We start from the raw sequence: 72,089 nt of genomic DNA, 5'->3' as shown, positions 1-72,089 counted from the left end.
AAGCTTTGAAAGATAATAATCTCCAGCCAAGATTGAGATATCCTGCACAACTGTCCCTGGAAATTGATGGAAAAACAAGGTGCTTCCAGGATAAAGAGGAACTGGGGGAATTTGCAACCACCAGTTCAACCCTACAGAAAGTATTGCAGGATATTCTAAAAAAAGAAAAATACAAAGAATCCAGAAATAGTGGCGGGGAGGCCACAACGAATGGAGCAGAGAACAAAATGAAGAAGACAAACTGACAGCTACTGACAGAAAAAGAGCTCAACAGAAATGAGGCAGAGAAGATTGGACGATAGGAACAGCTATTTTGGAGAAAATGACATCTTAATAGGTAATACTGATTTAGTATCATCTTGTTTTGAAGTCTCATCTAGCTTTTGTCCTTCTGTCTCCAATGGTCTAAATAGGTTGTATCTTATTGGATTTTATTATGTACGATAGTATAAGCAAAAACCTTTTAAAGACAAGGAGATTATATAGAAACCATTGTTCATTTTCTGTTAGTCGATTCTAAATACTCTGTAATGCTGTCATTCTCTTAAATGGTTTTACATTGTTTTGATATACTTAATGCTACAGTATACGAAGTTGTACTCAAGGATTTCAAGGAAAGAGACAATATGGTAACTACTTTTAGGTTAGGATTATCTGGTGGTAAAACATTATTCTGCTTAAATGGTTATGTTTTGATCTGCGCTGTTTCGTTGTTATGCCCTCTTTTATCTCAATCTCCACTCCATTATTTACTTTTTTATCTTTATCCTTTTAATTAAAGGGAAAAAAATAGCAGGATATATTATAGTAACCCACTTTGACTTTCCATTACCTCGATTTAAAGCCCTGTATTACTCTCACCATCTGGTTTTTAACTGATGTTCCCCTATTCTGTTTTGCTGGATAGTATCAGGTTCGAAAGTTTAGGCATCAGCTGTGAAGATAATGAGAATCATTATAACGCCCATTCTCGTTGACTTTTATCTACTTTTGAAGACCTACAATGTCTCCAATGTTTTGGTTTTGTCGGTTTTATTCTTTACTGTTTTGTTCAATTGTATTATAACTAACGATATAGGCAATTCTATTAGAGATAGCGGGAGGCATTATGGTAACCATTGTTGATCACCTTGTATTATGTTTTTACATTATCTATTATGTCCACCCTTTTGACTTGACCGATTCTGTTCTGTCACATTTGGTTTTACTGTCTTCCAAAAAAGTAATAAGAACCGTGGGAGCAATGAAACCCAAAATGTGTAATAGTCACTGTACAAAAGAGAGGAAAAGAAAGTGCTCTAAACTATATAACTGCATGTATATTTAAGTGTATAAGATATAAAATGATATCACAGAGTTTTATTGGATCATTGAACAGAACTGTTTGCAGTATCATTGATGGAATGTCCACTTTACAACCTTTAATTTTGTGACTTGAACAATTATTTCTAAGATGACAATATGTAATCCATTAACTAGTGATTTCCTACTGTTCATTTTTTTTCTGTAAATCTGTATAACTTGTACCCTTTCTCTGCTTTTTTTTTCTTTTCTACTTAAATAAAATTAAAAAAAAAAAAAAAGAAATGTGCACCTTGTAGTTATACTGTCTGAGGAAAGAGGGAAACTGATATATTTATATACCAATGTTTATTCCCTTTGCTTAAGTGGTTCTAGGGAATATGGAGTGATTTTCACTCCTATGCATGAGCAAAGTGGCTTTCCTCAGTTTAAAGAATGTTTTCAGGCAAAGAGATTGCAATCAGTGGACCCCAAAGCAGTAGGTCTCCTGAGATATAAATGGAGCACAAATACCTTCCGCTGTCCTCCTAAGTACTGTAAATCCAAGCTCCAATCTACCGCCACACGGAGTTCACAATGAGAAGTCAGGAAATACCCACAATGCTGTGTGTAATGATACATGTTATATACAATGGAAGTTAAACTCTCCGAGATCTTTTCAGCATCAATATTTTGTATTTGCTTTGAAAGAATCATGATGAAATCACAGCCAGTACTATTGACTGTGATTTTTATCAAGCAAGGAACTTGATTCTGGCTGTCTTCTCTGATGTATGAAAATCATATTTTTTCTTTTTCCTATGATTAAAATCTTTCTATTCCTCATCAATTTCGAATGATGTTATTTTTCAGTATTTTGTGTACAATTTTAAGCCATCATAAATCCTCTCCTGGAACAGATAAAAAGAGTGCACAAGTAAGCAAATGAGTTTGTAGAGAAGGAAGAAGGGAAAAGGAAGTAAATAAAATATAATATGCACCTTTTTATTTAATGAAGTGCTTATTGAAACAAATGGGTTTGATAAAATCTGAATTTTCTTGCTACTTAGGGTACATGTGGCTTTCTTAATCAGTAAGTAGATTTTGAAGGAGTCTTCTTGCAGGGAGATATTCATTTTTCCTCAGAGAAGTCCTCTTAAATAAATGAAGAAAAGATTGATATATTTCTTGAGGAGCTGATGAAATGATGGACTCATGATGGGCTGGTATAAAGATTTTAGAGAACTTGTCAGAGCTGATAAAATAAACAAGTATCCTGATCATTTATCCAAAGTGTTCTGCTTAGGAGTAAAACAAAAACAACTTGAGTTATATTAAAAAATATTGGAAATGGTCTCATGAATTCCGAAGGCAGGATCATTGCAATAATGACAGACAAAAATAGGTGAAGAGCTATATTCTCTTCAAATAACCATCTTGATATGCTAGAACATTGGTGAGTAGTTCTAAATGGTTGTGATGTTTCTACATGTGAAAATAAAATTGCCTGGCTTATTCAGACTAGTACCTATTTTTAATAGTAATAGAACTGTTCACAGCTTTTCATGGGTTATCTAACAATAATGATTACAATAAGAGACATAACTCTAGAATGAACAATAGTCCAGTTCAGTTTGAATTTCAACACCACACATACAACTGGCTGAGTGACCTTGTACAAGTAATTTGAACTTTTCTAAGCCTTTTTCCATTCTAAAAATGAATCCAATAACGTATCAGACTGGTCAAATCAAAATCTGATTCAAAAATCAAGTGAGATAAAAGTTAAAACGTGGGGCTGGAGATTTAGCTCAGCGGCATAAGCGCCTGCCTTGCAAGCAGGCAGTCGTGAGTTCGATCCCCCGTACCGATAAAAAGGAAAAAGACAAAAAAAAAAGTTAAAATGTGGTACAAATAACAGATCTTAAAATATTTCCCAAAGAGAAATTAGTCAATACAAAATCCTTATGTTCTGTGTCCTAACATAGTTGTTATCATGGAAAGTAGGAAGGTCTGGATTATAATCTGTGTCTTCATAGCATACTTATCTTAATTCTATCCCTACTAAAACTAAACCATTTTCAGACAAAATTAGATTCAGTAATAGTGGTATCTTACCACTGTAATGTCATATATCCTGATATGCAACCAAAAGGCTTTATTACAATCATCATGCCTTCTGAGTTTAAGGAGAGCCTGGGCAACTCCGCAAGATCTTGTATCAAAATGAACTTAATATACTATTGACATCTGAAGTGTCACTTATATGGGATAAAATGTTTCTTTCCTGTTGGTTGCCTACAATAAGTAAATGTGAGCTTGGCTTGTGTTATTTTTTTCTTTTTATTATAAACATCATCTGTGAGTTCTAAGTCTATGTCAGCATAAGACATCACTGTATTATCAAACAAAATATCTGACAAAGCACAGCCTTATCAAGACCTTACAATTGCCTGTCCCTACTTGGCTGCTTGTCTGTTCTAGGACACAGTGTCATCAAGTACATGTAAGTCTCCATTCTAAAACCACTCGGCAGGTTAATATCCTTTGAGTTACACATATGCCACATTTCTTCATGACTGCTATTCAGTTTGAATTCATCATATATTAAGTTCATTCTAAGAACCAAGATTTTTAGACTTGAGTTTGTTGGCTTCCTACTCAACTTTATAAAACATTCCTCATCCTCAACATTTGGCATGTAATTCCAGTATAGTTTCAGTCCGTTCTGAAAATGTATTGATTGCTTTAGTATGAAAACACTAATGTGAAATCAGAAAGACAGAAAAATTTGCCATGCAGTACTGATTATATAACATAAGATAGCAAGGAGGAGAGGAAGACACCAAGCCTACTTATTTATCATTGGCTAATAAAGTTTTACTAAAGGGCTTGCTGAAATATACGCAACTGTCAGCTGCCAGCTGAGCTCTGCAATTACTATACACTAGCTTAGTGGAGTCCTCTGATATCTCTGGCACAAACTGAACCGTTCTTACATCAGTATGCTACGTGAAGAAGCTAGAAACAGAAAGATAAATAGATAAATCAATTGGGTAACTGCATCAAAATAAATCCTTATTCTCAAACATCTAATTAGTTTGTGACACATGAACCAAAGTACATTTAATGCACATGTTAAGTGAATACTTGGGTCAGTGTAACTAACTCACTCTATCTACCACAACTGCCATTGGAAACCACAGCCACAGTCACTTTTTTAGAGCCTAAGGAATGTTACTTTTATATCTAAGAAGGATTAGAAAGTTACACTAAAAGTTAATGAGCCTAGAACATTTCCCCAATTCCAGTCATGGCATGGGGTTCAGGCAGGAGACAGAGACCCATAAGTATTTTACTCCTAAAGATCTCAACAAAATTCCACAATCATTGACACATATGTACATTTCACATATGCCTTAAGATTTAAGAGCATGTATTCCTTACTAATAACATCTTTAAATAAAGGTAAAATATCTTCTAAGTGTATGCTATTCGATATGTCTGTGAGGGGGCATAACTGTAACTACTCTGGAACCTGAGGGAGGAGAATTGCAAGTTTGTGGAGAGCTTGGGTAACTTAGCAAGAGTTTAACTCAAAATGAATAAAACTAATATGGATATAGCTCAGCATCCAGTACTATTCAGTCTCCAGTATGGTTTAAAAATTTTTGGATAAAAATAAAAGTGAGAGTATGAATGAAAAAAGTGTTAATTTAGTAGCTTTAAATTTTACAATTAGATTTAATGTTTGTTATTCTAATATTTTGCCAACAAAAATCACTAGGATGTACAAGAAATGGAACAAAGCAGTACCTTACAGAGAAGCATTTTCTCTGCAGCAGCATTGAGAAAGCATGGTTTTAATGTGGAATGACCTATTTATGAGTTTATTGAATGTAGATGTGGTATCTGGCACACATAACTTCACTTTTGTCCAAGGCCTCAATGTTTGGATCAAGCTATACTTCTCAGAAACATCTTGGGGAAGCATGACTTTCATCATTTCCTCCCAATTTATGGCCCTCATCCTTCAGCTGAAGGCAGGATGGATGCCTTTTCCCTTCATGTACCTCAAAGCTCAAAGTAGAGCTGATTCTTGGAGCCTACAATGAAGTTGCAGCAGCAAACCTAAAATAGATCCTTTGGCCTAACCAACTTTACCACTTACCATATGAATTCCCTAGAAAATTGTTTATGTTTCTATTACTTTCCCATCCCTGGAAAAGCGAAAAGGGCCAATAGATCATGGACCTCACATTTGGCTTTGGCCATTCAAGTTGGCTCTACCAACCACATCATTTTCAGTAAATATTGAATATTCAGATTTCCTTCTGTTCTCATTTATATTAAACCAGTAGCTGTCTACATAGATTTAATCATTATCAGATAAAGAAACCTCATCAATACTTGCCAGCCGACAGAGAAGTCCTAATTCCTTTCAGAGGCAGAATATCTTGGTTCCATAGAACATTGAAAATTAGAATGAAAGGATAGAAGGGTTGACAGTGTTTTAGGAAAATAGAAATTAATCTTAGTTTTCCCGTCTTCTCCACTTTTGAAATTGTATTCAATTTTCTTCAGGTGGTTTTTCCTTAAGAGATTTCCTTTATGCCCACGGCCACATACTGAAATTTGTACGCTAGGTCACTGACAGACATTGCTTTTCTAGCAACAGCCTGTTTTCATACAAAATATTAATAATAGCTACCATTAATTGAGAGCTTACTATGTGCCAGGCATTGTACAATGTTCTTTTAAATGCATATTTTATTTAATAATCACAATGATTATTCCATGTTTTCCTATTATCTTCATCTTGCAGACAGAGGCTTGAAAAGAACAAATAATTTATGAAAGGTCAGACAATTTGTTAATGAGATAGAATAATTTAAACAAATTCTATCTAATCTCACAAGTCCATTCACGTTAACTGTCTGTGGCCTAATTGATACGATTAGCAATGTAAAGTTTTAAGAGAATGCAAATAAGGAATACATTTGATTTATAAACATCACTATTTATTAATTCCTTATCTGGGTAATATTAGAAACTGCCAGAGGCAGAAAGTCTAAAATATATTAATATCCAAACAGGGAAATACTTCCACATTGAAGGCAACACTATTTTATTTTTATTTTTATTATTCTCATTAAAAATAAAAACAATAATTTTGTAGGCTTTTTGGCCTAGAAAATGATTCATCATCTTATATTAAATGCTTTTCTTTGGGTACTGTCTGCCTCTCTAATCAGTCCTGTGACTAGAGCCCTATCTGTATGTGCAACTGAGGCCCACGTTAGGTGATCTGGCTAACAGGGATTTCCACTTTAGTGGCAGCTACATTATAAAAGAATTGTTGCCTCTGGGTGCCTCAATTTTTCCTCCCCACACAGGCTGTGTGACCACTTATCACACATCATCCTTGAGGCAATTTTCCAAAATTATCACCACTGCCACATTTTCTCATTCTTGTATGTTGGATGGACACCTTAACAGATCCAAAGATCTAGTCAACATCCATGTCTCTCCATCAGACAACCACACTTCATCCAACCAAACATCTCCCAACTCTTCAAGTTTGTCTCTGCAGTGAGTCACAAATTTTCCATACATGTGCCTCGCCTAAAGGTTCTTTCTGTTTCTCCCTCACTTGGAATTTCCTCTCTTTCTATCCAATCCTCAGATTCTACCACTTAACTCACCTTAGAAGTATACAAAATAACACTTTGAGTTCTGTCAGAAAAATAAGTGCTTGATTGCATAAGATCTTGTATTGATCTCCAGAGTTTTCATACATGTATATCCAAATGTGTATATCCACATTAGTAAGAACTATATCTCATATCTAAAGAGATGAACTAATTTATGACCACACTGAGAGTGAAAAGAATATATTAATAATTACTCTTGGATTTCAGACATAAACCAGGAGTATTCACCAAGCCAGGATTAATCATCAACCTATATGATTTGTATCTATTATGGTGTCATCTTTGGAGTACTTTTTTAGTTGCACAGGTGTATCACAAGAATTGCTGTCCATTTTGTATAACTGCAACACAGAAAGTATTCAACATTAAAGAGCTAACCATATTTTACAGGTACTACAGCAGTACTGATGACTTTTAGCTAAATGGGAAAGAGGGTTAGCTGGTATGTGAATATATGAGCTTGAAATGATAAGTGATACACTTGGAAAGTCTGAAATTTTTACAAAGAGACAATGAACAGATATTGCCATAATCCAAGAAATGATGACTAAACTGATTGATGGCAATGGAAGATGATACGAAGTGCACAAATCCTAGACTTACTGTATGGTAGATGAAAGAAAAGAAACGAGGACAAATAGGTTCCTAGACTTTCTGAAAAATTAATAAATATAGCCAGAATAAAAATAATTGCCTAACATAAATAATAAGCAGTATGGAAAAGAACTGGACATTCACTCTTCTTCTTACATGAATTATCTTCCTACCAGGTTTATTTTTTTCCAGCATTAAAAAACTAGGGATTTGTATCTCTGAAGATAAGTATAGGAGAAGCATAAATGCCAATAAAAAACTTGAAGTAGGAATGTGAATCTAGGATAAGTTATCTTATAATTCTAAACTGATTGAAATTATCCCTCTAAAGTAGGAAAATTATATTGCTATTTCATAATATGGATTATTTCACAGTTCATTGTCCTTCTCTAAATTAAGAATAAATCTGTTCTCTCTTTCATAAATATATATCCTAAGACTGCCATAGAATCAGTACTAGATTCAGTGGTATATGATTCATTTTTTCTGGTTTCTCTTAAACACAATGGAATACCTTCATGCACAAAATTATCTATTATTTGATCTGCTCATGAATGTTTGAATAATAAGTCATTTAAAGAGCAATTTAAGTATATGCCTGAGCTTATTGATAAAAATATAACCTACCATGTCTCCCAGGATGAAATGGAATCAGGAATTAAACCTCAATGTTTGATACATAGAAATGAACCAACAATTGGAATTTTCAACTAATGGTTGGCTTATACAATTTTAAGTCAAATCATTTCATCTCATAGAAACTTCTACTTTTTATAAGCAATTTATACAAAATTTTCACATCAAACTATAATTTAAATCATTAAAATTAATAATGACACATTATTTTCTTTGCAGTTAAAAAAGGAACCACATGGATATCCCCAATCAGTTAAAAGTAGAGTCACATGCTCCTCAAAATATCAGGTTTGAGGTCAGCTCAGCCTATTGAGATTGTGACCATGGAGAAGAAAGAGTCCTTGGCCACTCTTTCCTACTGTAGCTTACAGAACAAACACCCAACAGCAGAGTAACAAGTAACCACAATTCGGAAAATCCTGTGTCAGAAGAAGGAAGAGGGGAGCTATACTTGCTTTATGACTGGATATAATCATGACCCCTTTAGGCACAAAAAATACATGATCAATATATAATGTCATTACAGGGTTTGTGGCAAGATCCTTCTACCTAAAAATAACTTCTACTCCATTTCAGCAAAGGTATGAGGTTTCTTACAACAGACTGAAGTAAGTGTTTTAAATGTGTCTATCCTTCTGAAAGGGGACTTCCAAAAATGTATGCTAATACATAGATAGATAGTTTAAACAATACTCTATTTGGAAAGAAGGCTTTTTTAAAAAATATTTTATTTAAAAGGAAAAAGAGAAAAAAAGCAGAACAAAACAAAACAGTGTAAGGGTACAAGTAATTCAGAACTACAGAAAAGCAAAAAACAAAAAAAGTATGCTATCACCAGTTAATAGATTACTCGCTATCATCTTAGAAACGGTTTTTCAGGTCACAGGATCAAAGCACACAAAGCAAACATTCAAACAGTGAGACTGCAAGCATTTGTGCTCAGTAATCCAATCCAAACTATTAATATGGTCTTCTATGCAACACACCTAAACACCCGTGCTGTTGTATCCTTCAGGGCACTTTTCTTTCCCTCTCTTTATTACAACAGAATTTACACATTTTGGGCTTTATTGCTCCCTTAGATCTTATTACCTTTTTTGTAAGAGAACAAAATCAAGCATGAAAAAACAAAGCTGTCAGTCAAAAACCAAGGATAGACATAGCACATGATGTAAAAACAGAGTACAAGGTTATCAACAATGGTTACCATAGTGGCTCTTGTTTCCTTAAGAAGAATTGTCTATGTCTTTAGGTATTATAAAGTTAAACAAAACAGTAGAGAACAAGACCAATAAAACCTAAACTTTGTAAATCTTACAGCACCTCAAAAGAGGATAATAGTCAAACCAGAATGGGCATCATAGTGAATCTTACTGCCTTTAAAGCAGTTGCCTATACTCTGATACTTAATACTTTCATACAGAGCAGAATTAGAGTCTAATCAGTCAAAACAAGATAACGGGGGTATTACAGGACTTCAAGTTGATAGGAAATCAAAAAAGTTACTATAATATATCCTGCTAGATTTTTTATTTTTTCCCCTTAGTTTAAAAAAGAATTTAAAAAATTAAATAATTTTTCAATGAATAAGGGAGAGGATGAGATAAAAAGGGGCATAACAACATAACAATACAGGTTAAAGCATGACACTTTCAGCAACCTAGTGCTCCACCACCAAATAACCCGACTTAATAGTAGTGACCATAGTGTCTTTTTCCTAGAAATATTTGTGTTCTTTTTAATTCATATTTATTTTTTATTTAAAGAGAAAAACAAAACTAACCTAGAAATATTTGAATATAATTTCATATGCTATAGCATCAAACATACTAAGACTGTGTAACAACATTCAAGTGGATGAAAGCATTGTAGAGTATTTAGAACCAGCTAACAGAAAAAATGATCAATGGTTTCTATATTGCCTCTTTGCCTATAACAATTTTTGTTTATACTACCACATACAATAAAATCTAGCAAGCTATAACATGATAAAATCACTGGAGACAGAAGAGCCATAGTTTGGTGCTGCTTTAAGACAAGATGGTATTAAATCAGCACTAGCTATTATTATGTCTTATTTTCGTCAAAGTAACTGTTCATTGCATCACAGGCCATAATATCAAACAGCCCAGAATAAAGCCATTCCAATTAATGAGTGAAAATTTTATAAGGCTTCAAGGCCATATAATGGGGAATCATGGTTATCACGTACTTTTATATATTTGAATCATTTCCTACACTAGGGAAACTATTCGGTGTTCACAGATGAGAGTTTGATTCAGTTCACTTATGAGTATGGTTTCAAGCTGCGCCCATTTATTGATAAATACCTCAATGTGATCCTTCTTTATAGCTGAGTAGTACTCCATTGTATAAAAATACCACAGCTTTTTTATCCATTCCTCAGCTGATGGACATTTGGGTTGTTTCCAAGATCTGGCAATTACACATTGTGCTGCTATAAACATAGGTATGCATATATCACTGTGGTATGATGTTTTCAGTTCTTCTGGGAAGATGCCTAGAAGTGGAATAGCTGGAACAAATGGGACTTCAAATCCCAGCTTTTTGAGAAATCTCCAGACTGACCTCCACAAAGGTTGTACCAGTCTACACTCCCACCAACAGTGCAGGAGAGTTCCTTTTCCCCCACAGCCTCTCCAGCACTTGTTGTTGTTGGTTTTCTTGATCCTAGCCATTCTTTCAGGAGTGAGTGTGGTTTTAATTTGCATTTCCCTAATAATAATGATGATGAACATTTTTAAATGTATTTATTTGGATTTGTATTTCTTCCTCTGAGAAGTGTATATTCATCTCAGATGCCCATTTTTGGATTGGGTCTTTGAATTTTGGGGGACTGATTTTTTTTAATTCTTTATATGTTTTAGACAAAAGTCCTTTGTCTGAGGGGGAGTTCATTAAGATCTTTTCCTAATTTGTGGGTTTTCTTTTCACTATGCTGGAGATTTTTTTTTGACTTACAGAAACTTTTTAATAAGAGGTGGTCCCAGTTATTGATTCTGGGAAGTATTTTCCGTGCCATTTGAGTCCTGTTCGTGAATACTCTACCTACCCCTATGTCTTCAAGGTTTCTACATAATTTGTCCACCAATAGATTTGTGTTTCTGTTTTAATATTTAGATCATTGATCAATTTAAATTTTAATTTAGTACATGGTGATAGGCTTGGGTCGAGTTTTAGTTTTCGGCAAATGGAGAGCCAGTTTTTCCAACACCGTTTATTAAAAAGACTGTCGTTTTTCCAGTGAACCTGTTTGGCTCCTTTACCAAAGATAAGGTGGTTGAGTGTGTTTGTAGTTGTGGTTGTATCTTGTAATCTATTCCATTGATCTTTGGTTCTGTTTTGATTCCAGTACCATGTTGATTTTACTACTGTTGCTCTGTAGTATAACTTCAAATCAGGGATTGTGATGCCTCCTGCCTTGCCTTTGTTGCTTAGACTTGCCTTTGATATTCTAGGTCTCTTCTGGTTCCAGAAGAACCTTAGGAGTGGTTTCTCTAGATCTATTAAGGTATGCTGATGGTATTTTTATCGGGATTGCTTTGAATCTGTATAACAGTTTTGGGAGAATGGCCACTTTCACAATATTTATTCTTCCTATTCATGAACATGGGATGTCTTTCCATATTCTGAGATCATCTTCAATTTCTTCTTTCAGTGTATTCTAATTTTCCCTGTATAGGTCTTTCACTTCCTTCGTAAGAGTAATTCCTAAATATATCATTTTTTTGGGTGCTAGTGTGAAGACTGTGGCTTCTCTTATTTCTCTCTCTGTGATTTTGTTGTTAGTGTATAAGAATGCTACTGATTTTGTACCCAGCTACATTACTGAATTTATTTATTATATCTAAGAGTCTTTCAATGGAGTTTAGGGGGTCTTCAATGTAGAGTATCATATCATCTGCAAATAATGACAATTTAACTTCTTCTTTTCCTATCTTTACCCCTTTTATATTTCTCTCTTGTCTAATTGCTCTGGCTAGTACTTCCAGTACTATATTAAATAGGAGTGGTGATAAAGGACATCCTTGTCTTGTGCCTGATTTTAAAATAAAGGCTTTCAATTTTTGGCCATTTAGTATGATACTGGCTGTTGGTTTGTCATAGACAGCCTTTATTATATTGAGGTAAAGACGATCTATTCCAATTTTCTGTAAAGTTCTTAGCATGAATAAATGTTGGACCTTATCGGGGGCTTCTTCTGCATCTATGGAAATGATCATGTGATTCTTACTTTTGGCTTTATTGATATGGTGGATTACATTTATTGATTAATGTATGTTGAAACATCCCTGCATGCCTGGGATGAATCCCACTTGATCATGGTGTATAATCTTCTTGATGATGCTGCATCCTATTTGCCAATATTTTATTGAGGATTTTTGCATCTGTGTTCATTAGGGAGATTGGTCTATAGTTCTCTTTTTCAGTTGGGACGTTCTCAGGTTTTGGTACTAGAGTAATATCTGCTTCCAGGAATGACTTGGGAAGGATTGCTTCCCTTTCAGTTTCATTGAATAGTTTGAAGAGTGTCGGCATTAGGTCTTCTTTGTATTTCTTGTAGAATTCTGCAGTGAATCCGTCTGGGCCTGGACTCTTCTTTGTAGGTAAGGAATTAATTACATGTTCAATTTCATTGATAGAGATGGGGTTATTCAGCAGTTTTACATCCTCTTGAACTAGCTTTGGTACTTCACATGTTTCTAAGACTGTCTATTTCTTCTGTGTTATCAAACCTTTGAGAGTAGAGGTTTTCTAAATAGGTGTTGATGATCTTCTGTATTTCTATTGAGGCTGTAGTGACTTCATCTTTTTCATTTCTTATTGTATGGATTTGAGCTCTTTCTTCCCTATTTTTACTAAGGTTAGCTAGGGACTTATCGATTTTATTTATTCTTTCAAAGAACCAAATTTTGATTCATTGATTTTTTTGGATTGTTTTCTTAGTGTCTATTACATTGATTTCTGCGCTGATTTTTATAATTTCCTCTCTTCTTTTGGCTTTGGGCTTGACTTGCTCTTCTTTTTCTAGCTGTTTGATGTGTAGAATCATGTTGTTTATTTGTATTCGTTCTGTTTTCCTGATGTGGGAGCTCAGTGCAATGAATTTTCCTCTCAGGACGGCTTTCATTGCATCCCATAGATTCCGGTAAGTTGTAACTGTATTTTCATTTGTTTGTAGGTATTGCTTAATTTCTTTTTTAATTTCCTCTGTGACCCACTGATTGCTCAGGAGTGTGTTATTCAGTTTCCATGTGTTTATGGGATTTTTGGAGTATCTTTTATCGTTAATTATTCATTTCATGGCGCTATGGTCCGATAGCATGCATGGGATGATTTCAACCCTTTTGCATTTATTTAAATATGTTCTGTGAGTTAATATACGGTCTATTTTAGAGAATGACACATGTACTGCTGAGAAGAATGTGTATTCTGTTGTTGTTGGGTGGAATACTCTGTATATGTCTATTAAGTCCATTTATTCACAGGTGCAATTCAGTTCTTTTATTTCTTTGTTGATTTTCTGTTTGGTTGATCTGTCCATTGGTGTCAATGGTGTGTTAAGATCTCCTGTCAGAATTGTGTTACTGCTAATTTGGTTTTTCATTTCTGTTAGTACTTGTTTTATATAACTGGGTGCTCTGGAGTTTGGTGCATATATATTTAAGATAGTTATCTCTTCCTCTTGGAGTTTTCCCCTAACCAGTATGTAGTGACCTTCTTTATTCTTTCTAATCATTATTGGCTTGAAGTTGACTGTCTGCAAACAGAATAGCTACCCCCGCTTTTTTGGGTTCCTGTTGCATGGAGTGTTGTTTTCCATCCTTTGACTTTGAGTCTGTGAGTATCCTTTTGAGTTAGGTGGGTTTCTCGTAGACAGCATATGGTTGGATTTTGTTTCTTGATCCATTCTGCCAGTCTGTTTCTTTTAATTGGTGTATTGAGACCATTTACATTAATAGTAAGAACTGTTATAAATTGGTTTATTGTTGGCATATTATCTTTCTGCTGTTGCATGTTTATCTTTTTGCTCTGTTCAACTGTCTGCTTTGTTTAGTGGTTTTTTCCTAAATGTATCTAGGCTGTCTTTCAGTATTCTTTGCAGGGTTGTCTTGGTGATCATGAAGTTTTTCAGCTGGTCTTTGTCATGGAAGTATCTTATTTCTCCATCAAATTTGAAGGACAGTTTTGCAGGGTACATCAGCCTAGGTTGGAAATCATTTTCCTTTAGGATCTGAAATACATCACCCCATGCTCTTCTTGACTTTATTGTTTGTGCTGAGAAGTTTGCTGTAATTCTGATAGGTTTTCCTTTATAGGTGATCTGTTTTTTCTCTCTGACAGCCTTTAATATTCTATTCTTTTGTTCAATTTCTGGGATGGTCATTATTATATGTCTGGGTGTAGATTTATTTTGGTTGTGACTATTTGGAGTTCTATATGCTTCATTGATCTTGATATCAGTTTCCAATCTTGTGTTTAGGAAATTTTCAGCTATTACTTCTCTAAATATCCTCTTGACATCCTTTATGTTGTCCCCTTCTTTTTCATTTATCCCTATCAACCTTATGTTGTTTCTCTTTGCATCATCCTGTAGGTGTTGAGTTGTTATTTCTTGATTTCTTGTTATTTTTAAAAGATCTTTTCTTTCCTGTTCACTTGTTGCAATCTTGTCTTCGAGGTCTGAGATTCTATCTTCACATTCTTTGAGGCGGTTTTTTCAACTTTCAATGGAGTTTTTGATTTCCTGTATATCTCTTTCATCTGTTTTATGTATTCTGTTTGTTTTTTATATTGTTCATCCAGGGAGTATATCTTTTTTGTTTAGTTCCTCCAATTTTTTAACTGCATCTTCTTTAGCTATGTTTAGCATCTGCTTCAGTTCTTTTATCAATTCTTCTGTCATCTGAGAGAATATTTCTTGTTTGAATTCCTTTAAGGCTTCCCATACTTGCTTCTTTATTTCAGTTACCATTATTTCAGGTATTTCAATCATGTGGCATGTGTTTTCTTCTATGCACATGGCTCCTGGGCTTTCTTGGGATGGGCTGGATGTTTGAGATTGCATTTTGGACTTTCATTTTGTCTTTTTCCTGTATTTTGGAGCTTCAAGTGTTGTTCCAGGTGTGGGAGAGAGATCAATCAGCCTGGGATGGGGTACCCTGCGATGGCCCCACTCACTGGACCCAGCAGGGAACTATGGCCTCCTCCTTAGGCCAGGAAGAGTGTCTCCTCAGGCTGGGCGGAGCTCCCAGCCACCATTGCCACAGTCTCTAATCTGGCCTGGTCCCTGGTCCGTTGTGGAACCGGCCTGGGTCCTCAGGTCAGGGAGAAAGTTCTCGCAGGCTCTGTTTCATGTAGGCCTCACAGCCACAGTTAACAGCCTAAGTTATGTTTTGTTATCCACTTTGGTTCCTAATTTCTTAAATTCTATTAAGATCACTTTTACAGCAGGACTTTTAACAGTCTTCCCTAGAGACTCCCACATCATGCATAAGATCATCTTCATAATGTTCTATATGATAACTGTCATAGTTCTTTCTACCCTCAGCTGTCTGGTTAAACATGACATCCCTGAAAGCCTAAGCCCTTACCTTCCCTATACTGGTACAGCCACCATCTCCCTACTCCCCCTATTTTTTCCAGTTCAACTCCTGGACCTGAGACAAGTTTTACACACCTACCCTCTTAACTTTTACGCTTTCAGATGAGGGAGTAATCACCTCTCATAACTTCACTCCTTCTAACCTCACACTTAATTTTCAGAATTCTACCTCACCATGACAATGATCCTACCTCAACGTCATCCTGATAGAATGACATCTCTAAATCAAAGGCACCTTTCCCTCTACCTCACCTGGGTCCTTAAATATGATAGTGCCATGTCTCATAACATCATGTCTCTTTGTTTTTCCAGTCTAACATATGTGCATTCACCAGTGAAATTGTCCTGGCTAAAACACCTGGCACCAGCGTCTACCTGGGCATCAACCGTCATCCCATCAACCCCCCTAGGCTCCAGTACAGCACCCCCTGCCAACAGTAAAGTAGTTAAAGAAAAAAATCTTTGCCCCTTTTCAAAATAATCATAAGACTAGATATGAAAGGGTTTTGGCCCAGACCGGACACTGTAGCCAGAAAAAGCTTCAGCCAGAACCAGGGAGCTCCTACCTCCCCTGCCCCTAGAGATTTACCTGTAACTCTATCTCCCCCCACCCTTAGGGATCTACCCCTGGTGCCAAACGTGTGCCAATGAAATACCTGTGCATTCCTAATGGCCCTAGGGCACTACCCTAAGTTTAGGCTATTTATAGACCCCTCACACCACATGTCTGTCGGAGAGATCGCCAGACTCCAGTGGCCAGGGGGGTGTCAGTCATCTCTCTCCATGTTCTTAGAATAAAAGCCTCTTTTGTTTTATACTTACATCTTTTGGAAATAATCCCATCATTTGGAATCCTATCAGTACTATTCCACAGGTATCAGCAAAATACAAAAAAGAGAACTCAAAATACACGGTGTAATAACCTATGATAGGATTATTTTTATGCATTCCATTATGGGTAAACCACTAGAAATTGACTCAATAAATGTTTTCAAATCTAGCCAGTCCATAGATATACTCTATAGAGACAGAAGAGAGTGGAGGAGTTAAAAGCTTCCATAGAGCAATATATTCATATTTATGACCTACAAAGGCATTACCACTCACACATGTTTGATCAAGGAATCTCCCTATTCTTCCTCACTTCCCATAAGCAAATGATATTTTTCTGCATATGATTCTATTCTAGCATAGGTCTTTATAATCCATTCCTTAAACTTTAAACTAGTCTTTCAAGAAACAAGTTCTTCATTCTCAAATCCATTCTCAATAACATGTTAGCTTGTGTGCTTACAAAAAGGGCCACAATATTTTGTAGCTATCTGTATTACGCAGAGCCTATTTCTCCATGTGGGATAACTGTGTAGATCTCAAATATTCTGCAGAATCATTCTGGTCAATGTAGAGCAGCAGAAGTGACACTATGAATTTCAAGCCTAGGCATCAACATATCATGCAGCCTCTATTCCCATTGCTCTTATAACTCTGACCCTGACTCACCCACATGAAGAATGCAGGCCATGTTGCTCCAGAATGAAGGATGAATGACCCAATTGCCTGCCACCCTCCCTGGGAGCCAATCATTCTAGACACCTCAGCTGCAAACTCAGCCTACCAGCTGGCTGTAGGCTTCAGAAAACCAAAGATTAATTGACCTAGTCTGTGCAAAATGCCTTTACACCTGACCCGCAAAATGGACAGAAAAGTAAACAGAGGCTGTTGTAATTCACTAATTTTTGAGACAGTGTATCATGCAGCAAAATAGAACAGACCCATGTTTCACTTAATGCTTTTAAAGTTGCAAATAAGAATATCAACACAAAAACAACAGTCATAAAGCAAAAAGTACAGTACAGGGGATATAATGACAAATGAAAAAAATAGATTTTAATTTCATTTCATCCTGTGTCTAAGTTCATGACATGTAAAATGGAAAAAAGTCAAAGTATAAAATATAAAAATAACATGAGATAACTCACTAATATTTATTAAATCCTCCATCTTAAAATAAATACCTTTTTAAAATGCAATAAAAGTAGAAACTAAATACAAAATAAAAGAACAGTAGCTTTTCTACTTGGAAATTTTTAAATTCATAAGCAGAATTTCTAGAAAGAAATAATAACAAAACACTATCAGTCTTTAACTTCAGCTAAGCTGTTGTTTAGGAGAAATTTTGGCATTAAAAATATATCAGGACAAATAAAATTAATGTATAATCTGACTAAAAATTTTAGAAAAAGAGTATCAAGATAAATATCTGGAAAACAAAACCCAAGAACTATACCCAATAAAAGTAGAGTTTCCTAAGAGCTAAAAATCATAAAAATAGTTTTAAAAAATTAATAATCTTTTAAATTCCTAAAAAACTAGCAAAATTAATCAGAAAAAATGAATATAACAAAATATAGAGTAAGTTATAAAGTAAAAACTCATAAAAACTGAGGAAATTAGAAGAATTGTAAGAAATTTGTTCAATACTAAGAAAATAAATTTGAAAACTTGGGTGGAAAGAATAATTTTCTAATTATCTAGTGTGCCAAAACTGAAGTAAAAAAATGTAAACAAAGTAATATCAATAGAATAAATCAAGGAATAGCAAAATCCTCCACCCTTCTGATAAAGCTGCAGGGTCAGGTAACTTTCCAAAGTAATCACAACACATCTTTAAGGAAAATAATTGTAATTCTAATGGCATATAAAATGTTTCAGTTTTTAAAAAAAGAAATGTCCTACTTTGTATGAAGTTAATATATTATCTGTACCAAGAATATAAAGAAACTTAACAGAAAGATGAAAGACAGAGAGAGAGAGAGAGAGAGAGAGAGAGAGAGAGAGAGAGACTGAGAATACCAATGTAGTCATTGCCTAACATGCATGAGGTCCTGAGTTCCATTCCCAGAATTGCCCATAAAAAGATGGAGGGGTGATGGATATTACAGACCCATCTTCTTTTTCTATGTAATAAAATACCTACGTATTGTGTAGGTAGTATATTAAAAGCATGACTCACCAAGAACAAATGAGGTTTATTCTGATAACACAAATGTGTTTCAGGATCAGGGAATCTGTTTAATGCAATTCACCTAATACTATAACTTGCTATATTAATATATCTGAGATAAAAATCTATAGTCATTCCTTTGATGCTAAAAATACAAAATTCATTTTTTCTTGATTTTTACAAGTAACATAAGTATAGGTGAGAAAATATATTTTGCCTAACACCAGCACTGTCCATAACTAAATGATTCCCACTAAAGACAACAGCAAAAGAAAAATGATCAGTATCTCTATTATTTAACATTGTTCTACAGTTAACAGCAAGTGCAACTGAATATAAGAATGAAATGTGGAGATAAAAAATTTTGGAAAGAAAGTGGTAAACGTTTACTTTTTGCAGATAATATGTTTGTTTACCTTGAAGAGCAAGAGCTTTAACTAGAGCTTGTGTTGCAAACAACACAAGAATGGAGTAAAGTAGCAGGTTGAAAAAAGTACATTAGAACCAGGCATTTTCAAATGCACAGAAGTAAGCCCACTAAAATATATGATGGTGGAATACCCTATTAATATGTATCACTATGATGACATTATGACAAAAGATATAAGATTCAAAAAACAGTAGGGGGGAGCAAATACTGCTTAATTTAGTGATCATTTCAGTATGCTGGCTTCACAATTTCCTGACTTCTCCTCCAAATACTTTGTTTAATGCCCACATCAACCATTCATTCACTCCTTCTCCTTTTGTTCCCAGTTATCAAAATCTCACCATAATCTCAATTTCAGGGACTTACTGTCTGACCAGCAGCCACTCCAAAAAGTCCACATTTGATCATTTATATTCATTTGCACAAATGTACAGCTGATTCTGTCCTTTGTTTTTTGTACCGGGAATCAAACACAATCTCATGCTTTCCAGGCACTTACTGTACCACTAAGCTATATCCCTGGCCCTGATGATTCTGTTCTTATACACAGAATGAATACAAAAAAATTTAATTATCATTACAATTGCTGAATTAGTGTCTTTATTAGTTGTTTTTGGTACAATTTAGATACACATAATGATCACATTCATCATAGATACATGATACATACTGGTTCCTTTCTTTTTTATCCTCTTCCTTCCCTTCAACTGCTTTTCCTTCCGCATTTATAAAGCTTTGTTTTCATTTATTCTTATATCTTTATCTTCCTTTTTTTACTCTAGCCCTACTCCCTAGTTGTCCTTCCTTTTAAAAAATTTCTTCCTAATTCACATTATCTATTACATACTTTTGTCTTTATTTACTCTTTCAGTTTCTCATACCAAAGAAACTACATGATATTTATACACGTGTCCAGAATTTCACTTAAGAGTATGATCTCAAAGTATATTCGTTTACCTAGAAATGTCTCAAGTTCACCCTTCTTTATGGCCAAGTAGTACTCTATTGGTTTTTTTTAATCTTTTTTTATCCTTTTGTCAGTTGATAGGCATTTGGGTTGTTCCCAAGATTTATCTATTACAAACTGTACTGCTATAAACAAAGGTGTGCATATATAATTGTTTTGTATAATGCTGTTAATTCTTTTGGTAATATATCAAGAAGGGGAACAGCTAGGTCAAATGGAACCTATGGTCCTAGTTTTTTGAGGAATCTCTACACTAATTTCCACAGTGGTAACATCAGTCTACACTCACACCAGCAGTGGAGAAGGGTTCCTTTTTCCCCACCTCCCTGCTAGCATTTGTGAATGGTTGATTTGCTGATTTTTAAAAAGCCATTGTTTCTAGAGTGAGATGAATTCCCAGTTGTTTTAATTTGAATCTCTTAAATGATCAATGATGTTGAACATTTTTCATATATTTATTTGTTGTTCATGCTTCTCTTGAGAAGTGTCTATTCATTTCAGATGTCCATTATTAGACTGGGTCTTTGAAACTGAGGATCTGATATTTTTCAATTCTTTGTATTTCTGGATATTAGTACCCTGGCTGAGGGACAATCAGCTGCATTTTTTTTCTCGCTCTCTTGGTAATTTATTTTGCTGTGCAAATGCTTTTTAATAAGATAAGATTTCAGTTGTTGATTCTTTGTAGTATTCCCCATGAAATTGGGGTTTTCTTCATGAAATCTTTGCCTACACCTTTATATTTGAGTATTCAACTATTCTATCTTCCAGAAGATTTAGTATTTCTATCTTAATATTTGTATCTTTGATCCATTTTGACTTTAGTGCATGATAATAGACATGGGTCTAGTTTTAGTAGTCAGAATGTGGAAAGTCAGTTTTTCCAGAACCATTTATTAATGGTTTCTTTCTTTCAATGAAGTGTGCTTGGCCCCTTTGTCAAAGATATAGTGGCTGAGTGTGTTTGGAGTTGTTTCTGCATTTTTTTTTCTTTGTACCAGGAATTGAACTCAGACCTTGTGCTCGCCAGGCAAGCACTGCGCCACTGTGTTTCTGCATCTTCTAATCTGTTGCATTGCTCCTCAGGTCTGTTTTATTGCCAGTATCATGCTGGTGGGGGGGATTGTTTATTTATTTGTTTGGTCTTTTTGAGACAGGGGTTTGCTATGCAGTTCAGCTGGTCTCAAACTTGCAATGACTCTTCTTCGGCCTCAGGATCCTAAGTGCTGCCTGGCTTATCATGCTGTTTTTATCACAGTCTCTCTGTAGTAGTATAATGTTCAGCCAGAGATTTCAATGCCCCCTGACTTGCCTTTGTTGATAGAATTTTTTTTTTGTTATTCTAGGTCTGTTTTGTTTCCAAATGGTACGCTAATAGTACTTTGATTAAGATTGCATTAAATCTGTATAGCAATTTTTGGAGTATGGCCATTTTTACTATGTTGGTTCTAAGCACAGGTTTTCCATTTTCTGATATCCTCTTTGACCTTGTTTTTCAGAATGTTGTAATTTTCTTTTTTTTTAATTTTATTTAAAGAAAGACTAAACAAGACAGAAAATGGGTAGAACTAATACATACATTCAGAGAAAAAATAAACTAAGAAATCACTAGTTAATGTTTACATACTGTCCTTTTACAAATAGTTGTTCAAGATACAAAAGTGGAACATATAAAGTGGGAATTCAAACAGCAAGACTGCAAACAGTTCTGTTCAACTATCCAACAAAAACTTAGTAATATGGTTATCAATCCTATACACTTAAACATACATGCAGTTATCCATATCTTCATTTATGTTGGGATTAAACAAACTAAAGCAAGTTAAAGTCATTCTGAACAAAGAATAAACAAAAGTATTGCTGGATTTCACATAATGACACTCTGGGATCAGCACTGGGTACTGTGGTGTCTTTTTTTTTAAAGAAAGACTGAACAAAACAGAAAACAGGTAGAAATAATACATACTTTCAAAGAAAAAAATAAACAGTAAGAAATCACTAGTTTATGATTACAGATTGTCCTCTTACAAATAGTTATTCAAGATACTAAAGTGGAACATATAAAGTGGAGATTCAAACAGTGACACTGCAACAAGTTCTGTTCAACTATCTAACAAAAACTTAGAAATGTGGTTATCAATCTTATACACTTAAACATACATGCAGTTATCCATATACTCAATTATGTTGAGATTGAACAAACCCAAGCAGTCTAATATCACTCTGAACAAAGAATAATACTATTGCTGGGTTTCACATTAAGACACTCAAGGATCAGCACTGGGTACATTAGTGTCTCTTTTTCTTCAAAGTATCTGTTCATTTCATCATGTGTCATAAGATCAGTTCTCATAAACTGTTTATAGATTCTACACATGCATGAGTCTTAACATGTATTTCTATCCTTTCTCTAATAGAGGGAGAAATAAAACAAAGCAAGAAAAAACAAAACATATTCATATAAACACATGAAAGGAAAAAATATATATAAGACCATTGTACAAGGAATTTTACCATAGCTCCTGTTGTCTCTTGTTATCTTCAATAGAACTGGCTATATCATCAGACATAGTATAATTGAATATATCAGTAATAGCATTAATAAAAACACTACTTTGTATATAGTATAAAACTTCAAAAGCAGGCAGTTATCAAACGAGAATGTGTATCATAGAGTCTTGCCATCTTCAGTGCAGTTGCCTATACTCTCAGACTTGATACTATCAATCATATCAGTTTTGAATAAAATCTGTCAATACCAAACAGCAATCAAACAAACCTGATTTAACTAAGATTAGTCATAATAAAATAGTATAAGTCCTACAGGGCTTCAGATTAAGTTAATAGGCAATTAAAGATGATTACTCTGCTATATCCTGATGTTTTTGGGATAGCTGTCTGTGCCCTCAAATCTAATGCAAGTAGACAAAGTGGGATGGAATAAAATCTATCAAGAAAAGAATAATATCTAAGCAGAGTGGTGCAAGTAATGTGGATTTTAAATCTGGATACATTATTAACAATATCTTCTGCCATCTTTTTTAAGACTCTCCCTCCCCTTTCACTTCTAGAGGGTACACTGTACATTTTTGGGTCTGACCAAGACCCTTGGTTTTCCCTGCTATTTACCTAAGTGGATCCAAACCTTCTCTCTTCTGGACTTGATCTCTAATTGTATTCCTTTACCTGTTAAAGCCTGTCTTTCCAACCTATCCACAAATACTGGTATAGTTGCTCCTATTACTATCTAGTTCTCTGGCACATACAGCATTGTTTTCTCATATTTGATTTTCAGTCCATGTACTCTTTTTCATGTTAATTATATTTCCTATAAATAGCATCTCGGTGGACCCTGCCTCCTGATCTACTACACAGTGGTTCTTTTTTTAAATTTAGTGTATCAAGGCCATCTATATTAGAGATTATAACCAACCTTCTCTGCCTAATTTCTGTTATGCTCTTTTTTTTGCCATCAGTTGTCTGCTTCTTCTTCATTCTGTTTTCTGCTCCATTCATTGAGGCTTCTCTGCCACTGTTCCTGGAATACTAGTACTTTTCTCTCTCTAGAATGCCCTGCAGTATTCTCTGTAGAGTTGGGTTGGTGGCTGCAAATTTCCCAAGTCCCTCTTTGTCTTGAAAGTATCTTGTTTCTCCATTAATTTCTAGAGACAGTTTATCAGGGTATATCAATCTGGGTTGGAGGTTATTTTCTTTCAGGGCTTGGAATATTTCATTCCAGGCTCTTCTTGACTTGATGGTTTGTGTTGAGATGTCTGCCGATATTCTGATGGGCCTTCCTTTATAGGTGACCTGTTTCTTGTCTCTAATAGCTTTTAATATTCTGTTCTTATATTGAATTTCAGGGATCTTGATTATTATATGCCTCAGTGTAGCTCTATTTTGGTTTAGGTGGCTAGAGTGCCGTATGCCTCATAGATCTGAATATCACTTCCTTTTCCTATGTTTGGGAAGTTTTCCTTAATTATTCCTGTGAATAGCCTTTGTAGTTCCTTTGTTTGTACTCATGCTTCTTCATTCATGTTCTTTATTCTCAAGTTGTAGATCCTCTTGTCGTCTTCTAGCCTTTGTATTGTTATTGCTTGCTTCCTTGTTATTTTTAAAAAGTTTTTCCTTTCATAATCCTACTTTGCAAAACTGTCCTCCAGTTTGGATAATCTATCCTTAGTTTCTTTCAAGCAGATTTGCCCTCTTTCCATAGAGTTTTTAATTTCCTGGTAATCTCTTTGAATCTGCTTCATCTATTCTATATTTTCTTTATATTTTTCATCAAATGGTTCTCTCCTTTGTTCGAGTTCCTTCCTTCCTCCATCTGTGTCTGCTTGAGGTGTGTATAGCATCTTTTATTAATCTTCTTATATCTTGCTTTACTTGGCTAAATATTTCCCCTTTGAACTCATCTATGAGTTCCCAAAGATATCTCTTTATGTCCACTGGTGGCATGTCTGATATTGCATGTTTGCTGTTCTCATTCTCCTTTGTATTTACCTGTCCTGGGTCAATGCTTTCAGGATTGGGACCTAGGGGCTTTTTGTTGTTGCTTCCTCTTCCTATCTTTTTTGTTTCTTCCAGGAGGCCCCAGTTCCTTTCTTTGTTGGTTACAATTCTTCTGAAGTACGCTGGCTAGGTGAGCCTTCCCACTGCAGTGTGCTAGTGAGTTTCAGACAGGGGCAGCGTATGCTGGCCCCTCCCCTCCGGATCAGTCAAGCCCTGTATTACTGTGCACTGCCTCCTCTCCAGGTCAGTCAAACTTTTGAGACTTCACTGCATTAGTGTGCACCGCCATAGTAGGGAATTGATTTTGGATAACCTATTGGGTCTTAGCCAGGTCGAATGACCTAGGCCTAGCTCACTCCACCAGTCCTGTTCGGGAATAGAACAGTCACTGCTGCCCCTTTGTACTTGCCAGTCCTTCCTGGTCCCAGAATGTTGTCAGCTGGATCCCCCCTTTCTGTGGAGTGGCTCCACTCCTGTCACTCACCACAGATCAATGCAGGCTCCCCACCAGCTCAGGTCTCCATTTGGCTGGCCGACCCCTTACCTCAGTGTGACTGCACCTCCAGTAAGTCAAAGTGGTCGGACCTCAGACAGCTTGGCAAGTTGCCCGCTGTGGCAGGAGCACTGAACCTTTAGCTGTTTCAGTAATAGCACAAGGACTGTATGTTTGATTGGTTCTTTTTTTTCCTCAGTTTCTTCTTGGGATGAGAGAATTCATCTCCCTCTGTTTGGGGCTCCCCACACTGTATTATGTTGAATTCTAAGTTGACTATCTCAGGGAGCCTCTGTAGCCAGCTGTTATCTATCTGCCATCTTTGCTCCACCCCTATAATTTTCAGTGTAGATATATTTTACTTCCTTAGCTAGATTTCCTCCAAAGCGGAATTAGTGGTATTATTAAGGGTATTGTTTCCCAAGTTTCTCTCTCAGTGAGTTTGTTGTGTGTACAAGAATGCTATTGATCTTTGAGTGTTGATTTTGTGTCCAGATATGCTACTGAATTTGGTTATTAAAGTTAACAGTCTTTTGGTGGAGATTTTGAGATCTTCTATGTGGAGTATCCATTATTGACATTATTTAATGATAAATTAACTTCTTCCTTTTCTATCCTTATCCTTTTATTTCTTTCTCTTATCTAGTTGCTCTGGCTAATGTTACCAGAACTATATTGAATAGGAGTGGTGATAGTGGACATCCTTGCCTTGTTCCTGATTTTAGAGTGAAAGCTTTGAGTTTGTGACAATCTGTTATGATGTTGGCTGCCAGTTTGCCATAGATGGCTTTTATTGGATTGAGATAAAAACTATTTATGTCAATATTCTGTAGGGTTTTTATCATAAATGGGTGTTGGACTTTGTCAAGTGCTTTTTCTATTGAGATGATTGTGTGGTTTTTGTCTTTGGTTCTGTTGATATGGTGTATTATATTTATTGATTTGCATATCATCCTTGCATCCTTAGAATGAATCCTACTTGCTCATGAATAATCTTGATGATTTGCTGCATTCTGTTTGCCAATAACTTACTCAGGATTTTTTTGTTCATGTTCATTAGGGAAATTAGCTTATTTTTCTCTTTTTCAGTTGGGTCCTCCTTTGGTTTTTTTAACATGGTAATACTTGCTTCCAGGAATGACCTTGAGAAAACTGTTTCCCTTTAAAATTAATTAAAGATTTTTATCAATAGTAGCATTAGCACTTCTCTACATTTCTTGTCAAATTCAGCAGTGAATCCATCAGGACCTGAGCTTTTTTCATTGGTAAGTTTTTAATTATTTTCCATTTCATTGGCTGATACTGAGTTATTTCAAGTTTTTGTATCTTGATTCAGTTTTGGCAATTCATATGTATGTAGGAATTTGTCCATTTTTTCTGTCTTCCATCATATTAAAGATTCTCAAAGTAGGTATTTGTGGTACTCTAGATTCCACAGGATCCATTTTTATTTCATCTTCTTTATTCCTGATTGAGTGAGTTTCAGTCTTTCCCTCCTCTTTTTTGATAAGGTTGGATGGGGCTTGTGAATTTTATTTAGTCTTTAAAAGAACCAACTCTTTAATTCTTTAATTCTTTGTATTGTTTTCTTAGTCTCAGTTGCATTCATTTCTGCTCTCACTCTTATAATTTCTTCCCTTGTACAAGTTTTGGGTTTTGATCTATTCATCTTTTTCTAAAAGTTTGAGGTCCAACAATAGGGTGTTTACTGAGTTCGTTCTGTTTTCCTGATGTGAGAATTCACTGCTATAAATTTCCTTTGTAGGACTACTTTCATTGTGTCCCATAAATTCTGGTATGTTCTTTCAGCATTACCATTTAATCCTAGATAGTTTAATTTCTTCTTTAATTTCATCTGCAGCCCATTGGTTGATCAGAAGATGTTAATATATTTTTGTAGTTTCTTTTGCTGTTGATTTCCAATTTCATTGCACTGTGATCATATAATTTCAGTTCCTTTGCATTTACTAAAGAATATTCTTTGGGCAAGTATGGTTTGTTTTGGAGACCATCCCAAGTGCAGTAGAGAAGAATGTGTATCTGATGTTGGGTGGAAAGCTCTGAGACATCTACTAAGTCCATTTTCCTTCTCCGTACAGCCTGCCCCGGGATTCTTCCCGGCCGAAGCCTCTACCGGTCCGCTCTCCGCGGCTCCTTCCGTGCTTCGCTCCGAAGCCTCTACCGGTCCGCTCCCCGCGGCTCCTTCCGTGCTTCGCTCCGAAGCCTCTACCGGTCCGCTCTCCGCGGCTCCTTCCGTGCTTCGCTCCGAAACCTCTACCGGTCCGCTCTCCGCGGCTCCTTGCGTACTTCTTCCTACAGTCTGTCCCGAAGCCTCTACCGGTCCGCTCTTCACGGCTCCTTGCGTGCTTCTTCCTACAGTCTGTCCCGAAGCCTCTACCGGTCCGCTCTTCGCGGCTCCTTGCGTGCTTCTTCTTTCGTGGCGGGAGAGGCACTCACTTTTATAGGGTTACAGTGGCCAATCAGTTCAAAGCGCGCGATGCGGGCTGATTGGCTAACATCAGTTGTTGCTAGGCAGACTATCTTACAGGGCGGGTTGTTTACCAAGCAGGAAGCAGGAGATCTTACAGGGCGGGTTGTTTACCAAGCAGGAGATAAGCGCCATCTTAGCACACTCGATGGGAGGGGTAATCTAGCTCAGGCTTTGCTCTTTCCTACAGGCCTCACGTCCGCCAAGTAAGGCGACCGGGCTCGGGGCTGCGGCTCCCAACATCTCCCCCTTTTTTATTTTTTATGAATGTGCGCATCGTAGCCCTTCCTGGACTGGGTGCAGAGGCTTATGCCCTATGCGTAGGCCCACCGTAGGTCCTTGGCTTAGACCCTGGTCGGCCGTCCCATGGTCTGCCAAGGCCCTGAGGCCCTCGTCCTTTTTCTATGGCCAGGCACAAACTGGACGGAACCTGGATGCACACAAGCTTGCACTCATTTCCTCTCCATAAAGAAATCCCCTCGGAGAGAAATTTAGACCTGGGCAGCATCTAACAGTCCAGCGGCTTACGTGCAGGATGGGGTAGGGCCTGGCTTAGGTTGAGTCGCACCGGGGGAGTACGCTCTTACCCGTCATTGACTCTCCTACCCAGCTATGTCATAATTTTTTAGAGGAGGAGTGTGGGAAGCTCACCGCCCCTAGACTCGGTCGTAGGCTAGGCGAGCGAGCCATGCATATGCCTGAGGATCTTTTTGTCCATTTTGGGCTACCGCTATTTCTATTCATCTTGTTGGTTGGTCTGTGATGGATCTCCAGTAGGGCAGGTCTGATCTTCAGTCGAGGGCTTTGTTGCCCGTGTCAGTCTCTCCGGTACCCACAGTGGTTCTCGTCCCGGTTCCTGTGGGAAAACACAAACCGCGCCTCGGTTCCAGCTAACCACCGGATCCGGGCCCATCCATTGTCCTGTTAGGACATCTTTCCATTTAACCCACCCTTTATGGTTGGGGGAAGGGTTGCAGTGCTCCATAGCTGGGGAGCAATTATCATTATTTAAATTTAAAAAATTGTGTGTGAATAGTGCCATGGATAATCGTGCCTTTGGGGCCAGGCCTTGGCCTACTCCCCCTTTTTGTTTTTGTAAAATTTCTTTGAGGCTTCTATGAGCCCTCTCAATGATTCCTTGACCTTGGGGATTGTATGGGATACCATGTTTTAATTGAACCTCCATCATTTTGCAGAACTCATTGAAGGCTTTGCCTATATAGGCTGGTCCATTATCAGTTTTTAATATTTTTGGTTTGCCCCATGCGGCCCAAGCCACCAGGCAATGATTGATCACATTAGATGTGGGGCTATTGCTGCCTTACATTCCTTTGTGCATTGTTCGAAAATCAACTGCCTAACCAGCGGTTGAGCCACTTCCCTATCGGAAAAGATCTTATCGGCGGCATCTTGCATCCGAGCCACAAAATCAACGAATGGCTCTGTTGTGCCCTGGACTATTTTAGAAAGGCACAAGGATGCCGTTCCGGCACCACTCACCTGCTTCCAGGCGCGAAGCCCAATGGTATTGATCTGCTCATAAACTGCACCAGGGAACTGAGTCTGATTATCAGCGTATTGGCCTTCCCCCATAAGCATGTCTCTATTCCACCCCTGGTTCCCTCGGTTAGCGTTTCTTTCCGCCTGTTCGGCAGCGAACTCGGCGTACCAGGCTCGCCAATCCAGGTAACTACCCGAGGGCAGACACGCCTTTGCCAGCTGAGTCCAGTCCGCGGGGGTGAGGGGCCCAGAAGACAGGTTCTCCAGCATGGCAATGGTGTAAGGCGCAGTCGGCCCAAAGGTTGTAACTGCATTTTTAAGTTCTCTAATCTGCTTTATTTCAAAGGGTTCCCACACATTACGTCCCTGACCCATGGCCATCTGTACAGGATATATCCCATAGGGGCCGCTATCTATCCCTGGGAACGGGTGGTCTTCATTAGACACACGACCCCCACGCCACAGCTGTCTGTGGAAATAACGTCCCGCCGGTGGCGGAGCATCGTAAGATGGCGGCCGTGGCTGAACAGAAAATGGCGGCCTGTGCGTTATTTCCTGTACTGACGGAAGAGGAGGGAGTTCCCATGCGGCAGCCTCGCGGCGAGGGACCGCTTCCGGGAACGAGTTCCAGGGCGGAGCAGAAGGTTCTGTCTCCCTCCCCTGCCAGGGGGCGCTCAGAAGCTCTCTGCTTTTTCGTAAGCCTAGCTGAGCGGAGCGCAATTCGCGGTGCAACGCAGCGAAAGAGCCTTGCATCTCCCCATCAAGCGACTTAGGCTCCTGACAGCTGGTCTCTTTGGCCTCCTCACCATTCAACCTTCCCTCGTCCTCGGAGTCAGACGACTCTGAGGCTTGAGCCCCATCCTCCTCCTTAGCATCTTTGTTCCCCTTGACGGACCCCTCTCGGGAGCTCCCTGACTGGGCCTGCTCAAATACCCTGCGTACTTTTGTAAGCTCTTGAGAGCTTTCCCCGCAACCACCCTCACTCTTAGTGCCGCTACCTAGCATGTTTCCCATTTTTTAATATGTTACTCACCGTGTGAGGCCCAAGGAATCCACCACTTACACGTGAGCCTGAGAGGAGTCTACAAACCCTGTAGGTGCGCGCCACCCAGGGCCCAGGTTTATCCTCTACTCACCTGTCTTGCAGCTCTGCGTTGGAGCGTTGTCCACTACCACGTCTCGGGGGTGATCAGTCCCCGTACGGGCCACCAGATGTCGGAGCCGCGGGAGACAGGAGACCAAACTCGAGCAGGATCAGCTCTCAAACTTTATTACGTACAGCGAACCGGACCTGACAAGGTCCGCCACCCTCAGTGTTGCTTCCTCTTCCGCCGTTGGGGGCAGGAACAACCTCTTATAAGGGGAAGCAGTATCCAATCACAGAGAAGCGCGCCTAACAAGCTGATAGGCTAGCGTCACGGGTAACTGGGCAGATATGACAATTTGGCGGGCTTGTTCAGGCCGGGAAGAACCCGGAAGCAGGAAATGGGCGCCATTCATAGGCGGCTTCCCACATTGATGTCTTGTTTTAATATCATCATATTCTTTAAAATCACTCAAGTATAAAAGAAATGCTATAATCCTCATTCTCTACTCTTATTTTGGTCTTTTCTACTTAATACAGTCTATGTTATGCAAAAACAAAAAGGATTAAATTGATTTAAAATTACTTCTAATTTCTACTTCTTTCCTAAAGAATAACTTAGTAATTCTCATAGGTCTCAATGTCTCAAACTACTGGTGGCTGATCATTAATTTCTTTGTACTAGTTACCATTTCTTCCTGTCTTTTTATAAAATTTCCTAATTGTGTCCAATATTCTTTAATAGAATCAACAGGAATGAATGATTTTTACCCTGTTCAACACTACATGTCCCAGAAAATCAACTCAGTCAATATTTGGATGAAGTCAGTAAACATATTGAAGGAAATGCTTACAGGCACAAGTCTTTTAAATTAATATATCACTTTTGTGGTAACTCTTTGGTCCCTAAATTTGTTGTCTCCTGAGCTTTTCTTTTATAACCCCATAGAATACACAATCAATTTAAAATGAATAGTCATTCCCACTTGGGAAATATCTGACAGAAAAACTAACTCAGCAAAGGAAATTCAAAGACAACCACTAAAATTACTTGACCATACTGCTAACTGTTCTATATCTTGACACATTAAAGTAAGGAAGTGTATTTAGATACCATTGAGCTGAAAGTTCCTCTTTCTGAAATCTCATCCCTTAGTCCTGGCCTAAAATAAAAGTCATTTTTGATGTTTATTCTCAGGCTTGGTAATACTATGATTTCATATATTTTTATTGCCCACTTTCTGGAATAAAGAAAGGAAAATTTTATTCCTTGGGATGAAACGCTTTCTGCTGGAGCATAATTATTTTTCTCATTCAAATCTTTTAAGGCTTTATGGGATTTAAACACAATAAAGCATCTGCACCTGCATTTTTGTGGGAGTAAAAGTCATGAGTAAAACTGAACTATGTTCATGGGAGTCAAACAGGAAAAAGCCATTTGACACCATTAGCTTTGTGTCTCCAGTGAGCACACAAAACACATTGTACTTGTCTATCTGAAAGTATAATCAGAATCTATCTTCAGTGCCAAACAATGTGGAATAAGAACATCCCAATCAATTAGTCACCTAAAATTTAGTCCACATGATGCCAAACATCTGGAGACTTAGAAACATCCAAATGAAAGAGTAAATTTTTCACTTTTTTTCTGAATATTTTTGGCAGCATATGAAGTGCAAATGTGGGTACTTCTATGGCCCTGAATCATGGCTGGCAGTTTTCTGAAGCTGTTAGTTTCAAGCAGGAGCTTAAAGTAGTTTTCTTCTATGGTCTGTTGATCATTTTAGAACTTTAGAAATGTAATGATCTCCTCATTAAAAAGAAACAACTCACCCTACACACACACAGTGAGCCCACCACCATGGTCCACAGGAGAAGCCATGACCCCTGGTGACATCCCCAACCCCACAGCAGGCCTTGAGGAAAACAGGATACCCCATCATGGGCCCAAAGGAGAGGAAGACAGACCCCCAGGGTTCCACCACCATCAGGAGAACATCTATGAGTAGCTGCTCAGCACCTCGCTACCACCCCAGAAACCTCAGATTGGAGGAACCCAGGTGCCCAGCCCAATCCTTTGCATTTCAGGATGGGCAACCAATGCAGGAAACACCTGGGACTCAGCAACCAGCAGATTTGGAGAAACACAGGAAAATGTCAAAATGAAGGAGAGAGTATAATCTCAGACCTCCAGCCCATCCAGAACAATTCCAGATGACACAGACACCAAATAAATTAAAAGTCATACACCTGAAATTTCTGAAATGATAGCAACTGAAGAGACAACTCAGTGCTTATATTGTTTAATTTTGCATGCCTATATCTCACCTAGAACAAGTCAAGGACACATAGATGTAAACGAAATTAGAAGCCACACACCTAAAATTTCTGGATGATGGCAACTGAAGTAAAGAAAAAACTTAGTGCTTGTGTTGTCTGATTGACGTTTTATGCCTGTACTTGAGCATCTATTTAGAGGACAACGATGTACATTACACTAACTATGGTTGATTTCCTACTGTCTTGTTTTTGAACTTCAATATCATTTCCATTGTTTTGTTTTGTTTCATTTTATTGGTTTGCTTTGTTTTATTCTCTTTAAAATACAACTTATAAAAATGTGGACACTTTTGATTATGTTATTACCTTTAGACATCAGTTACAAAGTCTCTTAAAAGATCTTAAGCATCAATATGTAAACCGTAACTACAGTACAATCTTTGAGCTTTATTCTAATATTGAATTGTATTGAATACTTATAACAGTAAAAATTAAAGTCATCAAATGAATTTAAATGTAGATTTCAGGTTTCAAAGAATAATGTTTGCTTTCCAGAGAAAATATCTACATTGAAATAATCTGTGTTAAGTTTTCTATATACCCCATTTTTAATTCAGCAAATAAGAGTTTCTCCAGAAGGGGTGTGGGACAGAAAAATATTTCTGTCAGTAAAAAGAAAAAAAAGAGGATCAGGTTCAATGCCGAAGATAAAATGGCACAATGTATTGGCAGCATCCTTAGATACAGATACAAAGCCTGACATCCAAGTGCTAGCAGGAGATGCTCTTCACAGAAAACCTAGGAGGATGGAGGATACCCTTTCCCAATACAAAGACAACATAGAAAGCCTTTGGTAATTTAGATCTGCTCCAAAGAAGGTCAAAGGAAAAAGGTAGAAGACTATCATTTGTGATAGGCAATCTCAAAATTACTATCCTAGTTCCCTTTCTTGATCTCTTCTCTGCTCCCTCTTTCCCTTCCCCTAATCTTGTTTTCTCTTCCTCTCATTCTTTTACTTCATCTTTATGCTTCTTCTGCATATACATCTTCAAATGTAAAAAAAAGTCATCTCTACGAACAAAACCCTCTCCTAAGCGCTAATCACTTTGTCTAACTACCATTTCAGCTCTCCTTTCTTACTAAATTTCTCAAAATTCCTCAGTCTCCTATAAGAACTCCTCTGCCATCCACAAACATGCCTTCGCTACACCTATGAGTCAGTTTCCATACCTGCTGTTCAGTGTTAGATCTTCCATAAAGGTAGCAAACAGAGGTTCTAGAGACCCTCTCTGAAGAAGACCCACTTTCCATGGACCCGGAGACTGGCCTGACAGAGTGTTCACATACACATAATTTTTGGTGAACTTTGCATCATGATATGAACTTTCAGAGCCAGAGGCTTTAATCACACTATAAAACCTGATGCCACAAATAGGCTGACACTGAGGAAAAGCAAGATTTAAAATGTGTAGAGCCAAGTGGCTAGCTTGTGGAAAGTCACAAATGCAAGAATCCATCTTCATTGATGCTTTATAAAATGAGAATCTGCTCTTATCAAAAAGTACTTGAACAATAAGACGCATAAAATTTTAACTGAACTATAGTTTTCCTTTAATGAATGTAATAATGAATTAAATAAATCATAATTCCTCTTTGTAGGTCACATATCCATAGCAGTCCTAAAAATACTAATGTGTCTGAGTTTGAATTAACAATTTTACACATCCCAAATTACTAGATGGTATCTTAGTAGATTTGATGCATTTTTTTATGTATATATAAAAAGCCAGTTGTTCCCCTCCACAAAACCTCCATCAACATGGAGAAATTGCCTGAAGAAATTAGTATTCCATGATAAAATTCCTACACATGTTCTTAGAAGGTCATCTGATGGTAACAAAAGCGTAATTTACTACAAGTTACATGGCTGAATACAATGTAGCTTCAATTTTAATATATTTGAGTAGTTTTTGAGCTTACTTTAATTTCAAATTAATTATATTACAAAGAAGCATCCAAATGGAAGCCAATAAGTAAACTGAAAGAAAGAAAACAGGCAGAAACTTTAAATTTGTCTTTTAACTTTGAGATAATGACAATATTTTAAGATTCGTTGCTTTCTTTCTTCACCATAATGCTCACTGTATCCTTAAGCTTATATTCTTGCACTTTGAGAAAGTCTTCTAAATATTATTAGCTCCACTTTATATTCAGCAAACAATAAAGTCACTCTACCTTCATTCTTACAGCAGCATTTCACAAGCTGATATCTAAGATTCCACCTAAGGAGATTCCAAAATGCAGGTTTCCAGACCCATCCCTTAACCTATGGTGAAGCTCTGGGACCTGCGTTTTTAACAAAGCCTGTGTGTGATTCTTGCACATACTCCGATTCAGAGATGCTGACCTTTTAGAAATATTTTCTTAAGAGTGTCTGATGATCCACATCTTGCTGTTCCCATTTCTCTAATTCTTATTCTCTTCATTTCCATTACATTTGACACTATTACAACTCTTCTTTTCTTTTGAAAAGTAACTTGTTTTAGCACCTCCTTGCTGTTTTTCTCTTACCTCTTTTGGACTTCCTATTCCTACATGTTGACATAGCATGCAAGATAGAAAACTGCATTCATCAAATGCTTTTTCCACTTACCTTACAAAACATCCTTTAGTCATACACAAACCTTAAACTTCTTCCTTACTTGGATCCTACTTTTTCAAAATCCATCTGGTCTGATCAAACCAGAATACTCCTTGTACTCTGCTGCTGAAGTTGTCCATGTAACTGTGTCAGGGGGCAAACTACCATAAACACTGGTTTCTGAAAGGGTTTTGGCCCAGGCCGGATACTGTAGCTGGAAAAGCCTCAGCCGGAACCAAGGAGCTCCTATCTCCTCCACCCCTAGGAATTTACCTATGGTGCCAAACAAAGACCAATGGGTTACCTTTGCATCCCTAATGCCCCCTTAGGTTCCACCCCAAACCGAGGCTACTTATGTGCCTCACTCCACATGTTCCATGGAGAGATCGCTAACCCTGGAGTGGAGATGCTGCGCCCCAGGGAATCGGGGGTGTCTCTCCCCGCATTCTCAAAATAAAGGTCATTTGTATTTCATACTTATCTTTTCAGCCACCGCTGGTCCTCCACAGTTCTATCATATGGTTCCCTGACTGGGAACAGCAGGCGAGAGACTCCTGGGGCTTTCCAGTTTGAGTCCCCTACTGTTCAGGACCAGGACCAGAATGCATCCTGCATTAATTCCTCACTTCTACACTTGGGAGCTGTAAGCTTGTCACTGCCGGTTCTCAAACAACACTGACCCAATTTACCACAGGTGAGCAACTCCTGGAGATTGCCACTGGGCCAGGCCCCAGGTGGTTTTCTCCCCCTTTCCGTGGGTTCCTGTGATGCTCTCACATCCTTAGACAGCCCAAGACAGGGTCTTTCTGGGCAACCTGTGTCCACACTCAGAGACTCTCACGTCCTTTGGGTTTGGATAGCCTAAAGCAGAGTTTCCCTGGACCAGCCCACACTGAAAGACTCTCACATCCTTCAGAACTTTTTAAATTCTCATGGGCAGAGCTGTTACTAGACCCACATGAAATCCACTCATAATATTAGTGATGGCCAATTATTAGGAGTTCTGAAACTATATAACCAATTGGTCTGGAGTGAAAGGTGATGACTTTAAACTTGACAGACCATGGTCCGTTGCCTCATCTGGCTGTAACTCCATAGGCTAGACCCCACACCAGATTTTATCTTGGGGACCACTTCCTGTCCCCCCTCCAAAAACCATACCTATCTATGGCTTATCACACTGCCAACAAGTTTACAAAACTCTCTATCTTTAAGCCTTTGTTTTGAGAATGTGTGTCCTGGGGCTGGGGGTTTAGCTCAGCGGCTTAAGCACCTGCCTTGAAAGCAGGCAGTCGTGAGTTCGATCCCTGGTACCGATAAAAAGGAAAAAGAGAATGTGTGTCCTTTCCCGCTCCTCCAGGATCCCTCCCCCACCCCACACTTAAAGAGATAACAGCATCTTCCCTTTCAGCTTTTCAGAGCTTTCTCAGTGTCCCTTTGTCTCCTTGACGCTTCCCCTCCCCCTGCTGTGCCCACCATGCATGCCAACACATTCCCTGCTGAGAAGGGAAATGAGCCCAAAACAGTGTTGAGAGATACACATGGGACTGCTTTAAGCTTTGGGCTTTCACGCCACCCCCAACTCCACGTGCAGTGTCTCAGCTCTCATGCCCCGATCCAGGTCCATGTGTGGGTTTGGCTTTAATGCCATGCCCTAATCCATGTGTCCCTCGAGCAATTTCAGCTCCATGTGGCAGTTCAGCTCCCGCGCCGGTCAGCTACCAGCCGCATCTCCAGGAGCAGCCCCAGCTTCATGCTGTGTCCCAACTCTGCCTCCCAATGCTGCCGCTGCTGCCACCCCACTGCCACACCACTGCCACCCCTCCCCTGTGTGCCATTCCAGCCTCTCCCTCCCCTGTGCATCATCGTCACCTCTGCCTTGCACATTTCTGGGGGCAGTCCCAGTCTGCCCCTGTGCACTACGTCCTGCGCTCACCCCATCCACTCTGCATGTTCCACCTATGTGCTGTGTGCCAGAGAGATCCCAGTCCCCACCCCCAAGCATGGGTACAGCACGGGTACAGACAGGCACAACAGAAAACTCATTATATTGCTGATCTGATGCTGTTCATGTTTTCAGATATTAAGTTGAGATTGTTTCTGCTGCCTTTTTTGTGTGTGTGTTCCAGCCATGACAAACATTTTCTTTTAGATCCAGATATATGCTTAGAGATGTTTAACAACTAAAATTAAAAATAATTATACATTCCTTTTGCTGAGAACCACTAGCTCTGTTGCAAGAAGGGTTTTGTTAAAAGTTTTAATGTTGTCTGAGAAGCAAAAGAAAAGGTAATTGAATGGTAATGTCTGTCTATGCCAGAATGTAAAACAAGATAGGAAAAGCTTAACTTGAGGGTATACAGTAAGTTGTAAAAAGCTTGAGAGGATGTGAATTTTATTTGTCTTGGTTTATAGTACTGCAAATAACAGGTTTGAAAAGAAGTAAATGTGTTCAGAATTTGACAGTATTAGATCAGTTTCGGTAGATTTATTCTTAAGATTGGTGAACCTTTACTGCAAAATGTTTCCATTAAAATGAGATTATACTCCAAAAGGGAGGGCACACTAAAGCCTTTTTTGTTAACTATGTAATTTCAGTAAAATGTGCCCCATGTGGCACCCTGGAAAACAGCAGTGTGCCATCCAGATGAAGCCTGTTCTCTGATCTGGAATGCCAAAACCATATTTAAATAACACCATAGCTGATCTCACCTCCTAAATAAAAAGGTAAAAAAAATTAATAAAACAGGTCATCCTCTAAAAATCAGATGGCATTAGACATTTTTAATACCATAAAGAGATACTTATATATATGACATAAATAACATGTCAGTTTCTAAAGTTCTCTGGACCTTGTCCTCCTTATGGGAAGTCATACTAAAGTTATAAATACCCTGTTGACTCCTGCATACTTACTTAATTCTACAGATACCTTCTATTGTAGTCCAAATCCCAAACAAAAGGCAAAACTTGACCTTCAAACTCATGGAGACCTTCATATGGTTTCTCACATTTTCAACAACAGAGATAACAGTGACACTTGGAATTCTGAGACAGGTAAACTGACACAAGGTGGAGGTCTGGGCTCCCCCATGGACCATGCCTTACATGCAGCAGAAGACACTGGGCAAGAGAATGCCCCATCCTGGCATTCTTTGAGACATTACTCCAGGGCTACTGGACTGTCCTAGCCACAAGAGAGTGAGTAAGCCATCCTAACTTCCAGCCCTAACAGGAAAAATGTCAACACTGCCAGATTCACTGCTGAAACTTGCTGCCGAAGACTGAGGGGGCTCAGGGCCAACAGCTCCTTTATAGGTGTCTGTCTAGGAGTTCAAGTCCCATTAAAAGTCTCAGGTAAGACATTCTCTATATTTGTGGACATGGAGGCCATATATACAGAGTTCTTCATGAGTTTTCAGGCCACTATATTAAGTCCTCAATCTCTAGAAGGTATTAAAGGTCAACCTATGCCATTTATAAACAGGGCCTATTTCTTGCAGGTCCCAGTCCTAAATCTTAAAATGCCTTTTATTCCCTTGTGTTTATACAGACTGACTTAGACACACTGAGGCCTCAACAGCTTACACCTGTTATCGCTAGTGTACCAAATTCCTGTCTTAGTTACTTTTTACTTGTTGCTGAGACAAAATACCTGATGCCCAAGTTGGGAAAGGAAAGGTTTATTTCTTACAGTTTTTGGAGGTTTCAGTCTGCACTCAGTTGACTCCAAGGCAGGCGGGCATGGCTGGACTGCAGTTCATGGCAGCCATTGACAGCAAGCTCGAACCAGCAAAGAGCAAGATACACCTTCTTCCTGCCATTACATCACATCCTGACTCCACCCCTATGTGGGTGGAGCACTGACACCATCAACCCAAGCACTAGACAATGAACAAATAACAAATGCACAATTCAAACTCATGAGGGCTGGGGGACACAGACATAAACCATGACATTCCACCCCTGGCACCCAGGACTCATGTACAACCTTTATACAAAAGACATTTAGTCCATCTCCAAGAATTGCCAAAGTCCTAACAGCTTCAGCATTGCTGAAGAGTCCAAGTCCAAAGTCTCCTCCAAGATCTATGGCTAACTCTTAACTGTAACCTCTGTACAAATGAAACAAGGTTAAACATTTCTGAAATGCAAAGGCACAAGATAAACACCACCATTCCAAAAGTTGCAAACAGGGGAATATAAAGTATTGGAAACAAAGCAAGTCCAAGATCCAGCAGGGCAAACATTAAGTCCTAGAGTTCCACACTCAGCATCTGAAACAATCTCGTTGCAAGCTCCAAAAGGCGTGGGTGATTCCACCCTCAGGGCACCTCTGGAGATTTCAACTCCCACAGCTTTTCTCTTAAATCTTCTCTGCTCACTTTTTGCAGCTTCCCTTGGATCATCCACATTCCTGGCTTTTCCAAACTTCTGGGGTCTCCACTGCACCTTTGGCTTCACACTCATATCTTCACAAATTGTCCTATCAGAGGCACACTGCTTGGCCAGCCAGACCCTTTGCAATCGAGGTGGAAGCCGTCTTACCCTCAGAATTTGTGCATTTTCCTTGCACCTAAAATCAGCACCTTGTGGAGCCAAGGTTTGCTGCTAGCTGAAGCAGTAGCCAGGCTTTTCTCTCTCTTGGCTGTAGGGGTCAATTGCCTGGATCGCAGGGCTCTGCTTACCTGATTTTGATGAAAAGTTTCTCTATGTTGCCACCATTCTGGAACCTCAGGTGGTCTCTGTCACCATTCTGGAGCTTGGCACTCTGTAGCTTTTTCCTCTGAGCAAAATTTTTATCTTTGCTGTGAGGCTGCACAGGGTGGGGACCTGCTTCCTGGGATGCCCCAGGGCCATCTTTCTTATCGCTGTTTCTCCTCAGGAATCAAAATCTCAACTCTGTCTTTACAATCCACAGCCTTCCTGGAATTTTCCTTCTGGCCAAACTCACAGCATTGTAAATTATCCTGCCGGGCTCTTTGCTCTTGATTTGAAACATATAGCTGGCTAAAAGCCACCAACAATAGCCATGCCACAGCCTCAACATTTGGTTGCTTTTTAATTTCTTTTTCAAGATTAATCAGTCCATTGCCCTTTGTCTCAGTCTCAGGCAAAGTCACTGGGCAGGAGCAAAATGCAGACAAACTTTCTGCTAAGCCATAACAAACATCATGTGGAGTCCAACGACCAATGTAGTCCTTCCCAGCAGAAAACTCCCAAGCCTGGTCTTTACCATCAGGCTTTCTATCAGCTTTCTGGTCTCCTGAGTTCTGACCAGAATCTCCTCTACAGAACAGCCTAACCTGCTCCAACTCTATACATGTCCAAACCTTTCCAAACTCCACCCACAAGCCATTTCCAAAGCCTCTTGAAAAACATGGCCAGGTATAGTCACAGCAAAAGACCCCACTCTCGGTACCAAATTCCTGTCTTAGTTAGTTTTTACTCGTTGCTGAGACAAAATACCTGATGCCCAAGTTGGGAAAGGAAAGGTCTTTTTCTTACAGTTTTTGGAGGTTTCATTCCACACTCAGTTGGCTCCAAGGCAGGCAGGCATGGCTGGACCGCAGTTCATGGCAGCCGTCGACAGCAAGCTCGAACCAGCAAAGAGCAAGACACACCTTCTTCCTGCCATTACATCACATCCTGGCTCCACCCCTATGTGGGTGGAGCACTGACACCATCAACCTAAGCACTAGACAATGAACGAATAACAAATGCACAATTCAAACTCATGAGGGCTGGGGGACACAGACATAAACCATGACAGCTAGTAAACCTCTCCTCAGTGATACAAGACCACCTCCTTCCTTTCTTATTCACCAATTTCTCAGGAAACCCTGGTCAAGACTGACAGATACATTTTGTCTTCTCACTTTGTTTATACTTTTTCAGGATACATGGAAGCCTTTCCCACAACCAGGGAAACTGCTGACCAGGTTACAGCGACCCATACCTGATATTCTTAGTAACCTCAACAGCAATCAAAGTTGCTAGACAGTCATTCTGTCACTCAGGCCCTAGATCTAACCATCCTGTTGCTTACTCATCTCTGCCTTACCAAGGCCTCACAGCCATGACTCTTATGGGGTGTCATGTTTTGTTATCCAATTTGGTTTCTAATTTCTTATTCTTTTTACAGCAGGACTCATAACAGTATTTCCTAAAGACACTTGACCAGAGACAAGTTTTATGTACCTACACTTTTAACTTTTACCCTTTCAGATGGGGGAATAATCACCTCTCATAACTTCACTCCTCCTAACCCCACACTTTTTTTCAGAATTCTACCTCACCGTGACAATGATCCTACCTCAGTGTGGTCCTGATATAATGACATGTCTAAATCAAAGGCACCTTTCCTTTTACCTCACCTGGGTGCTTAAATAATGCCTCCTCATAACATCTTGTCTCTTTGTCTTTCCAGTCTAACATACGTGCATTCACCAATGAAGCTGTCCTGGCTAAAACACCTGACACCAGCTTCTACCTGGGCATCAACCATCATCCTGTCGACTCCCCTAGACCCCAGTACAGTGCCCTCTGCCAACAGGAAGCAGTTAAAGAGAGAAATCTTCGCCCCTTTTCATAATAATAATCATAAGACGGGATATGAAAGGGTTTTGGCCCAGGCCGGATACTGTAGCTGGAAAAGCCTCAGCCGGAACCAAGGAACTCCTATCTCCTCCACCCCTAGGAATTTACCTATGGTGCCAAACAAAGACCAATGGGCTACCTGTGCATCCCTAATGCCCCTTAGGTTCCACCCCAAACCAAAGCTACTTATGTGCCTCACTCCACATGTTCCACAGAGAGATCGCCAACCCCAGGGTGGAGATGCCATGCCCCAGGGGATTGGGGGTGTCTCTCCCCACATTCTCAAAATAAAGGTCATTTATATTTCATACTTCTTATCTTTTCAGCCGCCGCCGGTCCCCCACAGTTCTATCAGTTTCATGTGACATTTGTGTATAATGGTCTCACATTACATCGAGTAGTGTGGTCTTGAACTTATTTGGTTGTAGTTACTTAATATTAATTTAAGGAAAACTATATCTCAATATTACAAAATAATTTAATCTTCTCTGTGGATTAAAGTGTTAAAGTATTGTTATTCATTTGAAGTTATTCTCTCAGGAAAGTTTGCAATGAGTTATAGAATTATTTACGAATAGGAACACAGCACGTTGGTATTGTGCTCATCATATCTACTTAGAACTCTAGTGATATCTTTAATCCCATATTTTAGTTGTAATGACAGTAATTTTTTAGGAACAATAGAGAAGTTATTTTTTAAAACACCAATAGTTGTTATCATATCAGAGGAATTATCATATTTCAAGTAAGTAGCAGACTACTTCCAAGAACTATGGAGAATTTTAAAGATAATCTGATAGTAATCATAATTACATGTTTGGGAAAATAAATACTAAGAGAATAACAGGATAATAAAGTTGTTTCAAATTACTGTGTCATAGTACCTTACAGCTAACACTACTCAGAATCAAAGTGACTCTAGGTGATTGTGGTCATTCTCTAAGCATTTTTGTCAATTGCCAAGTAGCCATGAATTTTACCAGAGTCCATTTTGGAAAGGGGATAAAATAAAAATATATAAAATTCTTTAAATGTTCTTTTTTTAAAAAAGATGTTTAACATGTTCAACAAGCAAAATATTATAACTGCTTCCCTGGTTATTACATCTGTTGAACTCAATGTTTATCTTGCCTACACAAATTATTTAATGCAATAAATTGCTTGAAACAATCTGATAACATTTTGAAATCACTGTTCCTTCTCTATATATAAACAGAGAGAAGGAATTTAAAAGTAAAGCTGGAATCATCAAGGTTGTATGACTCAGTTTAATTCAAAATACATTGGCTCTTCATTCTGTGGTTGAATGGGTATCCCTCTTAAAACATTCTATGTCTAAGCAGTAATATTACAAGCAATTACATACATTACAAGGTAGTTCACTGCTTACAAGACTAGAAATGGAATATTTACACAGGTAGTTAAAATGGATTGTGGACTCATCAAAGTTATTTTAAAATGGTCTGTGAACAAGACACAGTTTCCTGTCACTCACTTAGAAATAATTCCCTCAATTCCTTCAGACATTTGCCAGTTGGTTTTTTAAAAGGTGTTGAATAGCCAGAAACTGATCTTGAATATAATTTTAAGACATAAAGAAGAATTACAGCATGGATTTTACAATAACCAAACTGTGCTAGGCTTCCAAACTGTGCTATTTGTAGTTTGAACACAGAAGTAGGGGGTAGCCATATGGCATGAGCCACCCTCCAAAAAGTTATTAAATCTCCGGGAGTTGGCTAAAGGAAACTATAATTATCTTCAAATGGAAAAAAGCCACAAATTTCCTTTCTCTCTTCTTACAGACCATTTTCTTATCCCAAATTACATATTTTCAACTTCAGCACACATCAGAATGCTAGGTCAAACCCCCATCCTACGCATATTAAAATTCTTTCCTACTCCTGAAACTGTGGCACCAACAAGACTGCTATTTCAGTGTTATAATCACTTTATGACTGCCCCATGGCTTTCCTATCAGTTGTTGTTTGATATCAACATGCACAACTGAGAGTGCAATACTATCATTTTAACTGGTCTCCAGAGACAGCTAAGGCTCCGCTGTTTCCAAAGAGCAACACTGATATTTCTGTATGTCAACATCATCAAAATAAGACGTTTAGAAGTGAAGGAGGTGTGACCCAATTTTCTCAATTCAGACTTTCCTTCCATTTACCCTGCAGCTTATTCCTTTTCTTTCCACACACCACAGATACTAAGCAGTGGGAAAATAAAAGAATTGATTTTAAAATTACTCTTTTTCTGGAAAAAGATTGTCCTAATTGAATGCAACCTTATATAACAGAATTACTAGGTTACGAGCTGTTCAGGTAACTGTTTTTTATAAAAATTCCAACAATTACTTCTTCATAGACCAGCCCCAGGTGCTCTCCCACTCAATGACAGAACTATGAAGCACATTATTAATTTCTTTGTATTTTTACAATGTAAAAAGATTGTGATTGTACTTACTGAGGAATTTGAGCATCAATATAAGTCCTATAAAATGTCTTTCACTAGGATGTCAGTGAAATAGTCATAGGAGAGGTCAAAGAATTGGTCTTTAGAAAGAGACTGCATTGTTCTCTAAAGAATATGATAGGGTAATTTCAGCAATTCTCTTTGAGAAAGACTTCAGGAGATGTTTAATTACAGGGAGCAGAAACAAACTCATTTTTCCTGATTACGCTCCCTAAGCATACTCTTTGCTACTGTTTATCTTCTTACACACACAAAAAAAACCCAGCCTTTTGAATGTGTCTGGAAGCACACAGCAACACACACATGACGATACACACAAATGCACATGTGTGCCTTGAAGAGACATAGTCTATATATTGTAACAGTTATTAATTCTCCTGTGTATTCACTAAGCTATGAATGTCTGCACTCTGGAGTAGTTAGTTTAATTACATCATTTGCATAGCCAAAAATTTAGTTGTCAAACAAAAAATGTCTAAAATTGATAATTTGGAAAAGTTTAAACATCTGGGAAACATTCTTTTCATTGCACAGTGAAAAGAATGAAAAATAGAGAACATGATTTAAATATACTCAGAAACTCTTCAAGACCTTAAATTTGAACGTGTGTCAATAAATGTAAGAATACTTACAACCATAAATGCTCTATGAATCAATATTCTATATGTGAATCATATACTACATTTCTTAGTTTCTCAAGGTCTTCTCTTTTCACAAATTAACAATTCTGACATCATGATGAATCTACTGATGGTATGAATAATTAGTGCATTCTTTCTTGCTTGATCCTAAAATAATCAGTTGTCTCACAGTAGAAGCTTAATTTTGATATATATTAGGTTTTCTGTTTTTAAAAGGCCCCAAAAAAGGTTCTGAAGAAAGTTATGCCATGAATTTGAGTGCCATAAACTCATTTTTTCATGGATGGATTCATATAGGATAAATTTTTATGACTCGGTTTAATTATAAACTTTCATTTTGTAAAGAAAGTTAAAAATACACGTACCAATATTATCTTTTCCTTAAAATCAAGGCTATCCTAAAAGCAAAATAAAATCTCAGAAATAAGATCAATTTTTTTAATGAAATTAACTCTGCAGAAAGCTCATATTGTCCTTGTTTTTCCTTTATTTGTGTCAAACTATGGTTGATGTTATAGATCTTCTGGGATATTGTGCCTCAAGTACCATTCATTTCCACCCTAATCCTAAGCTGTAGACTGGCAACATAAGCATAAAACATGGCAATTATACTATCTAAAGGATGTGAAGATATTTACAGAATATTTTCCCTTAATTCCAAACGTTAAGCAGAAGCATTTTATTTTATCTAAGTAGAATACATTTGAAATAATTTTTATTCACATCAGTATTTTAGGGCCCACAACAATGGATGAGCAGAAATTTATATTCACCTTTCCTACTTATGATCCCTAAGCACATGTCGTTATCCTTTATCAGGAAGAACACCAATCTTACGAATGTATGTTACAGCAGACAGCAGCCTGCCCCCTGGCGTTCGGCCTCTCAACCTTTGTTTGAAGTCAGTTTGTGTCGCGTTTTCAGTGTTCTAAACTTGCAGAGGAATAATCCGGTGGATCTTTTCTATTTCCAATGCCTATAATCTAAGATTAGCCCACTTATACTTTAAATCCTCACACTTTGGCTCCTTCCTCTAAGCCTGGCCCCTCTCTCACAAAAAATTTCAATTGTACACAAACACAAGCTATGCATATTTCTGCTCTGCAAATTATACTTCCATTTCTGAATCACTCAGTTCCAATTTTACTTTGTTTTTCGGTATTGCTAATAGCAATGCAAATTAGTCCAGCTCTTATGGAAATCAATATGGAGAGTCTTCGAAAAACAAAATAGAGATTCTGTTCGATCCAGCTACACCAGTCTTTGGTATATACTTGAAGGAATTGAAGTCAACATACCATAGGGATACCTGCATACCTATGTTTATTGTAATTCAATTCACAATAGCCATGATACAGAACTACCCTAGATACCCATCAACAGATGAGTGAATGAAGAAAGTGTGATTATACACACACACACACCAGTACAAATTTTGTCATTTGCAGAAAATGAATTGATCTGTAAAACATGACATTGGGCAAAATAAGCCAGAAGGACAAATATTGTACATTCTGCCTAATATGTCAAATAATAAAAAGGATGACAAGCAGAAAGGAAACTAATATGAGACAGTAAGAAGGCAATAAAAAGGAGCGGGAAGGAATAGTAATGGTCAGTAGTGGAGGGACAGACATGAACAAAATATATTATATATATTGAAATAGTCTTCCAAAAGTATGAAACCAGGGGATGACAGGGCAAAGAGTGATAAGGGTGAAAATGTCACAAGTATGGTATTTGCATGTATGAATCTTCCAAATACAACCTGTACAACCAATATCTGTTAATAAAAAAATATGAAACAAAAAAGAATCTACTACGAAGAGCCAAATTGACATTTTAGTGTTGAAAAGTATAAATTTGAGAAAAACACCATTATATAGTTCAACAGAAGAGTGAAGATGGCAGAAAATTAGATCAGTTAACTTGAATGCAGTCAATAGAAATATTCAATCTGAAGAACAAATAGTAAAGTGAATATAATACATAGAGCTTCAGTGATCTGCATGAAAGTATCAACTGTCCAATATATGTGTAACTGGAGTTTCATGCACTGGAGAATGAGAAAAATGGTCAGAAAACAATGTTTGAGGAAATATTAAAATTTAACTAACTAAAATATTCAAAAATTTAGTATAAAATATTAACATATATAGTATAAAATACAGTAAAACCTGAGTTGGTGAGCATAATTTTTTCCAGAAATATGCTCACAATCCAAAGCACTTGTACATTAAAGAAAATTTCCCCATAAGAAATAATGGAAATTCAGATGATTCATTCCACAATCTAAAAATATGCATATAAAAATGATTTTAAAACTTTAATATCACACAAGAGAATATAAAAATATAAATAAAAATAAGTAAATTCATCTGTACTACCATTGAAAATTTTTATAGCGGTGCAAGATACACAAGAGAGAAAGGTTACTGTGTAGGATGACTTTAATTATTACTAACATATCACTGTTATCTATTGGCTCAATGGAATCTTTTCATGCAACTATAACAAAGAACCTATCCAATGATATTGCCTTCACCTATTTTGAGAACTTTGTGGAAATGTGACATTGCATTTGCTGTAAAACAGATGTATCACTTGCACTGCTACAGAATTATTTGAACAAAATTTTGCACTGCCTCCCACATTTTACGCATTTCCCTAATCTCATTCAAAATGAGGGATTGTTTGGCATTTTTCTTCCTCCTCCTCAGCAGAGATCTCCTTCATAATTTTTTACTGTTGGAAGATGATATCCAAAAGCCCATAGCAAGGAGGGATCCTAGGTTCAGTTGTGGTCATGTTGTGACATCCTTCAGGTACTACTCATATTGCAAGACAGTGCTCATTTATCATTTAACATTTAGTAGAAATGTTTGTTCATCTTACAGATACTTTCTGAGTATCATAAGTACACAAATATTATATTTGGGATCATAAAATACATCTTAAATCTCAAAAGACTGATAATTTATACAACACATTCTTAAAATTAGAAACAGATGACTATGAAATATATTTTAAAACAAGTACTTACAAATGAAACAATATACATACAAATAACCCTTAAATCAAAGAAAAAATTAAGGGAAACATTTCAGATGAATAATAGTAAACCATGATGTATCTATTTTTTGATCCAACTGAAGTAGTATTTAAAAAGTAGTATATATGTTTTTAGATTGATACTTGAAAATGTGAAATTTCTGAAATTATGTTAATGCATTGTATTGAGAGAATAAGATAGAAACTGTAATTTTTCTTAATAAAAGTAAACAAAAATTAGTATATTTAAATTGAATTTATGATAAAAAATTATCATCAAGCAAGAATTTAAGGAAACCTTTCCAATCTAAGTTATTTCAAAAATTAAAGGTTACATCATACTTAAAAGTGAGATACTGAATGATTCTGCACTGAGATTTCCAATCTTACCACTTCTGTTCAACATCATATTTGACCTTTTAACAAGAGCAATAAGGCAAAGGGAAAAAAAGTACTTATAAATTGGAACAGACAAAAGATAACCCTTATTCAGAGATGACATGCTTTTGTACGTTAAAAATGCAAAACAATGACTAGAACCAGTATGAGTTTACCAAAGGTGTAGAATACAAGATTAATGTCTAAAAATCTATTGTATTTCAATATTATAGCTGTAAAAAATTGAAAAAAGTTTTCAAACAATTTCATTTATAACATAAGTTAGTTATTTTTTTCTTATTGCTGAGACAAAATACCCAGTACCCAAAGTATCAGAGCCCTGATCGAGGACCACTGATCTCCTACTAAGGGGTACAACTACAGAATAAAACACAGACAAAATATATATTTTAGTTATAAAGTGTGCAAAGCTGGTCAAAACCCAATGACCGGATAGGACATGAGTCATTGGTGTCCTTAGCCTTTATTAAGCACAGCATGACTGGGGGGGATGCTCTGGTGGGCTGCAGGATGCAGGAGGGTGTGGGACTGCGAATGTGGTCAAGGCCCAAGAATTGAGGAACAGTGCATTTTTGGGGGAAGTACACAGGAGAAAACCATAAATAGTAACTTGACTGTCTGCTATTGTGACTACTGAGCTGAATGGAATTTGCATGAGTCAAGTCCTCAGCTGCCAGGTTATCTTGCTTTGAGGTACCAAACTTCACAGTCTGTTTGCTCGTCTCAGCTCTGGGAATTGGCTTAAAGATTAATCTATCCTTAACTAGCAGTGGTTAACCACAAGTCACGGAGGCCCAGGACAGAGTCTCAATTTATTTTTGTGCCAACTTACTAATATTAATAAATGCCTGCTCTGTATCACATCAAGGTGGTCCTCAGCCCCAAAGTTAAGGAAGGAAAGGTTTTTTTAGCTCCAAGTTTGTAGAGGTTTCAGTCCATAATCAGCTTCCCCTAGGGCAAGGTGGCTTGGCACAGAGATAACCATTTATGGTGGTTGAAGATAACAAATACAACAAGAGAGAAGGGAGAGCAAGCCTCTTTCCCTCCCTTATATGGTAAGCAGGCTACCTGCCTGCCCTGGAGCAGGTACAGCACTCACACTGTTAATCCTAGAACTGGACTATAAGTCAATCTCAAACTCTAGTAGTCTGTCTGCATGACTGCATGAGACTTTGGGGGGACAGCTAGGCACAACCCATAACAAATATGGAATTTTTAGGTAAGAAATGAACTATTTAGGAATAAATGTAACAAAAGATATACATATTTACTGCACTAAAAACTACAAAACATTATTGAGAAAAATCTAAGAGGACCTAGTTAGTAGAGCCATATATCATCTTCATAAATCTGAAGAGTCAAAAAGGTAGTTTTCTCCAAATTGAACTATAGATTCAGTGTGAATTCTATCAAAATATACATATTTTTAATATATAAATTGACAATTGGAATAATATATAAACAAAACATTTTTTTTAAATCCTGTAAAAGAACAAAGTTGAACTGACCATCACGACAAGCTAAGCAGCAGCACTTGTGACACTAGCGTAATATTAACCACAGGCCGCGGGTTTCAGCTTTGTGGGGGGAGGCAAACAAAATCTCAAACACAGGAAGCAACTGGAAGGAGCCCATCAGATGAAAAAGTGTTTGGGATAAGAAGCAAAAACACAAAAGTATATTGTCGTGAGTGTCTTAGAGCACTCTGAACTCCGGGCAAGGTAAACACGCACACACGCCTGATCGGGACACGGGGGGTACAGTGCTCGGAAAAGAAAGACAGGAGAGACACCTTTACTGTCTGCACCGCGTTACACTGCACTGCACGCACAATCTTTATTTTAGGATTCATATATAGTAAACCCGATCAGTTCACAGAGCCCAGATAATTAAGTAGTGAAAAGGCATTCTTTGTGGCAAGCTACAACGTGACAGACTACAATGTTTATTCTAAAACTATCTAAGTGAAGTAAATAATCACAACCAGTTCTCATAACTTCTCTAGCCCAGGAAGAAATTCATTAGCTCAAGAATGTTGTTAATTTGTCTACTGTTAGTGTCACAAAGGGTGGCCAGCCACTTCCTCAAGACTTCTGCAAAACAAAGCCAGCTCACAGTATGGATTCCAGAGGGTGAGGGGCTCACTGAGAACAGGCATTCCTATTCTACCTCCTTCTCGCATACCAGGGCGGCTATTGTAAATTGCAGGTTAGAGGGGGTTGGGCCTACAAAGTGACACCTCATCCCCCACACTTCCTTCCTTTTTATTTTTTAACAACAATTTCCATAAGATCAGGTTATTAATAGTATTTCGTCTTATGCAGTAAAAATACACAAGAACTATGGCAATGAGAACTATAATTAAACTAAGTCCCATGCCACTAAAAGTGTGGGTTATGCTCTGCCAGATTCCTTTGGAATCTAATCCTTTTAAAGATTGAGCAAGCAATTGCGCGAATTGTGCTAGGGATTCATCATCATTTTGCTTTGCAAAATCCTTGTCAATTTGATTATGCAAAGATTCTATTTCCTCCTGGGCAGAGGTGTTTCCATTTAGATACATTCTAATCATTTCCCATTCATGTTCTGTTTGATTATAAGGTCGTTGGGTTATACAGAAAGTAGTTGAATTCCAATCACATTTTAAAAACACTTGATGCTGAAGAGCCAATATTTTTCTACCCATCCATTCAACTGTTTGTTTAAGGAGGTCTATTTGTTGTTGTAGTTTGGCGTTTATTTGCCACTGAGTTAACCAAAGTTCATGAGAATTTTCATGCCATAATTCTACAACATGTTTTTCTTGCAAAGAGGTTTGTAAAGCTATTCCTGAGACTGCTGCTAGGGAGGCTACAGTTATCAGACTTAACAGTACAGCAACCACTATTCCAATAAATCTTTTTGTACGTTTTAACAGATGTTTAAAAAATTCAGTAGTAACAGAAATTACCGGGTCTTGAGACCATGGTCGAGTTAAATTTACAGGCAACCAAATATGAGTTTTTTGTTGTAACAGCATAACTGTATAAGGCTTGGTGAAATTTAGTGTGCTATTTAAGCATGTAAACAATTGACAATTTAAACAAGTACAAGAAAAATGTGTAAAATTAAAAGTTCCCACTAAAAAGACATAAGGCAGAGGTGCACAAACAGTAATATTATACATTTTAAACCTAGTAAAATTATAAGTAGTAGATACAGATCGACTAGTCCCTGAATAGGAAACATTGTACAAGGTTACAGGTTGCATAGCGGCTGGAATCTTCCAAATATGATTTTGAAGGTGATGAGGGTATTCTTCGGCTGCAACAGCAGGGTTAGCGATTCCACCATCTCCCCACCACAAGAGAGACGTCTTCTGATGAAATATAGGAGCTCCGTCAGTTATTTTCTTTGGATCTGGAAGACTATACACAACAGAGAGATTACATCTTGTCTCATTCCATTCAGCACATCCATTAACGAATTTTCCAAATGGTCCCCAAATAATATACCCATCAATATTTTTAGCAAATTTTCCCATACATAGTTGCCAAATTATGGGATAATAAGAAATATTTTTATAAGTGAATTCAGGGCATACAGGAAATGTATTTGTATCAGGTGCTGTTAAATTTTTCCAGGTAACATTAAAGGTTTGAGCAGCCAAGGCTTGAAGCCTTGTTCTTTTGTTGCCTGCTTTTATTCCATGTTGAATCCAATACTGCCATCCCAGAGGGATGCAAGGCGGTTCCCCAATGCAAATAGGCCTTTGATTACCATAATAAGTAAAATTGAATAATGTCCCATCATCTTGATTGTGGGGGGTTAAATCAGCCCACGGTGCTGACAAAATTTCTCTAGGTGTGGTATAAAGTAAAATATCACTAGTTCCCCATTTTACAGGTTCTAATAAAGGGGGATTTGGAATATATGCCCAGTACGAATGTGGAGGTACCTCAGTCCCCGACGCAACAGTGAGCAAGGCACATAAAGCTAAAAACAAGTTTTCAGGGTTTAAAGGCTTTCCTGCTTGAAGGACAAGCCGTTGCCCTTCTATGGTCAATTTCTTTAATTGTCCCCATGTAGGGAGGGGATTTAAATTTGGTCGCTGTGAGCGGCGGGATTTTCTTAGCTGTAATCTGGCCATGGCTGCAATAGGAACAAGCTCTGCATCTTCAGCGTCTAGCTGGTTTCGCGCTCGCTTCTGAAGGCACGGTTCCGGTTCCTTGGGGAGTTGTCTCCGGGGCTGGCGAACAGGGTCTGGAGGCGCGGATCCTGATCCATCGTCCAGGGACCCACTGCTGAATTCCATTTTCTGTGGAGATATAACCAAAACCTTTCCCCTTATAGAGCAGTGTGCCCTTCTCCCATTCAGCCTCTGGAGCTGTTTTAGTCCAAATAGGTTCATTAATCACAAAGGGCTGTTGTTGCTGTTCGAAATGTCTTTCAGCTCTTGTTAATATTTCACCTTGTGGTAAATTGAGAAAATTTAAAATAAACAATGCTTGATGCAGTAATGTTTTTGGACTGTTTTGCAATTTAAACAGTATTGGTATCTGAATATCCTCCTGACTCCTCCTTTTTAATTTTTTAATTTGCAACTTAAGAGTGCCATGTGCTCTTTCAACAATAGCTTGACCCTGGGGGTTATATTCAATCCCTGTAATATGAATAATATTATGGAGATCACAAAATTGTTTAAATGTTCTGCTAGTATAAGCAGGTCCATTATCTGTTTTGATTTTAGAAGGAATTCCCATAACTGCAAAAGTCTCCAATAAATGTACAATAACATTTTTAGTGGATTCTCCCTGTTGAGCAGTAGCCCATAGAAATGAAGAATATGTATCAATAACTACATGTACATAAGAAAGCCGACCAAAAGAAGGTACATGTGTAATATCCATTTGCCATAACTCATTAGGTTGAGTTCCTCGAGGGTTGACACCTGCGGGAATAATTCTTAAATGTAATGGTCTACAAATAGGGCAGGCTTTTACAATTTGTTTAGCTTTTGTAAAAGGTATCTTATATTTAAGATGCAAATGTCCTGCATTCACATGATTAAATTGATGTTCTTCAACGGGTGTAGTGAACATAACTAAGGAATCCACTGCATTGTTACCTGATACTAATGGTCCGGGTAACTGAGAATGAGAACGTAAATGAGTAATAAAATAAGAATGATTTCTTTTTTGAACATGTATTTGTAAATTTTGAAATAAAGACAATAAAGCAGGCTTATTAGAATATAACACAGCTGAATAGATATTTGTCACTACTCCAACAGAATAGGCTGAATCGGCTATAATATTAATAGGTTGGTTATGAAAATCTAAAAACACTTGTAATATAGCAAAAAGTTCATTTTGTTGTACAGAGTTAAAATTTGTCTGACGTACCCAGTAAGATTTTTGAGTCCAATATGCAGCTTTATTTTTAGATCCATCTGTAAATATAGTCAAAGCTTGTGGAATTGGCTGTACAGCTAATAAGGTATTAACCACAAATTGTTGACGTCTAAAAAAATCCCATAATTTACTTTTAGGAAAATGATATGAAAAAGTTCCCATGAAATCTGCTAAAGCAATTTGTAAGGTTTCAGTAATTGACAACAAATATTCCCATTGTTCCTTAGTTAAAGGGATAACTATATTGTTTATATCTTCTCCTATCAAAGTTATAGAACGAGCTCTACCATTCATAATTAAAGCTGCAACCATGTCAATATAAGGCATAACATTTTTAGATTGCTTAGTTTTAGTGAATACCCATTCTACTGGCATAGCATTCTGACCTAAAACTGCAGAGGGATATTGAAAAGTATTAATAATATATAAAGTTAGAGGCAATTTAGGATCAATCCTAATTAAAAATGCATCCTTAATTCGTTGTTCTACAAACTGTAATTCTTGCTCTGCTTTTGCTGTTAAAGAACGAGGGCTGGATGGATCTGAAGAGCCCTGTAGAGTAGCAAACAAATGTTGCAATGCATGGGTAGGGATACCTAGTGTGGGACGAAGCCAATTAATATCCCCTAATAATTTTTGAAAATCATTTAAAGTGGATAACTTATCTCTCCTAATAGACATTTTTTGTGGAATCACCTTTTGTCTAGTAAGAATATATCCCAAATAATGACTAACTTCTTCCTTTTGAATTTTATCCTGTGCTATTACAAGTCCAAACGGAGAAAAATATTGAGGTAAAGTTTTTAAAATATCTTCTAAAACATTTCTATCACTATATCAGCATTTTTGTCTTGCCTTTTTTGCACAACCTTCCATAAACCACATGTGCCACTGTAAATATTCTGGCTCCTTTAAAAGAATTTTGGCCAAGGCTTTCCAATCATAAGGAGCAAGATTACCATACTGATCTGCTACCAATGTTATTAATTCTCTAGTGTAATGAGCCTGAGGGCCATAAAGGGTTACAGCCTTTTTTAATTTTGCTAAATCATCCATATTAAATGCTTCCCATCTAGGGGGAACTGCCTCTCCATCTATTGGCTGCGGCCTGATTACAGGGAAAGCAAAGGCAGGCTTTTCCTCATCAGAATCCCCTAATTTTGGTAAATCAGCCAAAGCTAGCTTGGCTTTACTCCAATTAGGGTTAGATGGAGGAGGTGCAGAGGGAACTACAGGCGGGTTCTGCTTAACGGAGAGTTGTTTCACCTCTTGTGTTAAATGCTGTATAGCCTGTAAAATTGGGCGATTGTCATAATTTGATATTGCTGCGGCAGCTAAAGCTGAGTCGGCTGTAGTGGATTTTACTTTTAGTTTGGACGCCTTTTCACTACTTAAAGCGATAGCGTCATTTTGAACTACATTCTGCTCCTCCTCTGTGAGGGGCAATTCCTGAATAACTGGCTTAATTTCTAGTTGAAGATTTTCTACAATATGTTCATCTTCCATAGCTTTTAATAAAGAGTACACAACCGACCAAATAGCCCAAAAACGTAAAGGAATCTTCTCCTCCTGTTGCATAGCCCTTTCTATACTAACCCTTGCCTTCCTCCATACTTCTACATCCAAAGTTCCTTCATCTGGAAACCAAGGATTATATTCTTTAATTGTATCAATACACATATCCAAGTCAGCTGACCTGAGCGATATGCCATATATAGATAATAAATGTTTAAGAATTTTTAAGAAAGGAGAGGAAGCAGATTGTCCCATTTCCCCGTAATAAAATTATACTTACCTTCCTAAGCGACCTTCGGAGTCCCTGAATTCGGGCGCCACTTGTCGTGAGTGTCTTAGAGCACTCTGAACTCCGGGCAAGGTAAACACGCACACACGCCTGATCGGGACACGGGGGGTACAGTGCTCGGAAAAGAAAGACAGGAGAGACACCTTTACTGTCTGCACCGCGTTACACTGCACTGCACGCACAATCTTTATTTTAGGATTCATATATAGTAAACCCGATCAGTTCACAGAGCCCAGATAATTAAGTAGTGAAAAGGCATTCTTTGTGGCAAGCTACAACGTGACAGACTACAATGTTTATTCTAAAACTATCTAAGTGAAGTAAATAATCACAACCAGTTCTCATAACTTCTCTAGCCCAGGAAGAAATTCATTAGCTCAAGAATGTTGTTAATTTGTCTGCTGTTAGTGTCACAAAGGGTGGCCAGCCACTTCCTCAAGACTTCTGCAAAACAAAGCCAGCTCACAGTATGGATTCCAGAGGGTGAGGGGCTCACTGAGAACAGGCATTCCTATTCTACCTCCTTCTCGCATACCAGGGCGGCTATTGTAAATTGCAGGTTAGAGGGGGTTGGGCCTACAAAGTGACACCTCATCCCCCACAGTATATTAAAAACCTGCAACTTGAAAATGAGATATTGTACTTTAATCTATAACACAGGGGGCTGGAGATTTAGCTCAGTGGCATAAGCGCCTGCCTTGCAAGCAGGCAGTCATGAATTCGATCCCTGGTACCGATTAAAAGGAAAAAGACAAAAAAAAAAAAGATAAACTAAAATCTATAACACAAGTACTAGAACACTGATGTCAAGGAGTTTTGTAGTACAAGGAAAATTGTTTCCAAAAGAAGATTTCCCTCAATAATTTCTTTCAAGTGATATTTTGTGGTCTGAGCTAATAGATACTTCATGTTCTCTGGCCTCATCTCCAGAATCCTTCACAGATAGTTCAGCATTTTTGTTACAAATTCCTGATCTCTGTAGCTAAAAAGGCATAACCGAAAAAGAAGAAAATTACTGTTTTCCAATGATTTATTATTCTCATCAGCTCTGATCAGATTACCCTAGGAAATTCTACTACTAAGGAAAAAGAAATTACTTGCTTGACAGATCCCAGGATAAGAGATGCTTGCAACCATCTCTTCATCCACAACTTGGATCGCAGTGTTGTGATAGTGACTGAGCTCTCCACAGTGGAAAAAGACAACAGACTTTACTCCAATCAGCTGAGTCAAGAGAGTATTTGCCATTTGTTAGACAAAGTCATCTGAAATATAAATTTTGTTGAACATAAAGATTATCAGGATATATTAAAGAATAATTACTTGAAATTATGATTGACAGATGCTTGAGAATCCCCTCAAAAATATTTCCTACTACCTCTGCTTGGCTCACCTCTTTGTGTCAAATATTGAGATATCACTTTAAGCAGAACCTCACATTCCTAGACCATCTTTGACTCATAATGGGGCATGGTTTGATGTCTTCACAAATTATAATCTGCAGTGACTGTTAAATATTTTAGTCCATTTGCATTTATTTCTAGACACTCTATCAAATGGTTCTATGACCATTGTTTTCAATTGATTTTGAAAAAAAAGTGGAAATAAAAAGTGAAAGTAAAATCAAACTATCAAATAAATTATCAAGGAATTTGTGTTGGACTTTTTAAAGTGGCATATACATGTGTACCTGAAAGAAATGTAAAAAAATTAAATTACATTTAAAAACACCTAAAGAAAATCTGGCTACACATACATAAGAATGTAGACTATTCAACCATAGCAGTGTTAAGGTATTTATTTCGGTTGCTAATATTGTCTTTGGCTATCACAGCACTAGGACATGGTGGAGTAACTGCTAAAATATATGTCTTAAGTAGAATTCTATAATTTTCAAGAAAAGCAAATAAACAATTTTACCTATTTTACTGATAGACACTGATGCAGAAAAAATATATATCATCTGTAAAAGAATCACAATAAACCTTACTTAAATTTCCTTATAGATCTCAATGCAATAAGGACAGTTACAAGAGATACAACAGTTTTAACAGTTAATCTTATAAGCATTTAGTTCCTGTATTCTGAAGTGTTCTGTTTCCTTCTTCCCGATTAGAAAAATAGGACAAATGATTATTCTGATAACTTTGCCTAGAAGTCGAGGGTAGAATTAGATTGCTAGTGGAATTAAATTGCTTCTGGCTGTTCTTCCAACTCTATAAACCTCATTGTTGCTTAGTATGGAGTCCCAAAAGATTTGTTTGTTGACAAAGATATTGAACTTGACACCCCCAGAGTACCCAAAGAAAAAGTTCTTATGAACTAAAGAGAAGTTTATCAAAGTATCCTAGTTTTCTGGAAAATCCCACAATATCAGAATCAGACTAATAAGCTTACTATTCCCTGGCTAGAAATAAAAATTTTGCTTCTGCTAAATGCAAACAACAAAAACCTTTAAAAAGCAGATGCAATTATATATATATAGTGTCTTTGAGAACATCCTTAGAGGATATATATATCCTCTCTTTTACTGTTTCTTTGAGTTTCACTTTTTTATATTCCATAAATAAGATATATATATATATATCCTCTAAGGATGTTCTCAAAGACATTCAATCTTTAGCACTAATCCAATTTGTAGTCTGATTTAAATAGTTTTTCTCCTTTGGGTAGAGGAATTCAAATTTATTTAAAATAGGATGGTTAACACTTTTAATTTCAAAAACTCTGGTGTAAAATCACAAGATATTGTTTTGCTTCACATCTTTTTTCCCTGTCAATTTTAGTTTTTTCTCATGCTATGTAAGATTAGAAAATTTACAGCTTTAGCTGAAATAAATGTGACAATATTCAAGTCTGAAGTCATTTAGTTATAAAATCATCATTTTCTAATTCTTCCATTTAATTCTTACCTTATCAACTGACCACAGTTCTTAGATTGGCTTACGAATAACTCTTTCTGACCTTGTAATACCCTAAAACGCAGAGAAGGAATTCCAGGAGTATGGACAACCCAGATTTTTTATATATATGTTTCATCCTTAATCTCAAGAAATTTTTTGGCAACTTACACAAAGATTGCATTGTGCTGAATGTACCCTGGTCTCTTTATGTTTAACATATCTTCACTTGGATGAAAATAGTCATTTGTCAATGGCAGAAAGGAGAAAGAGAAGAGAGAGAACAACTGGATGCAAACTCAAGAATGTAAGAAGTATAAATTTCCTCTTTATTTTTCAGTAATTAACTATATTTTATAATAATGTACTTTGCTCTTTGAAGAGAAATTTTAATTTTCATTAATTCAAAATCCAATACTCCACTGAACTGTGAAATTATTTTCATTTTAGTCTTTTCATTTGATATGTGAGAAGACTGACCCGATAATAAAAGGCTGATCTCTAGATTAGCCTTCTAATACTGTAGTAGACGTCACCACCATCTCTCTCTGGTATGAAGGATATGGTATTTCTAATGGGTATTGGCACCATGAGTATGTACAGTTATAAACATCTAAAGCCAATTCACTTTTAGGCTTCACTGAAATTTAGAATTTCTCACCTTGGATACAATATAGATTCAAAATGTAAACACATTCAAAAGGATAAAGGGAGATAAATCTATTCTTTCATTTAATTAGAACAGAGTTTTTCCAGATTTACTGAAATATGATTGAACACAAAAATTATGTATAAAAGGTATAAAGTATGTTTTTACATGCATCTATAGTGTGAAATAATGACTAGTCAAGCTAATTAGCATATCCAGCACCTCACATAGTGACCTTTTATCGTGGTTGTAATAAGAACATACAAGATTTACTCTGTTAGCACATTTCAAGTGTATAGTGCATTACAATAAGATATAGCAACCGTATGGTACTATAGATTTCCAGAATTTACTATCTGAAAGTTGTTCTTTGCTCAACATCTCCCCACTTCTTCTACCCTCCAGCTGCCAGTATCCTCTCTTTTACTGTTTCTTTGAGTTTGACTTTTTTATATTCCATAAATAAGATAGATTATGCAGTGTTTTACTATGTCTGGCTTATTTTATTTAGCGTAATACCTATAAACAATTCAACTGGAGTGAATTTTAAGAAGGCATCTGATCTGGGTGTGGTGGTGCATGCCTGTAACCTCTGCCCTCCAGAAGCTGAGGCAGAAGGATCACTGTGAGTATGAGGCCATACTGGGCTATATATCTAGTTAAAGGCCAGGCTGAACTACATAGTGAGACCCTGTCTCAGAAAAAAACAAAAGAAAAAGGCATCTGATTGGAAAGGATGTACTGTATGAAAGTAAGAAGCATAAACACAGGAATGTATACTATTATTTCTCATGTATTTAGAAATCAGTGAAAAAATGGCAGAGAAGAAGAAAGAGAAGCATCCAATATAAGGTAGAACCACAGAAGTCAAGAAGTAAAAGCAATTCAAATACAAATAAAAATATCCAACTATTGTAAATAATTCCTAAAATTGAGATAAGAATAAACGAAGGCCCATGGTAATTCTGGTGACTCTGATTATAATAGTAGGACGCCAAAAGGCAAGGTTGAAATGGGTAATGGAGAAGTGTCACCACCAATTTAGTGTCTAACAGTTCATCTCAAACATATCTTCGGCTGCCGCGCCTAGCCATCTGTGTGCAGAAGAGGAGCTGGGCGGATCTGGGGTGCCTGCATCAGCCTCTCCATGTGTCTGGAGGACTGTGGATATCTCAGCCCAGACTGTTTGGGTCCCTCCAGGCTTCCAGGTGCAGTGAAGGGGAGAGGTGGGTTTGAGGCCTCTACATCCGCCTCCCCATCCCCGTTGCACTTGGAGAACTGCTGAGCTCCCAACAGGTGGGCGGGCCCACACTATCCCCCGAGCCCAGCCTGTTTCACTGCCGCACCTAGCCATCTGTGTGCAGAGGAGGAGCTGGGCGGATCTGGGGTGCCTGCATCAGCCCCTCCATGTGTCTGGAAGACTGTGAATATCTCTGCAAGCAGGGAGGGATTGCAGGTTCCTGAGGCACTGTGGCCTGTGATGAGTGCTCAGCACACTCTGCCCAAATCTCAGACTGTTCCGGACCCTCCAGGCTTCCAGGAGCAGTGAAGTGGAGTAGTGGGTTAGAGGCCTCTACATCCGACTCCCCATCCCGGTTGCACTTGGAGAACTGCTGAGCTCCCGACAGGTGGGCTGGCCCACACTATCTCCCGAGCCCAGCCTGTTTTGCTGCCATGCCTAGCCATCGGTGTGCAGAGGAGGAGCTGGGCAGATCTGGGGCGCCTGCATCGGCCTCTCCGTGTGTCTGGAGGACTGTGGATATCTCTGCAAACAGGGAGGGATCACAGGTTCCTGAGGCACCGCAGCCTGTGGTCAGTACCCTAACCCGGCTGCGATTGGAGAGCTGTGGAGCTTCCAAGGGGCAGGTGGGCGCACAGTGTCCCTGAGGCCCAGCTTGTCTGGAACTGCGGAGTTCTGAGCAGACAGAGGAGGGCCATTGGTTCTGCAGGCCCAGTGGCTTGAGGTAGCGTGGTGCCAGAGTCTCAGTAGCTCCAAACATAGAAGGGGATTTTCAACAGATCCTCAGGAGACTTGCAAATAACACTTGAAACACAGAAATATAGGAAAATGACAAAACGAAAGACCAAATTACAACCTCAATCCTCCAGCCCATCTCAAGAAGCCCTAGGAACAATGTATATAGAAGAAAATATATCGCTGTTTAGCTGCCGCGCCTGGCCATAGGTCTGCAGAGGAGGAGCTGGGCAGATCTGGGGTGCCCTCACTGGCCTCTCTGCGTGTCTGGAGGACTCTGGATTTCTGCGCCCAGTCTGCTGGAGTTCCCTCAGGCTTCCAGGTGCAGTGAAGGAGAGAGGTGGGTTTGAGGCTTCCACATCAGCCTCCCCATTCCCGGCTTCATTTGGAGACCTGCTGAGCTCCCGATAGGTGGGCTGGCCCACACTACCAGCCTAGCCCAGCCTGTTTAGCTGCCGCGCCTGGCCATAGGTCTGCAGAGGAGGAGCTGGGCAGATCTGGGGTGCCCTCACTGGCCTCTCTGCGTATCTGGAGGACTCTGGATTTCTGCGCCCAGACTGCTGGAGTTCCCTCAGGCTTCCAGGTGCAGTGAAGGAGAGAGGTGGGTTTGAGGCTTCCACATCAGCCTCCCCATTCCCGGCTTCATTTGGAGACCTGCTGAGCTCCCGATAGGTGGGCTGGCCCACACTACCAGCCTAGCCCAGCCTGTTTAGCTGCCGCGCCTGGCCATAGGTCTGCAGAGGAGGAGCTGGGCAGATCTGGGGTGCCCTCACTGGCCTCTCTGCGTGTCTGGAGGACTGTGGATATCTCTGCAACCAGGGAGGGTCCACAGGTTCCTGAAGCACTGTGGCCTGTGGTGAGTACCCTAACCCGGCTGCGATTGAAGAACTGTGGAGCTTCCAAGGGGCAGGTGGGCGCACAGTGTCCCTGAGGCCCAGCTTGTCTGGAACTGCGGAGTTCTGAGCAGGCAGAGGAGGGCCACTGGTTCTGTAGGCCTAATGGCTTGGAGTAGCGCGGCGCCAGAGTCCCAGTAGCTCCAAACATAGAAGGGGATTTTCAACAGATCCTGAGGAAGCTTTCAAATAACACTTGAAACACAGAAATATAGGAAAATGACAAAACGAAAGACCAAATTACAACCTCAAACCTCCAGCCCATCTCAAGAAACCCTAGGAGCGATGTATATAGAAGAAAATATATCCCATCCACCTCATATATCGGACACAATAGCCACTGAAATTGACAAGCAACTCCAGGAAGCTTTAAAGAAATTCAAACTCGAAATAATCTCCCAGATAAAAGAAGAAATGATAAAAGAAATGAAAGAGATTCTAAATATATCTAAAGAAAACACAGATAAAAAATTGGAGGAACTAAACAAAAAGATAGAATCCCTAGACGAGCAATATAAGAAACAAACAGAATACATAATGCAGATGCACAGAGATATACAGGAAATAAAAAACTCCACTGAAAGTTGTAAAAACCGCCTTAATGAAAGTGAAGATAGAATTTCAGACCTTGAAGACAGGATTGCAGCTAGTGAACAGGAAAGGAAAGATCTTTTGAAAATAACAAGGAACCAGGAAACAACAATTCAACAACTGCAAGATGATGCAAAGAAGAATAACATAAGAATGATAGGGATTAATGAAAGAGAGGGAGACAACATGAAGGATGTCAGGAGGATATTTAGAGAAGTAATAGCTGAAAATTTCCCAAGCATGAGATCAGAAACTGACATCAGGATCAGTGAAGCATATAGAACTCCAAACAGTCATAACCAAAATAAAACTACACCCAGACATATAATAGTCACCATCCCAGAAATCCAACACAAGAATAGATTATTAAAAGCTGTCAGAGAGAAAAGACAAATCACTTATAAAGGAAAACCTATCAGAATCACAGCAGACTTCTGAGCACAAACAATAAAGTCAAGAAGAGCATGGAGTGAAGTATTCCAGATCCTAAAGCAAAATGATTTCCAACCAAGACTGATATATCCTGCAAAACTATCATTCAAAATAGATGGTGAAATACGATACTTCCATGACAAAGAACAGCTGAAGAACTTCATGAACACCAAACCAACCCTGCAAAAAATATTGAAAGACAGTTTAGATACACAAAGGAAAAAACCACTAAGCAAAGCAAATAATTAAACAGAACAGAAAGATAAAGATGCAACAGCAGAGAGATAACATTCCTACAATTAACCAGCACTTAACAGTAATAACCATTAATGTAAATGGGCTCAATGCACCAATCAAAAGAAACAGACTAGCAGAATGGATCAAGAAACAAAATCCAACCATATGCTGTTTACAGGAAACCCATCTAACCCAGAAGGATACTCACAGACTGAAAGTCAAAGGATGGAAAACAATTCTTCATGCAGCAGGAATCCAAAAAAAGGCAGGAGTAGCCATTCTATTTGCAGACAACATGAACTTTAAACCAACAATGACCATAAAGGACAAAGAAGGTCACTACATACTCGAAAGGGAAAAACTCCAAGAGGAATAGATAACTATCTTAAATATATACGCACCAAACTCCAGAGCACCCAGTTATATAAAACAATTATTAACAGAAATGAAAACTCAAATTATCAGTAACACAATTGTAACAGGAGACCTTAATACACCACTGACACCAAGGGACAGATCAACCAGACAGAAAATGAGCAAAGAAATAACAGAACTGAATCACACCTGTGAACAAATGGGTTTGATAGACATATACAGAATGTTCCACCCAACAACATCAGAATACACATTCTTCTCAGCAGTACACGGATTATTTTCTAAAATAGACCATATATTAGCTCACAGAACATATTTAAACAAATGCAAAAGAGTTGAAATCATCCCTTGCATATTATCGGATCATAGCGCTCTGAAATTAGAAATTAATGACAAAGGATACTGCAAAAATTCCGCAAACACATGGAAACTAAATAACACACTCTTGAGTAATCAGTGGGTCACAGAATAAATTAAAGAAGAAATTAAACAATACCTAAAAGAAAATGAAAATGCAGATACAACTTACCGGAATCTGTGGGATGCAATGAAAGCCGTTCTGAGAGGAAAATTTATTGCAATGAGTTCCCACATCAGGAAAACAGAACGAATACAAATAAATAACTTGATGCTACACCTCAAACAGCTAGAAAAAGAAGAGCAAGTCAAGCCCAAAGCCAAAAGAAGAGAGGAAATTATAAAAATCAGAGCAGAAATCAATGCAATAGAGACTAAGAAAACAATCCAAAGAATCAATGAATCAAAGAGTTGGTTCTTTGAAAGAATAAATAAAATTGATAAGCCCCTAGCCAACCTTATTTAAAAAAGGGAAGAAAAAGCTCAAATTCATGCAATAAGAAATGAAAAAGGAGAAATCACTACAGACCCAATAGAAATACAGAGGATCATCAACACCTATTTCGAAAACCTCTACTCTCAAAAGTTTGATAACACAGAAGAAATAGACAGATTCTTAGAAGCATATGAAGTACCAAAGCTAGATCAAGAGGATATAAAACTGTTGAATAACCCAATCTCTGCTAATGAAATTGAGAATGTAATTGGGTCCTTGCCCACCAAGAAGAGCCCAGGCCCAGATGGATTCACTGCAGAATTCTACAAGAAATATGAAGAAGACCTAATGCCGACACTCCTCAAACTATTCAATGAAATTGAAAGGGAAGCAATCCTTCCTAAGTCATTCCTGGAAGCAAATATTACTCTAGTACCAAAACCTGAGAAAGACCCAACTATAAAAGAGAACTATAGACCGATCTCCCTAATGAACACAGATGCAAAAATCCTCAATAAAATATTGGCAAATAGGATCCAGCAAATCATCAAGAAGATTATACACCATGACCAAGTGGGATTCATCCCAGGAATGCAAGGATGGTTCAACATACGCAAATCAATAAATGCAATCCACCATATCAATAAAGCCAAAAATAAGAATCACATGATCATCTCTATAGATGCAGAAAAAGCCTTCGATAAGGTCCAACACTTATTCATGATAAGAACTTTACAGAAAATTGGAATAAATGGTCTATACCTCAATATAATAAAGGCCATTTATGACAAACCAACAGCCAGCATCATACTAAATGGCCAAAAATTGAAAGCCTTTACTTTAAAATCGGGTACAAGACAATGATGTCCTTTATCACCACTCCTATTTAATATAGTACTGGAAGTACTAGCCAGAGCAATTAGGCAAGAAAGAGAAATAAAAGGGGTAAAGATAGGAAAAGAAGAAGTTAAATTATCATTGTTTGCAGATGACATGATACTCTACATAGAAGACCCCCTAAACTCCATTGAAATACTCTTAGATACAATAAATAAATTCAGTAATGTGGCTGGATACAAAATCAATACTCAGAAATCAATAGAATTCCTATACACGAACAACAAAATTACAGAGAGGGAAATAAGAGAAACTGGACTATTCACATTAGCAACCAAAAAAATGAAATATTTAGGAATTACTCTTACAAAAGAAGTGAAAGACTTATACAGTGAAAATTATAATACACTGAAAAAGGAAATTGAAGATGATCTCAGAAAATGGAAAGACATCCCTTGCTCATGGATAGGAAGAACAAACATTGTGAAAATGGCCATTCTCCCAAAACTGTTATACAGATTCAATGCAATCCCAATAGAAATACCATCAACATACCTTATAGATCTAGAGAAATCACTCCTAAATTTCATCTGGAACCAGAAGAGACCTAGAATCGCAAAGGCATTTCTAAGCAGCAAAGACAAAGCAGGAGGCATCACAATCCCTGACTTGAAGTTATACTACAAAGCAACAGTAGTAAAATCAACATGGTATTGGAATCAAAACAGAGCTGAAGATCAGTGGAATAGATTAGAAGATACAACCACAACTACGAACACACTCAACCACCTTATTTTTGATAAAGCAGCCAAGCAGGTTCACTGGAAGAACGACAGTCTCTTTAATAAATGGTGCTGGAAAAACTGGCTCTCCATTTGTCGAAAACTAAAGCTAGACCCATGTCTATCACCATGCACTAAATTAAAATCTAAATGGGTCAAAGATCTGAATATTAAAACAGAAACACTAAATCTATTGGAAGACAAATTGGGTAGAAACCTTGGAAACATAGGAGTAGGTAAAGAATTCATGAACAGGACTCAAACCGCACGGGAAATACTTCCCAGAATCAATAACTGGGACCACTTCTTATTAAAAAGTTTCTGCATGTCAAAAGAAATCTCCAGCATAGTGAAAAGAAAACCCACAAACTAGGAAAAGATTTTAGTGAACTCTCTCTTAGACAAGGGCCTCTTGTCTAAAACATACAAAGAATTAAAAAAACTCAGACCTCCGAAATTCAAAGATCCAATCCAAAAATGGGCATCTGAGATGAATATGCAATTCTCAGATGAAGAAATGCAAATGGCAAATAAATACATGAAAAAATGCTCATCATCATTGGTCATTAGAGAAATGCAAATTAAAACCACACTGAGATACCATCTCACTCCTGAAAGAATGGCCAGGATCAAGAAAACCGACAACAAATGCTGGAGAGGCTGTGGGGAAAAAGGAACTCTCCTGCACTGCTGGTGGGAGTGTAGACTGGTACAGCCTTTGTGGAGATCTGTCTGGAGATTTCTCAAAAAGTTGGGACTGGAAATCCCATTTATTCCAGCTATTCCACTTCTAGGCATATTCCCAGAAGAACTGAAAGCATCATACTACAGTGATATATGTGCACCTATGTTTATAGCAGCACAATTTGTAATCGCCAGATCTTGGAAACAACCCAAGTGTCCATCAACTGAGGAATGGATAAAAAAGTTGTGGTATTTCTATACAATGGAGTATTATTCAGCTATAAAGAAGGATCACATTGAGATATTTATCAATAAATGGGCGCAGCTTGATACCATACTCATAAGTGAAATAAATCAATCTCGCATGTGTGAATACCGAATAGTTTCCCTAATGTAAGTAATGATTCAAATATATAAAAATATGTGGTAATCATGATTCCCCATTAGGTGGCCTTGAAGCCTTATAAAGTTTTCACTCATTAATTAGAAAGGCTTTATTCTGGGCTTCTTGATATGAAAATATTTGAAGCTAGAGTATATGAAGTTTTACCCAAATATTTCAAGGAAATAGACACTATGGTAACTACTATTAAGTCAGGTTATAAGGTGGTGAAGTACTAGGTTATTGAAACAGTCATGCTGTGACCTCTATTGTTATATTGTTATGTCCTGTTTTATCTCAATCTCCCCCTTATTGTTTCAAAAAAAATTATTTAGTCATTTCTTATGTTTGTCTTAATTAAAGAAAAAATTCAAAAAAATTAGGATATATAAATAGTAACTCTTTTGGATTTCCTATTAACTTGTTTTGAAGTCCTGTAGTTCTCCCATGATTTTGTTTTGACTGATTAGACTCTGTTCCATTCTATATGATAGTATCAAGTTTGAAGACATAGGCAACTACTTTGAAGACAATAAGATTCACTAAGATACCCATTCTGGTTTGACTATTGTCTTCTTTGGAAGTCCTGTAATGTTTACAATGCCTAAGTTTTATTGGTCTTGTTCTCTACTGTTTTGTTCAACTTTATAATATCTAATGAGATAGACAATTCTTTTTAAGGAAACAAGGGACAATGTTGATAACCATTGTTGATAAACTTGTACTCTGTTCTACACCATGTGCTATGTCTATCCTTGGTTTTGACTGACAGCTTTGTTTTGCCATATTTGACTGTATTCTTCCCCCCCCCAAAGAAAGTAATAAGCACTAAGGAGTAATAAAATCCAAGATGTGTAAATTTTGTTGTAAAAAAGAGAGGGAAAAAAAAAGAAAAAGAGCTCTAACGGATATAACAGCAAGTGTGTTTGGGGGTGTTAAATAGCTGACTTTATCAATGTTTTTGGAACACTGAACACAGCTGTTTGCAGTCTCCCTGTTTGAATGTCCACCTTGTGTTCTTTGATACTGTGATTTGAGGAACTATTTTCAAGAAAATAGTGTGTAATCTACTAGCAGGTAATTTCTTACTGTTATGGTTTTTTGTTTTGTTTGGTTTTGTTTTGTTTTGTAGTTCTGTATTGCGTGTACCCTTACGCCGCTTTGGTTTGTTTTGTGTTTTTCTCTTTTTCCTCTTAAATTAAAAAAAAAAAAAGAAGAAGAAAATATATCCCATCCAACTCATATATCGGACACAATAGCTACTGAAATTGACAAGCAACTCCAGGAAGCTTTAAAGAAATTCAAACTCAAAATAATCTCCCAGATAAAAGAAGAAATGATAAAAGAAATGAAAGAGATACTGATTATATCTAAAGAAAACACAGATAAAAAATTGGAGGAACTAAAGAAAAAGATAGAATCCCTAGATGAGCAATATAAGAAACAAACAGAATATATAATGCAGATGCACAGAGATATACAGGAAATAAAAAACTCCACTGAAAGTTGTAAAAACCGCCTTAATGAAAGTGAATGTAGAATTTCAGACCTTGAAGACAGGATTGCAGCTAGTGAACAGGAAAGGAAAGATCTTTTAAAAATAAAAAGGAATCAGGAAACAACAATTCAACAACTGCAAGGCAATGCAAAGAAGAATAACATAAGAATGATAGGGATCAATGAAAAAGAAGGAGAAAACATAAAGGATGTCAAGAGGATATTTAGAGAAGTAATAGCTGAAAATTTCCCAAGCATGAGATCAGAAACTGACATCAGGATCAGTGAAGCATATAGAACTCCAAACAGTCATAACCAAAATAAAACTACACCCAGACATATAATAATCACCATCCCAGAAATCCAACACAAGAATAGATTATTAAAAGCTGTCAGAGAGAAAAGACAGATCACTTATAAAGGAAAACCTATCAGAATCACAGCAGACTTCTCATCACAAATGATAAAGTCAAGAAGAGCATGGAGTGAAGTATTCCAGATCCCAAAGCAAAATGATTTCCAACCTAGACTGATATATCCTGCAAAACTATCATTCAAAATAGATGGTGAAATACGATACTTCCATGACAAAGAACAGCTGAAGAACTTCATGAACACCAAACCAACCCTGCAAAAAATATTGAAAGACAGTTTAGATACACAAAGGAAAAAACCACTAAGCAAAGCAAATAATTAAACAGAACAGAAAGAAAAAGATGCAACTGCAGAGAGATAACATTCGTACAATTAATCAGCATTTAACAGTAATAACCATTAATGTAAATGGTCTCAATGCACCAATCAAAAGAAACAGACTAGCAGAATGGATCAAGAAACAAAATCCAACCATATGCTGTTTACAGGAAACCCATCTAACCCAGAAGGATACTCACAGACTGAAAGTCAAAGGATGGAAAACAATTCTTCATGCAGCAGGAATCCAAAAAAAGGCAGGAGTAGCCATTCTGTTTGCAGACAACGTGAACTTTAAACCAACAATGACCATAAAGGACAAAGAAGGTCACTACATTCTCGTAAGGGAAAAACTCCAAGAGGAAGAGATAACTATCTTAAATATATACGCACCAAACTCCAGAGCACCCAGTTATATAAAACAATTATTAACAGAAATGAAAACTCAAATTATCAGTAACACAATTGTAACAGGAGACCTTAATACACCATTGACACCAAGGGACAGATCAACCAGACAGAAAATGAGCAAAGAAATAACAGAACTGAAACACACCTGTGAACAAATGGGTTTGATAGACATATACAGAATGTTCCACCCAACAACATCAGAATACACATTCTTCTCAGCAGTACATGGATCATTTTCTAAAATACCATATATTAGCTCACAGAACATATTTAAACAAATGCAAAAGAGTTGAAATCATCCCTTGCATGTTATCAGATCATAGCGCTCTGAAATTAGAAATTAATGATAAAAGATACTGCAAAAATCCCGCAAACACATGGAAACTGAATAACACACTTTTAAGTAATCAGTGTGTCACAGAATAAATTAAAGAAGAAATTAAACAATACCTAAAAGAAAGTGAAAATGCAGATACAACTTACCAGAATCTGTGGGATGCAGTGAAAGCCATCCTCAGAGGAAAATTTATTGCACTGAGTTCCCACATCAGGAAAACAGAACGAATACAAATAAATAACTTGATGCTACACCTCAAACAGCTAGAAAAAGAAGAGCAAGTCAAGCCCAAAGCCAAAAGAAGAGAGGAAATTATAAAAATCAGAGCAGAAATCTATGCAATAGATTTCTAAGAAAACAATCCAAAGAATCAACGAATCAAAGAGTTGGTTCTTTGAAAGAATAAATAAAATTGATAAGTCCCTAGCCAACCTTATTTTAAAAAGGGAAGAAAAAGCTCAAATTCATGCAATAAGAAATGAAAAAGGAGAAATCACTACAGACCCAATAGAAATACAGAAGATCATCAACACCTATTTAGAAAACCTCTACTCTCAAAAGTTTGATAACACAGAAGAAATAGACAGATTCTTAGAAGCATATAAAGTGCCAAAGCTAGATCAAGAGGATGTAAAACTGTTGAATAACCCAATCTCTGCTAATGAAATTGAAAATGTAATTAAGTCCTTACCCACCAAGAAGAGCCCAGGCCCAGATGGATTCACTGCAGAATTCTACAAGAAATATAAAGAAGACCTAATGCCGACACTCCTCAAACTATTCAACGAAATTGAAAGGGAAGCAATCCTTCCTAAGTCATTGCTGGAAGCAAATATTACTCTAGTACCAAAACCTGAGAAAGACCCAACTATAAAAGAGAACTATAGACCGATCTCCCTAATGAACACAGATGCAAAAATCCTCAATAAAATATTGGCAAATAGGATCCAGCAAATCATCAAGAAGATTATACACCATGACCAAGTGGGATTCATCCCAGGAATGCAAGGATGGTTCAACATACGCAAATCAATAAATGTAATCCACCATATCAATAAAGCCAAAATTAAGAATCACATGATCATCTCTATAGATGCAGAAAAAGCCTTCGATAAGGTCCAACATTTATTCATGATAAGAACTTTACAGAAAACTGGAATAAATGGTGTTTACCTCAATACAATAAAGGCCATTTATGACAAACCAACAGCCAGCATCATACTAAATGGCCAAAAATTGAAAGCCTTTACTTTAAAATCGGGCATAAGACAAGGATGTTCTTTATCACCACTCCTATTTAATATAGTACTGGAAGTACTAGCCAGAGCAATTAGGCAAGAAAGAGAAATAAAAGGGGTAAAGATAGGAAAAGAAGAAGTTAAATTATCATTGTTTCCAGATGACATGATACTCTACATAGAAGACCCCCTAAACTCCATTAAAAGACTCTTAGATACAATAAATAAATTCAGTAACGTGGCTGGATACAAAATCAATACTCAGAAATCAATAGCATTCCTATACACGAACAACAAAATCATAGAGAGGGAAATAAGAGAAACTGGACTATTCACATTAGCAACCAAAAAAATGAAATATTTAGGAATTACTCTTACAAAAGAAGTGAAAGACTTATACAGTGAAAATTATAATACACTGAAAAAGGAAATTGAAGATGATCTCAGAAAATGAAAAGACATCCCTTGCTCATGGATAGGAAGAACAAACATTGTGAAGATGGCCATTCTCCCAAAACTGTTATACAGATTCAATGCAATCCCAATAGAAATACCATCAACATACCTTATAGATCTAGAGAAATCACTCCTAAATTTCATCTGGAACCAGAAGAGACCTAGAATCGCAAAGGCAATTCTAAGCAGCAAAGACAAAGCAGGAGGCATCACAATCCCTGACTTGAAGTTATACTACAAAGCAACAGTAGTAAAATCAACATGGTATTGGAATCAAAACAGAACCAAAGATCAATGGAATAGA

The 72,089-nt window shown here is 37.6% G+C and overlaps 1 protein-coding gene and 1 non-coding gene across 3 annotated transcripts; one reads left to right on the top strand and one right to left on the bottom strand.

Moving 5' to 3' along the window:
* The first annotated feature begins 32,026 nt into the window (after positions 1–32,026).
* On the top strand, positions 32,027–32,163 carry LOC111754662 (small nucleolar RNA SNORA2/SNORA34 family). The gene has a single exon (XR_002789344.1). It is a non-coding gene; the product is annotated as a small nucleolar RNA SNORA2/SNORA34 family (small nucleolar RNA).
* An 18,056-nt stretch (positions 32,164–50,219) lies between these two features.
* LOC134477902 (endogenous retrovirus group K member 13-1 Env polyprotein-like) lies at positions 50,220–56,418 on the bottom strand. 2 transcript variants are annotated; one of them, XM_063257467.1, is made up of 2 exons: positions 55,615–56,418; positions 50,220–52,744 (listed from the first exon to the last, which is right to left on the bottom strand). In XM_063257467.1, exon 2 carries the CDS (start codon positions 52,718–52,720, stop codon positions 50,636–50,638), a length of 2,085 nt encoding a protein of 694 aa, XP_063113537.1. In that variant the 5' UTR covers positions 52,721–52,744; positions 55,615–56,418; the 3' UTR covers positions 50,220–50,635. The 2 variants fall into 2 exon arrangements, with proteins under 2 accessions (XP_063113537.1, XP_063113536.1); XM_063257466.1 differs by having other exon boundaries at positions 50,220–52,723; positions 55,615–56,413.
* Positions 56,419–72,089: the final 15,671 nt, after the last annotated feature.

The sequence above is a fragment of the Cavia porcellus genome, unplaced genomic scaffold (assembly GCF_034190915.1).
Source record: "Cavia porcellus strain 051 isolate PalLab524CR breed Dunkin Hartley unplaced genomic scaffold, mCavPor4.1 scaffold_10, whole genome shotgun sequence".
Lineage (NCBI taxonomy): Eukaryota > Metazoa > Chordata > Mammalia > Rodentia > Caviidae > Cavia > Cavia porcellus.
This window is presented reverse-complemented; position numbering and strand designations above follow the sequence as displayed.

What these genes read in the sequence shown, in the direction of transcription:
- LOC134477902 (XM_063257467.1), bottom strand. Translation starts at nt 52,720, where the DNA reads ATGGAATTCAGCAGTGGGTCCCTGGACGATGGATCAGGATCCGCGCCT.